At 35.9% G+C, this 72,089-nt stretch overlaps 1 pseudogene; it reads left to right on the forward strand.

Moving 5' to 3' along the window:
- The first annotated feature begins 20,330 nt into the window (after nt 1-20,330).
- LOC103006586 (lupus La protein homolog) lies at nt 20,331-21,567 on the forward strand (annotated as a pseudogene).
- Nucleotides 21,568-72,089: the final 50,522 nt, after the last annotated feature.

Genomic DNA, 72,089 nt, shown 5'->3' on the forward strand with positions numbered 1-72,089 from the left:
TTTGTCCCTGCAGAGATTTGCCAGACAAAGACAGTTGTTCCCACCTCCCCAATTTTGGGTTGTAGTTTTTGTCTTAGGTACCTTTTCTCTCTTTAATTTTTTACTAGCCTTTAGCAACAGATCTTTCAATGATACTATTTTGGAGTTTCAAAAACTTATGAAGCCTTTTGCATTCTAATTAAAATAGGTATTCCATTCTTTTTGTTTGATTTGGGATCCCTTGCTTTTAAGTGCACTTTTTAAATGATCTTATCTGTTTGGAAAGTTCCTCATAATGGCCATTGTAATTCTAGACTGTTTTTAGTAAAATTGTCCTCTCCTGTTAGCTGTCTGCAGCTTTTGGGATTTTAGTTGTTGAATATAAAATAAGCAGGTGTGCTGGAAGATGGCATGCTGAACTCTTGGGATATAAAGGATCCCATTTCTTGAATCAAGGCTTTTGATTCTCTCAGAGCCAAACTGTTAGGGAACTATTGACCAAAACCACCTGCCTTGGCCAGGCCCACTTGTCTGAGTTGTCTCACAACAGGAGGTCCCAATAAGGAACATGGTTGATGCTGCTACTAACCAGGAGAAATAGGGAGGGGCCAAAAGTGGGAGGAGATGACCAACCTCCCAGAGTCCTTCTCACTGGAATCCATCTTTACTGAGATGCGTGTGCCAGCAGGAAGAACCCTGAGTCAGACCATGGGCCAAGCAAGATGATTGGCCAGAGACAACCTGGAAACTAACCCCATTACCATAAAACCTGATACTGTGAGCCACGTGGCAGAGCAGTCCTCCTGGGTTCCCTTACCCTCCTGCTCTCCGCCTGGGCGCCCCTTCCCAATAAAGTCTCTTACTTTATCAGCGTGTGTGTCTCCTCAGGCAATTCATTTTTGAGCGTTAGACAAGAGCTCACTCTCTGGCCCCAGAAGAGGTCCCCCTTCCTGCAACAACTGGTGACTCTGGTGGGACCCCTTTTTCACTATAACTGACATTCTGACCACTTGGGGTACTCAGGGACTAGCTTACCACTGACAGACCAGACCTAGCAGCTCCTACCAGGACGATTTTGTCCCTGTTCTCCCCCCTGATGTGGATGACTGACCAGAATGACCCAACCGGGTAAGGAACAAGCGACTTTGTTGACCTCTTTTCACTTCCCTCTTTTCAACCCTTTCTATCCTACCTTCCTTTCTTCTATACTGGTCCTGGATGCAAGAGTCTGGATGAAGGGCCTTGGTTATCTGAGGGCTGGAGCCTGATCAGCTCCAGTGGGTGGAGAACTCAAATTACCTGGTATCTGGTTTCTGGTTTCTGATAGGGCACGTTCCCCTCCTACATTCCTGGAAGCACAGGGAAAAGTCTCATAATGCCTAGGCATCTGGTCTGCAGGTGGCAGGAGATATCTGTAAGGCCACCACTTTTGTCCCTCCTCCTTCTCTTCTTTCAACCTGACCTCCTTTCCTCCCTTTGAAATCTTTGAATACCTGAAATATTTCTGTTTACTCTGTCAGTACTCAGATCTGAAGTTCTGTGTCTCTGAAGGAAGTTTTCTGAGACTGCAATCTTGTATTTAAAGGAGTGTCTGATTAGGACAGCCTTGCCTGTGTGTGTTTTATACTTTGTGTTCTGTGTTGTGATTTGTGATGACCATTCTGCCTTATGAAGTGGAAATTCTGGTTCTGTTCCACTGTGGAGCCCTCTTGGGAGAATTTTGTCTAACTGGAAAGATTTTAGCTATGAGCCTATGACTTAAAAAAAGATGATATTTTATCATAACACTGTGTGGCCACAATATTCTTTATACTCCAGAGAAAATTGGTTTAGGTGAAACTCTTGAAAATTCCACAACTGGCTCTTTTTTGCATATACAGTTAGAAAAGGCAAGCTTGATGAAACGTCTTTTCAGAATTCTGACGCTGAGGGACAAGTCTTTCTAGAAGAACTTGCTTTTCTCTCCCTGTGCCTTGAGACCAGGGCTCTCAGGAGCACTTATTTTATCTAGACCATCTCTAATTCCTGAGACTGAGGAGGAAAAAAATAAAGAAACAAAACAAACAAACAAGCAAAACTGGGTAAGAAGTCTTTTTAAATTTTACTTATTCCAACTGTAATTTATAAGCTAGTCAGTTTTATATTGTAATACCTGATTCATGACTAAGTTTAGAAAATGAAGCTATGAGATCTCTGGTCGTGTTTGTCTATATATCTGTGTGCATTATAGATATGTCCTTACCTTTGGATGGTATTATCAAAATTTATTTGTCAATGAGCTCTAATTAATTGCTTAAAGGAAGTTAAGTGCTTATATAAATTCTCAAAAATACAGAAGGTAACTGGTCAGAATTAATTTCAGGTCACATGAACTGGGAAATATTCAGTATTAAATTAATATCTGGTATTAAAATTTGTTTGTTAATTTAATTAATATAGAAATGTCTTTAGAGTCATCAACATTAAGTATAATACCTTTATTGTACCTAGGTTTAACAGAAGTCAAATAAAGCCTTATTATATCTGCTATAAGTCTGTCAACAAGGAAAGTAACTCAAAATTTTAAAAAAAAACTTTTAAGAAAAGTAAATATAAATGAGATAAGGGCTTTTAGGTAAACTCTATAGGAATAGTTATGTTTTAGAAATGTCTACTTGAGGATCATCTCTCTAGATATTTGGTAACATGAAATTTTAGAGTTATGCTAAGTTAAATGATGGAAGTTTGTTGAATAGCTGGGTCATTCCCAAATAAAATAAGATGCTGAGACATCAGTTACTAAACAGGAAAAGAAGGTATTTAGGACTGTTAATGAATATATTTGGTGCCACCCTGAAATGTTCTCTATAAGAAAGCAAATGTTTTTAGAAATTATCACTGGTATTTATGTTCACCAATCTACAGAATGCTAATGTAAAAGATGGTTCATAATTGCTTACTTCTTAGTTTTCACTAGAAATCAAGGTTTTTAAGAGTTGAGGACTCTAATTTAAACAGGTAATTAAAGCTAATAAAAATAATAAAGGAAACATTTCAGTATACAGTAGGAAAGTAGGATGTGTGCTTTCAGTAAAGAAGGTATGAGGAATGGAATTACTTTTTATTAAGGGAAAAGAAAGTAAGTCTGTCTTAGAGCTGGTTGTCTCTGGATGGGAGAAAATAAGGAATGAACTAATATCGACACAGAAAGTGATGTAGCATTTGTGGATGGTCAAGATTGGCTGGTTTAGATTGAAATTAATTAAATCAGTGGATTTTGTTAAAAGCAAGCTGGTGCAAGACTAGATTTGGTTTTCTCTCTCTATTAAGAGGACAAAGTGTCCTGAGAATGCTGCTTTTAATAACAGATTATGTGAATTTCTGTGCCTTTAAGTGATCTGTATTTGCTTTTGAGTTCTCTTGTAACTTTGGTTAGGTTATTATATAGTGGGGAAGACACAAAAGGAAGGATGTCCAATCAAAAGTCTACCACAATCTTCAAAGGAAGGAAAAATTTTTTAAATCTAAATAAACTAGGTTCAATGAGGATTGAGAGGTGAGTGTGGACTTGAATAATATTTATATGAGTGAATCCACCGGTCTAGATGACTGGTTTGGATGTGAGAGAAAGAAAGAGTAAAAGATGTCCTTGAGGAGTCTATCTTGGGTGATTTGGGACTGAAGGTATTGTGGCAGTGATCACATGGAGAAAGAGAAAGACAACCTGCTCATGAAATCCCTTCCTGATCAGAGAAATGTTTGGTGTTCAGATATTTTCTTGTTGATATGAATATTGATCACTGTTATTCAGATAGGAAATTCAGATGGAATTGGAAAAAATATTAAACATCTGGTGTATCTCTGTACCAGTATCATATTTTTAAAAGACAGTATGGCTTTGAAATCTTGATGCTGAGATCACAAGGCAGGCTCTTAAAATAACAACTGTCTTTGGCTGAGCCTTTTTAAAGAAATGACTCCCAGCTTTCCATGTTTATGAACTCCTTCATGAACCGTCACGGCAACTTATTCTTCTGGCTTCAGCCCGTCTCTACGAGTTCTCCACTTTTATGTGTGTCTTACTCAAGCTAAATTACATGTGTGACTTGGCAAGTCTTAGGTATGTGCCTGTTAGTGAGGTAACACTGCCACCTAGCATTTGAAGGGGATCTTTGTTGTCTTCTAACAATAGAATCCCAGTGTCTCCTACACCAGGAATCATTGCCAGAACTCCTACCTTGAAAAGAGCTGTTTATGAATAATTAACATTGCAACTGAAGAGCTTCTCATTTTTACTTCAATATTTTGGCGTGCTGTGCTAAATGTTTGGAGTGTCTGTCACTGGAAAGTGCCAGAGAGAAGTCAGGACAGTTGTGTATTTGTGTGTATGCTGTGCATGCACAGATATTCTACTTCAGGATGTAGAGAAGGAAAGGGAGGGTGGGAGGGAGCCTGCAGAGCATGGGAAAAATAAAAAAACAAAATGCAGGTGAACTTGTGCAGGATCTAGCAATAAATCACCAAAGAATCAAATAGTTTGTGAGGAGTGGGTGGTGGTGGGGGCAGAGAGGATGTAGGGAAATGAATGAAAAGGGCAGGAGAGGAAATGGCATAGGCGGGAACAAGGAAGGAAAATGTAAATATTTGAGACATCAAGAAGGAAGAACATTTCAAGATCTTTCTCTCCTCCTCTTCCCCTCTTCCTCCTCTTCCTCTCTCCCTCCCCCTCCTCCTCATCCTCTTCCTCCTTCTCTCCTCTCCCCCTCCTCCTCCTTCTCACTCTCACTCTTTCTTCCTCCCTCCCTCTCTTTCTTATCACTCTCTCTCATCTCTCACCTCTCATCACTCTTTTGGCTGAATGCAGAAGACTCTTGCAACTTCCTAGGCATACTGCCTAGAACCAGCATTTCTTGGTCAAGACCTGATTTTTTTTTTTTTTCTGATGTGTATTTCTTGGGTTTAAAATGTCTTTTGTGTGCTTCGTTAGTTTTTATGTGTGTGATGCATGAATGGAAGATAGACAGGTGTTCAGGTTCAGTTATTATTGATCTTGTCTAAAGGGACCTAGAGGTTCTGAACTCCTGGAAAATACCTGTTCTCAAGATTTTGCAGAGATCACAGAAATACGCCCTTTGTGCATCTAGGTTTCTGGCAAAGGCTTTTCAAAAAGCTGATCTTACATGGTGCTTTGAGCTGTGTTTGAGAACACTGTTTCTCCCTGCTGCCCTCTGCTGTGACAGTTTGATGTTTCAAGTCTTTAAAGGTTTGCTTTAGGGAAATGTTTATGCATCTGAAAGAAATTGTTCAGGCCCTGATTCCTATGGTGTTTTCTTACCAGTAACAACCCCACACCAAACCGCCAATTTGTCACTGTCTGACTTCCTTCCTGGGTGGCTGCCTTTTTTCTTTTCTTGCTTTTCTCCTTTCTACACTTTCTTCAGGATGAACATCCTCTTACTTTAATTACTAACATTCATATCTCCTGCTTCTCATAATATGTGTTTGCGAGTATGTCTGTGTCGTGGGCAGCCATGAAGGAAGAACTGCCTCTACTCCCAAGACCTGGCAAATTCCCATAGTAAGAGTCCAGTCAGGGACAGAATTCAGGTAAATAGAGTCACCGGGTTGTTGCTGTTCCCTACACTGACTTTTTCTTCTCCTTCTTCTCCTATAGCTGTCCTTGGATTCTGTATTTGCAGTTTCCTACCAAAATAGCTCAGCATTTGACTCTCCTAATGTTTGAGAAAGCCATTAACAAGATCAAGTCCAGAACAATCCTTTTCATCAAGCCACGCCACATTATTCTACATACTGTTTCATTTTCAAATAGGCTAATGTATGTATGTTACCTTTTATATGTTGCATTTCATTAGACCTTTTACTTGGGCTAGCATCACCCCCTCATCACCTTGTGGCTATGGAACGCTCAGAAGTAGAACCGTATGTGCCATGCTTGTTGCCCTATTGTGCTACCTTCATCTTATTCCATGAGCAGCAAGACTTTCTCCATGCTGGGCTTCCCTCCTTCACCCCTGTAATCTCTGTGTAAAAATTTCACATGAACCCAAGCTCCTATAGGCAGGGCTGCAGCAGGACCAGCTGGCAGCAGAGTTGCATCAGACAGCACAGTAGTAAGAATTAAAATCATTCGTCTTCTTTCTTTCCATTAGCAGCCAGGGGAGAGCTGGGGGTGGGGAAAGGTTATGAATCACAGCATTTCCAAGGCGACCACAGAGAAAAGGAAGAAGGTTGGGGATTTGGGAAGATAGTGATACAGGTTAAGATATAGGTCAGGGGTCTCTACCCTTTTTGCATGGTAGTTCTGCACTTGTATAATTTATACTCCTTTCAGATAAATGTATTCCATGCTTTCAGTCTGGTAATGCAGCAACATAGTTTGCTTTCTGAACAGTGCTGCATAGATTTAACCCTTTGCAAAACCACTTGGACTCCTCTTTGTGTTGACTGAATCTGGTGATATATTGATTAATTTAAGAAGCAGATTTTTTTTATGATTTTGGGGAAAATCCATTGATTTAAATTACGGTTTCAGATTTTCAAATACTTTTTTAGCATTGTGCTAAATTGGGGGGGACACATGACAATAACTAGTCCTCTGTTTCTTTCCTTTCCCTCATCCCCAATACTCAGGATTCTAAACACTGTATGTCTCGGTGCCTATGAATCGCTCAGACAATAAAATGTTTATAGCTGAGCTCCACTCAGTGAAGTATGTATCTGTTATGAAAAAAGATTGCTAGTTGGAGCTGGAAATTTACAATAGACACCCACAGGAAGGCATCCTGGTGCAAATCACACTAGGACATAGAGCTCTTCATATTGAATTACTCCAGGGAGCCATTTAGAATGATCAGGTCTTAAAGACAACACAGAATTCACAGAGAAATCCTGCGAAGATTATTTTGTACATGATATTAAAACCAAGTGTTAATTTTTCTCTTCAATCTCACGCAGATGTCAGGGTCTATCCTGAAATACAAAAATGGAGAGGCCTTATAGTTTTTATTTTATAATGTCTTTTTTTTCTTACTTATTTGTTAGACACCCTTAAAAAGGAGAGCTGTAAGCACAGAACATAAAATTGGGTGTAATTTAAACCTCAGGGGTTAATAGTGGGTTCCTTCTTTATTTAAGCTTCTTAATGTTCCTCAGCTTCCTTTTCATAATCTATGAAATGGAATGAGGGTGCTTTCAGATCCTTAGTTACAAATGAAATTATAGATATTTATGCTCTTTTCTGCAGTTTAGTTATGTTTCTCACATCACCCTTCTCCTCCATTACATATGCATATATAGCACTTTTTAAACGCAGATGGCACAGTTTTTAGAGCTATAGAATGAAGGTAATATTTATCTCAGAATTTCTATAGCTCTGATTACCTAAATATGCTAATAGAAAAATTAGGCTAAGAAAAAGACTGTAACTAAGCAAGATATTCTCATAGTCACATGGGGTATCGAAACTTCAGAAAATGTATTAACCAACCTACAATTACTTGGGAGAAAGGCAAAAGGAAACAGAGTGTAAAAGATTATTTTTACATGTTTTAGTCATTTGCCATAATATTTGCAAAAGGTAAATATCTGAAAATAGGAAGATGTACTAGACTTAGTTTATAAGCTACCCCAGATACACATTTCCCTTGTTTTCTGGTTGAACAGTATTAGAAGACTATCATCTGTGGGTCTCTCACAATTCATCAAGTCTTGTGAGCAGAGACACTGACTGCCTTTGTTCCAGAGATGGAGACAGTGTCTCCCTGCAGAGCAAAAGGCCAGTTTGCTTAGTGTCCATTATAAGTAAGGATATGTCTCTCTCCAGGGCAAAGGTCAGGCAAGCTTATTGCCCATTATAAAAGATTTGAGTTCCCTAAGCTTTGAGTTATTCTCCTAAAGTGCAACCTACCGTGTATCAAGTGTAACCTGACCCTGTTCAAGTCACCCTGTGGGAATTGGGGCTCAGGGAAATGCACAAATGCTGGCATTCTGGTTAATGATATCACTGCCAGTAATAAAGTCCCAGCAGTCTCATGTTTTCTGCCAACATCCATGAGGCAACTAAATGGTTAACTGAGTAAAATCTCAGACCCTTCACTGTTCTTAATAAGCAGCAACTTGTCCTTTTTCCTTGGTTCTAAGTCCAGCTAACCTCACCATTATAGTCTATTGAGCTCTAGGTGGTACTGGCTAAGAGCTCAAACTTTGTCAACTCAAACTTTGTCAGCTCCAACTGGACTGGGGCTCTAGAGGCAGCTACTTGGAGAGACCAGGTGACTCAATGCAGACGTTCAGGAAAGTTAATGATCCATGGGATGAACTTTGCTGGAAGGGAGAACAGGGTCAGGGAGGGAGCCTACAAAAAAATGCATCTCACACTCTCCTCTTGGAAAGCCTTCTCTGCGATGAAGTCTTCTCTTATCCCCTCTCTAAAGATAGTTTGGATGGCAAGCCCACCAGTGTCCCTCTTCTTATTTGTTTCTCCTCCTTCCTTCCCTTGCTCCTTTTCCCCTCATTTCTGCTTCTCTGAGATTTGATTCTTCAACAACTAGTAGCATACAAGCTACAGGATTTGTTTTCTAGAAAACCTGGGTTAAGAGAGAAGTTTAGAATACTTGCACCTCAACCCTGAATTTTTGCAATTAAAGAAACTGTGAAACAAAATTGTATTAACAGAAGGCAAATATATTTGAAAATTGGTTAGCTGTCCATGTGAGCTCTTTAAGCGTGAGAAATCTGGCAGAGGTCAGTCTACACAGTAGCCTCCTCTCAGGCACAGCAGCAGGGCCAGCCATCTTAAAGCTGTTATGTTCATCTTCCTATAATTGAAAACACTGTCAAATAATATTCATAATCGTTAACTCTTTGCAGCTTTAGAAATCAAGACTTGACGTAATACATTACTATTAGTATCATTTTCATTGTTTCTTACAATGACTGTGACCAATACAATACATAAAGAGGATGAGCTACTGACTTATTTAGAGGAAATCTTTGATTCTGGATTCCAGGCAGATCTAGATATCATGGTTTTAGTACTGTGTTCAGATTCTGTTTGACATGGATGAGATTTGAGAATTAATGCCCAAGATGCAGATCATCAGAGGAGGGAAAAGAGGACCTGTAGAGATCAGGGGTTAGAAGATGGACTTAATGTTCGATAGATAGACATGGGTTCAAATGTTACTTTTATCACTTCCTAACTTTCAGTATTTATCAAACACCTTCATGTGCTGTTATGTGTTGAACTGTATCCCCCCTCCCCCCTCACAAAAATTTATATGTTGATATTCTAACTCCTAGTACCTCAGAATGTGACCTCATTTGGAAATAGGGTCATTGCACATGTAATTAGTTAAATTAAGATGAGGTCATTAGGATAGACCCTAATCAATTTTGACTGGTGTATTTCTAAAAAGAGGACATTGGAAACACAGATATATACATAGGGAGAAGGCCATGTGAAGATGAAGGCAGGGATCAGGGTGATTCTTCTACAAGCCAAAGAATGCCAAATTACTAGAAAACCTCTTAGGGGAGAGGCATAGAATAGATTGTTCCTCACAGCCCTCAGAAGAAACCAACCCTTCCAAGACCTTGATCTCAGACTTTCAGCCTCCAGAAATGTAAGACAATACATTTCTGGTGTTTAAGCCACCCAGTTTTTGGTACTTTGTTACTGCATCCCTAAACAACTCATACATGTGCTCTGCGTCATGCTAAAAGCTATACATAGAGAAGTGAACAAAATACAGACATAGTACCTGCTCTCATAGTACTTACAATCTAGTATGAAATAATAAATAAAATATAACTATAAACTTTCTTGAGAAAGAAACAAAGAGGATGCTATGAGAGAAAATTGGTGATGGGGACCAGTGGTTACCTTAGAGAGTAACATTAGGAAAGTTTTCTCAATCAGGATGTAACATCTAAACTGAGACCTTCCATTCAAAGAGTTTTGAGGTTGGGAGACTGAAGTGGGAGAGATAGCACCTGTGTACACCCAGAGACCAGGGAGAATTTAGAATACATCAAGAACTAAAAAAAGGAAACATCTCTATCCTGGTGAGTCAGGGACGAAGGGTAAAAGATAAATTAGAAGTATATCGAGGCCACATCATGCAGTTATCCAGATGGAAACCATTTAGGGACTTGAAACAAAGAAGTTATAGGATCCATTGTACTTGTAAAAGCCTCATTCTGGCTTTTGTGTAGAGAACAGATGGGGAAATACAAGAAAGAAAGTGGGTAGATCAGTTGCAGATCTATCCTAGCTAAGGTGAAAACATTAGAGATGGAGCAAAATGGACAGTTGACAGATTTCATTTGAAGAAAGAATTAATAAAACTTGATAACTATTGGGGATAGAGGAGGGAAGGAAAAGAAAAAATCAAGATGACTTCTAGGTTGTTGGCTTGAGCAGACAAATGGGCAAATAGTGGTGCCATTTGCTGAGAGAGAAAATGGAGGAAGAAACAAGTTTGCATTCTTGTGTGTGAAAAAAGTTAAGATGAGACAAAGGAGAAGAATCAAGAATTTAGTATTATAAAGTTGAGATCCCTTGAGGCATTAAGCAGAAATGTCAACTGAGCAAATTGTATATAAGCTTTGTCTTTAACACAGAGATCTGGGCTAGAGTTAATAACTTTTTTTTTCATCAGCATATAAATGGTACTTAATACTATATGGGAATGACTAGGAAGAAAGTGTAGAGGTAGAAGAGAAAATATACACTCAAGCCTTGGCGTAGGTGTTAAGAAAATTACTTAACCCCCTTGAAACTTAATTCTGTCATCTGTAAGTGGAAATATTACACACTCTTAAAGTTGTGTGTGGATCAAATGAAATCATGTTTATTTTTAAAATGCAATGCAAATCATAAAAGCTGAATACATGGTGGTTATTGTAAATATATGAGTATTTCTGTTTTGTACTGAAGAGACAGAAAAAATGGAAGTGGGAGACTGAAAAACAGAGGAAGAAATGTTGTTTGGGAAATTCAATGGAAACGTTCAATAAGTACGGGTAATTAGCTCTTTAAAATGCATATCAGAAGCAAATAAGAATGGGCACTGAGAGTGGCCACTGTGTTTGTGAGGCAATTCCAGAGAACTTCCTTGCTATGATGGCAGAAAACAAACATGTAAAAAGGAGAGAATTTGAGTAGTTTTAAAGGGCAGGGGGCAGTTCAAGTGAAGACTTTCCAGCGAAAGGATTATGTGTATGTGTGTTATCAAAGGTAAAAAGATAATTTAAAGGGGAGATCAAAGGTGTTAAATGATGCACCTGAAGTCTGATTTAATTGCTGGGCAATATATCCCTGACAACAGAGCCAGAGGCCCTCCCCCTGGGGCTAAACTTCGACTCAGTTCCTGAGAGGCAAGTGGTCTTCAGCTTTGATAGTGAAAGTGGTCACAGTGAGGAGAGGGCTAGTTTGAGAAGGGTAGCTGTGTTCTTTGTAAGTGTGGGAAGGCAATAACTTCCAGGATGGTGGGAAGAAGAGAATACGTGTCACTAACCATGAAGGAGATGGTCAGAAGAGAACACTTGGTGACTAGAGAGGACTTGAAGGCTTGAGTACAATGGATGAGACTGACCATTGAGAAAGGGTTAAACTGTAGTGAGAGATGTGGCAGGTAAGGAAGGGAACAGATATAGGGCCCCCAAATCTTATGTTGAGGATGTGTAAACCCCTTGGTGAGTGAGGAGCACAGATATCAGTGAAAGCAGGAGAAACCATGAGACAATATTGCTATATTGCTCAGCCACAATGGTGTTGACAATTTCTGGGAGTATAGTAGAAGTAGGGACAGAATAATTTGTAGTTATTCAGATAAAATTAGTATGTCTGATGAAAGGTATACTTAAGAAAATGCATGCGAGAGCTTAAAGCATGGTTGTAGGCAGGTAGAAGGCAATTGTTAAGTGTAAGTCTAAGTGTGTGCTGAATTAGAAGGAAATAATAGGATCACTCCTATTATTTGAATTATATTCATGTGAATTTCAAATCACATGAAATTGAAGGAAGTCTTTGAATTGTTTTTAATTGTTTATATGAAACTAGAAGCCAACTGACCCTAATTCAAAGAACATATCCTCTCCTTATTTTGTATTCCCTATAGTCTCCCATTAATGTTAGGTATGTGGCAAAGGGTGCATCTAGTATGAATGAATGGATATATGTACGGACCAGTGTCCTATCTCTGGGTGAGTCTGAGCATAAATTGGCCAGTCACTGGTCAGATACTGTAGAGGGAGTTTAAATTTCAGATGAAAGAAAGAATAATGTGGCCTCTAAATCCGCTGAGCAGTAGATTCTAAAGTTCTGAGATACTCTGAATCTAAGAATTAGTAGATCGAGGCCAGCCCAAGAGTACATTCTATCTGAGACAAAGCCCCCATATATATAAAAAACACGTCCGTGTTCCAAATGAATGTGTGCTTTAGCTCTCTCTAAAACTTACCTAGGAAAGCAACAGTTTCCTGTCTTAAATTAAAGCTTTTACTAGAGAAAGCTTTGCTTTGTCAGGGAATATCTTTTTTCAACTTAAAAGGATTATCTTTTAGAGCTTTCCATCAGAGAACACTAGAAAAGGGTACTGAAAAGAAACAAGCCTAAAATTCTATTTACATTGGAAGTATTTTCTAGAAACATGCTTTAAAGAATATGTATTTCTTTTGAAAGGAGCAGGAAACCCAGATATAAAAATGCTAATGATATTTTTCTCTGCTTAAAGAGCATTTCATAAATAATATACTTTTTTCAAGAGACCATAGCAATGCTGAACATTCATGGCACTGTTTCAGACCCAGGAATTTAGTGATATTTTCCTGGTGAAATGTGATATTTGCCACATCAATCTGGTTTATGGAAAAACAAATTAATTATATTATTTAAGTTGTTAATGAGATGAGTTTGAATTTTATATTCTCCTACAGCAATGTTTTCTTCATCAACTCTGCTCTCTTTGGTCTCCTTGACACTTTCATACCTAGCCATAAGACAAATGTTATATTAATACAATAAAATGGTATCTAACTTAAAATAGCAGTAACTATCATTTGTATTACACTTTATTGTTATCAAATTATACTATCACATCTCACTTATTAACCATCTTGTGAGCCAATATTATTATTTTCATTTTCATTGTACAATACGAAATATAGATGCTCAGAAAGTTTCCAGAGGTATATAGTATGTAAAGAAACTGACACTAGGAACATTTCTTGCTACCATTCCATGTTTTTGTTTTGTTTTGTTTTGTTTTTCTATTTTCTCTATAGCTGCTCAAATTATACCTCTAAATTGGATACCTTTGGTCCTTTCTTTAGACTTCCCTGGGCAGAAAACAATTTCTCCTTATCTGAGCTGTAAACTATCTCCAGAAGAAAAAGTTAAAAGATAAGTCCTTGACTCTGGTAATTCAGTAACCTTTTGCTTTTAGGATATTTGGGGTATATAGAGGACTAGACAGATTTTTTTATCCCTTCAAAACTTTTAAGCATTGGGAAAAGATCACCATGAGGCATCAAACATATTCATTTGTCAATCCTACAATGTCTTCTGTTTCCAGGAAACAGAGCTTGACAGTTTCTTCCTTTCTGGAATACTGTGAATAGTGAAATGAGTACAAGCTTAGGAAATGAATAGAATCGAGTTCATATCCCATTTCCTCCATTTATTAGCTGTGTGGTCTCAGAAGAATCATTCAGTCATTGAATCTCAACTACACATTTGTATAATAGGTGATAGAATTTCCTTGAATTAGAGATTCTCTTCTTCTTAGATTGTAGGAAATATATGTAAAGAGACTATCATAGGGACTTTCTAGAATGCTCAGCAGAACATAGTCACTACTGCTATTGCTGCACTAGGTCTTGTAAATCATCTTGTTGCTGCCACCAGCCTTTGAAGAGCTTGCCCTAAAGGTAGGTGGGAATTAGCATTAGAGACTGTATTACATAGTCTCCAAGAAGGTTGTGTGCATTCCCCCAGGTGTCTACCCAATGCCTCCCACCAGAATAACAGCGGCAGACTAAGGGCCACATAAAGAAACTATCCTATTGTATAAGCCTTTCATGCATTGGTATAAATGCTTTTATGTGATCTGGTAATTCCTTATTACTGTAAGAGCATCCCCCAGAAATTTCAGGACCATCAGCTGGCTCACGTGGTACCGTAAATGCCTTTTTCCATGTCTGATGAGTCCAGTGATCAGAAGATTTTTCTGATGTGCTGAAATCAAATGAATATACCTGAACCAAAAAGTAAATAATTTTTCGCATGCTTTGTTTGCAGCACCACGGTGTCATAAAGCAGAAAGAAAAGAAATGAGGCTTGTGATCGTTTGTATTGTTGCTTGGTCTTTTCCATTCATGAGGTACCTGTGATCATCAGCTATGTCTGAGAGACACTGGCGGTCCCCAGATCACAGGGCATAGGCGCTGCGCTGCATAATAAAAAAAAGGGGGATCCTAGCAACGGCATCAAAGTGGATGTTTTCGATTTCCTTTTAAATATTTTTTTTACTATAGTATTTTTTATAAAGATGAAAGCTAATAGATTGCCTGTTTTCAATATATATATATATATATATATATATATATATATATATATATGACTAATCAGGCACCCTGAACTTTAAAATATATTGTACACTGATTTTGTTAAAATAATAGCTTTCAGATATCACAGAAACAGCAAGTCTAAGGTGGGCCCAGAGCTGCAGCTTTATTCATTGTAGTGAGGAGAGGTTGAGTAGATCAGAGTCTGGGCTTGGGAGTCAGATTGTCTGCACTCAAATCCCATATCATCACTTTCCTGGCTGTATAACCATGGGCAAGTCACATCCTCCCTGGGTCTCAGTTTCTACATGTGCAAAATGGGGATAATTATGGAGCTGTTGTCTGAATTCCGTGAGATAATGTATGTAAATAGCTTAACATAGAGATAGGCACATCACAGGGGCTCAATTAACAAATGTCAGCTACTGTTGTTTTAGTAATTTATTTCCTCAAAAGATATCTATTGGATTCTGAACATGAACAAAATTCCAAACAAAAATAAATGCAACAGTAAGACAGCCCTGGACCTCTAGGAGCTCACCCTCTTGTGTGAGACACAGAGATGGATATGTTTATATCCGAAATGCTCAAGTAGAGGCAGGCATGCCCAGAGTACTGAGGCAAAATGAATAAGGGAAAGCTAGCAGCCCAGGGTGGCAGGAGAAGCTTCCAATCACGCAATGTTTTCTTAGTAGGAAGAGAGATAGGGCATCAGCTGGAGCAAAGGTTGGCAAACTTTTTCTGTAAAGGGCCAGATAGTAAATATTTTCAGCTTTGTGGGTCATTCAGTGTCTCTGTTGCAGTTACTCAACCCTGTAGCTATATAGACCATACATGGACGAATGGATGTGGCTGTCTTCCAATAACATTCTATTTACAAAAACGGGTCTTTATTATCCAGGGTTCTCCAGAGAAACAGAATCACTAGAATGTGTCCATATACAGAAAGAGATGTTAAGGAATTGACTCATACAATTATGGAGGCTGGCAAGTCCAAAATCTGCAGGGTAGACCAGCAGGCCGGAGCCCCAGGGAGGAGTTGAAGCTGCAGTTCAAGTCCTCGAGCTGTCAGGTTGGAGACCGTGAGAAAAGAGCCAATGTGCAGCTCAAGCCTGAAGGCCATATGCTGCAGAACTTCCCTCCTGCTTTTTGTTCTATCCGGAACAATATATGAGACCCACCCACATTGTGGAGGGTGATCTGCTTTACTCAGCGTCCACTGATTTTAATATAAATCTAACCCCAAAACATCCTTCAAGTGGACACATAAGTCAACCATCACAAGGCCTCAGCCAGATTTGGCCCACTATAGTTTGCCTACCCCTAGAAATAGAGAGAGAACTAGAGAGAGAACTAGAGAGAGAATTCTTTCTGCTCAGACTAAAGTGGTGGAATTTTTTTTTCCAAAAGCAATGGTACTCTGATTCCAAGGTATTATGAATTAGTCATTGTGTACTCTGCCAAATCCCAAGGCTTAAGGACCAGAGCAGGGTGGCTAGAAGGATCTGAGATTGGGTTTGGTTATCCCCAGACCTCTTTCTCCCATCGCTGAGAATAGGAAGGCCACTCGGCTTGAGCTTCATATCCAAATAGGACACAGTGGGGAGAAAGGAGAAGCCAGAACTCATAGTGGGATACTGCTTTCTCCCCTAACAAATGGGATTGTGGGCAGGAGAGGGAGCTTAGCAGAAGGAAAGGATTATGTAGCCACCTTCCCAAATGGATTAAACAAAGTCAAGTGGAAAGGGAGCCCCTCTCCTAATTCCAACCCCACATTGATTCAGTGATTTGTTCGGATTCATACAGAAAGACCCCCATCACGTTTGGGTGGAGATCTGAGAATATGAGACTGTTGGTAAGATAGGAAAAGAAAAAGAGTATGGAGGAAGCAGAGGAAGGAGGAGCAAGGGAAAAGAGAAGAGGGGTATAGAGAGCAAGGTGGGACATAACACAATAAATGAGAGAAAAGGGAAGAAAGGTGATTTTTTTTTAAACGTTTCAAGTTCAATAGTCACACTCTCTGCAAATAAAAAAAAGCAGGTACAATTCAACTCAACACAGAAGTTTGTGTGCAAAGTTACGGGAAACTGAGACATTGTATAAAAAGTTAGGTTAAAGGTGATTCTGTGGTTTTGTTTTGTGTGTTTTGTTTTGAGGGTGTGTCTCTCCCTCAGTCACCTGAACTCAGCCAAGAAATGGTTATCCTGATGAAATATCAGCAGCCGACTCACAGTAAAAACTGACAAATACTAAAAATTTTTTTTAAAAAAAGCATAATTACCAAAAAAAATAATTGTCACTGCTTCCTCCCTCTGCATTTTGCTTTTTGCAACTTGTGTGTGTGTTTTCTTTTTAAGTTTTTGATCTTCTTTTTTTTTAATCCCGAAAGGTAGACAGTAAAAGAGCTCCTGGAAAAATTTACAACCAACTGCATGAGGGTCTGGGAAGCTGAGGGGCTGGAGGAGGGCTGGGACAAGAAGACAGGGAGGGGCCCTCCCCTCAGCTCTGTAGCCTCACTATACGACCACGGACTGTGCGGGGTGGTGGTCTAGGAAAGGTGATTTTTCATTTCACTTTTTAAATGTAAAACTAACTCTATATCTCTCTTCCTTAGATCTTCTACTTCAAAAACATGTCTTCTGTAGCTCGAAGGGTCTTATTGGTCTTAATTCATTTAAATCGCAAAGTATTGATAGTTCAGGACTCTTAGATGAAAAGTATTACTGAAGTACAGAGCTTAGGTTCATTATTAATAAAATCGGTCCTTAACAGCAGTCTTTTTCAAACTTACTGGCTCCTTGAGAATGCCTAAGTTTAGTAGTAGATGGCCCTCATCTAATAAAAGCATCAGACAAACGGAGGTATGTATGTATCATAACCCCTTCATGAGAGCTTTGTAAGAACTATGATGTCCAACACTAACCTGAAGGAAACATCTTGGTCCAGGGGTAGCTTGCTGTATGTCCCAGCTGACCTGAAAAGCTGCATGAGAATGGAATCAGTGTAAAGTAAAGCAGATTTTAACTACCCCAGACAAGTTTTTATTATTCAGCCCTATGCCAATCAAAAAGCTATGGTAACTGGGATTTCTGATATTTTTCTAAGGAAATATAATAAGAAAAAATAGAAGAGAAACTCCCTGTCACTGTGTTTTCACAAACAAGGGTGATTTATATCACTACCCTTTCATTCATTTTTTAACAAATTTGCTGAGTAAGTTTGAAGTTAAACTATAACCTCTCTGTTGATTTATGGTCAAAGTATTTTTATTTTCCTTTGAACTGATTTTCTTTCTGTTTATTTGCTGCCCATCTACATTTGATTAGTATTATTTATACAGAGTATTTGTATGAATTATTTGTGTGACATACTTTGTGGAATAACGTGAGATGTAAATAAACATAATATCAATCATATTTATGCAGAAAGTAAGGCAAAACCAGCAGCTGCCAATTCACAAGAGCAAGCCCTGGTGAATGTTTGTGGTAGTATCAAAAACCTCAATGTCTTTAATCTTCCTAGGAAATTTCCTTCATATTATCTATGAATGTTTAGAGTTCCTTTTCTTGGTTCTCTTAATATGCCTTTCTTATAGCATCTTTTTCCTATTTCATAGCCTCACTTACATCTGTGATGATATTAAGCATTTTTTTTCCTTTTACTTCCTGCCTATCTCTGTTTCCTTCAAGTTTCTTTTTTTTCTTTCTTTTCTTTTTCTTGTTTTGGTTCCTTCCTTTCTTTCTTCCTTCCTTCCTTTCTTTCTCTTTCTTTCTTTCTTTCTTTCTTTCTTCCTTCCTTCCTTCCTTCCTTCCTTCCTTCCTTTCTTTCTTCCTTCCTTCCTTCCTTCCTTCCTTCCTTCCTTCCTTCCTTCCTTCCTCTGTTTTGGTCTATATCATTCAGGTCATAACTCTTCTCAATGTCTGCTGATCCTTTCCTGTCCATTTATATTTAAGCACAAGGTGTCACAACTCTGATTGAAGATGGCAGGCTTTACTTTAGAGTGGTCAGCTGGAGGGAGGCTCCTGCTATTGGAATCCACAGGTCTTTTCTCCTAGACAGTGTTTTCCCAAGAAAGGAAGCCTCTGATCTCCTGCCTGGAGGTTATAAAGCAAATTGTCAGGTTTTGTAGAACTGAGCTAGGTAAGTAAAGAGGATAAAGCAGACTCATAATTCAAGACATAGCTCTCACCATTTAGTGTGTAGATACACATTTAATTCTTCTGGTTTTAATATTTCATCCCACCCTCAACTTTTTCTGATATTCTAGAGCAGGATTTCTGAACCTCTGCATTATTGATGCTTAGGATTGAATAATTCTTTGTTGTTTGGACCATCCTGTAATTGTAGGATGTTAGCAGCATCTCTGACATCTACTCACTAGATGCCAATAACACCCCCACCCCCCAACTGGGGACAAAAAACATCTTCCCTTGGAGGCAAACTGAACCTGGTTGAGAATCACTGTTCTTAGGGAAGCCCTCTTATTCAAACACTCCAGAGAATAAGTGACTTGTCTTTTTCTGCTATGTGTCTGTGTATGCATATGAAAGACGAGGGAGTGTTATTTGTCATGCTATACAGATCTAAGGATCTAACTAGATGCAAGCATTCAACCAATCTTTACATCTTTATCCCCACTGAATCTTGAGATATCTGCTACCTATAATTCCAGGAATTTTACTGGGTTCTGTGACCAGAAACCACTTGTTTCTTGGCTTCCATCATAAAGATTCTTACTCTTCTTTCATCTGCAAAGTCATAAAAAATTGTCCATCTGCTTTCAGCTTCAAAAATTTTCTTGATGTGTCTTAACTATAGTTATTTCCACTTCCATCCTCTTTGCATTTGAGAGTTGAGAGGAATTTTTTTTACCCCTTTACTCTAATTCTTGTAAATTTGAAGAAAGACAATTTATACATGTGTTCTCTGTCATGTTTTTGCATGATTTTTCAATATTAAATGCAAACCTTAAAATAATGTCTGTGTTTATGGTTATGTACACAGAACTTGGAAGGTACATTTTATTTTTTCTAGAGTATTATTATTAATCCAGGAACAGGAATCCCTTGTATGTGCATGAAAAGGGGAGCTTATGTCTTTCCAAAACTCATATGTTGAAACCTAAATCGCCCATGTGGTGATATTTGGAGGGGGTGCCTTTCAGAGGTGATTAGGTCATGAGGACTGAGCCTTTCATAAATGGGATTAGTAACTTTATAAGAGAGATTCCTCACCCCTTCTGCCATGTGAGGACACAGTAAAAATAAGGGTCTCTAAACCAGGAAGTGAGCCCACACCAGACACTGGATCTGCCAGCACTTTGATCTTGGACTTCACAGCCTCCAGAACTGTAAGAAATAAATTGTTGTTGTTTATAAACCACCCAGTCTATGGTATTCTGTTAGAGCAGCTCTAGTGGACTAAGACAAAGGGTACAGCTTATAAAGCTGGGTCTGGCAATAACTTAGTTCTAAGTTTTCAGGATAGCTAGCACATTGCCAAGGCCATCATTAGTGCTCAGTTCATCTGATTGATTAATTGGTTCAGCTGATACTTACAATTGCTCCCTGAAGCTGACTAAATAAATATTAGAACCCAGGGAAAGTGAGGCACAGAGAGGTTAAGTGACTAGTTTAAAATGACACAGTTAGACCCGAAGCCCCGCCCACCCTGGCCGCAAGGGTTGCCGGGACAACCCGCCTCCCCGCCGGCGCTGGGGAGAGGAGACCGTTGCTGTCGCTGTTAGTGACCTGTGGCATGTCTCTGTTGGGACCGGGAACTTAAAGATAGCCAGAATGGCAGAAAATGGTGATAACGAAAAAATGGCTGCTCTGGAGGCCAAAATCTGTCATCAAATCAAGTATTATTTTGGTGACTTAAATTTGCCACGTGACAAATTTTTAAAGGAACAGATCAAACTGGATGAAGGCTGGGTACCTTTGGAGATAATGATAAAATTTAACAAGTTAAACCATCTAACAACAGACTTTAATGTAATAGTAGAAGCATTGATCAAATCAAAGGTGGAACTCATGGAAATAAGTGAAGATAAAACTAAAATTAGAAGATCTCCAAGCAAACCCCTCCCTGAAGTGACTGATGAGTATAAAAATGATGTAAAAAACAGATCTGTTTATATTAAAGGCTTCCCAATTGATGCGGCCCTTGATGACATAAAAGAATGGTTGGAAGATAAAGATCAGGTACTAAATATTCAGATGAGAATAACATTGCACAAAGCATTTAAGGTATCAATATTTGCTGTATTTGATACCGTTGAATCTGCTAAGAAGTTTGTCGAGGCCCCTGGCAAGAAGTACAAAGACACAGACCTGCTAATACTTTTCAAGGAAGATTACTTTGCAAAAAAAAAAAAAAAAAAAAGAAGAAGAAAGAAAGCAAAATAAAATAGAAACTAAATTACGAGCTAAACAAGAGCAAGAAGAAAACCAAAAGTTAGCAGAAAATGCTGAAATGAAATCTCTAGAAGAAAAGATTGGCTGCTTGCTGAAATTCTCGGGGGACTTAACATGATCAGACGTGTAGAGAAGATTTGCATATACTTTTCTCAAATCATGGTGAAATAAAATGGATAGACTTTGTCAGAGGAGCCAAAGAGGGAATAATTCTGTTTAAAGAAAAAGCTAAGGAAGCACTGGATAAAGCAAAAGACGCAAATAATGGTAACCTACAATTAAGGAACAAAGAGGTCACCTGGGAAGTACTAGAAGGAGATGTGGAAAAAGAAGCATTGAAAAAAATAATAGAAGATCAACAAGAATCCCTAAACAAATGGAAGTCAAAAGGTCACAGATTTAAAGGAAAAGGAAAGGGAAATAAAGCTGCCCAGACTGGGTCTGCTAAAGGAAAAGTACAGTTTCAGGGCAAGAAAACTAAATTTGATAATGATGATGAACATGATGAAAATGGTGCATCTAGACCAGTAAAAAGAGCAAGAGAAGAAACAGACAAAGAAGAACCTGCATCAAAACAACAGAAAATGGTGCCAGAGACCAGTAATTTAGTAAACATTTTTTATTCATTTTAATTAGATTTTAAGCTACTTTTGTCTTTGGAGGCTTTTAAAAAGAAAACCGAATTAGGTCCACTTCAATGTCCACCTGTAAGAAAGGAAAATTTTTTTGTTGTTTAACTTGTCTTTTTTTGTTGTTGTTATTGTTATCCAAATGAGTATTTTTTTATGTATAATTCTGTTTGTGTTCTTTCAGATTATTCAAATATCAAAAGAAAAATTCTTCCACTAAATTGCCTTTGTAATATGAGGATGTATTAGTACAAAGTAATAAAATGTATACTGCATAAAAATAAAATTAGTTTATTTAAAAAAAAAAATTAAAAAAATTAAAAAAAAATAAAATGATGCAGTTTGCAGCAGATCTAAGACTAGAAACCTAGTTCATTTCTTTTTCAACTATTCTAGTCTTTGTAGAATTAGCATTTCACAAAGAAAGGTCTCACAGCAAAGATGAAATAAGAAGACTGCCTGTTGGTTTTAGAAAGTCAAGGCACTCCTAAGGCTTACTCGGTAGAAGTAACCCATGGTGTCCTGGGTGATGATGAGCCTTTAACTGTGTGCAGGCCCTGTGAAGAGATGATAATAATAATAGATAACATTCACTGGGCATTTTACTGAGTGTCTGGCTCTATTGTAGGTTTTTGTATACTTTACCTCACTGTGTCCTCACAGCAACTTCCCAAGGCAGGACTCTGAGTTGGAAGACAAAAGCTGAAACTAGAATCCTACTGAGAAATGTATTCTTCTAAAAGTATTAGACTTACCCTTTCAAAAAAGAGAAATTATAATTAAGTGTTTAGGAATAGGAGAATCTCAAAGTCCTATGCTCTCCCCATTGGATGGTAAGCATGGTGCTACCAATATGAACTCATAGTATAGGAATCAAGTCTGTGCATTTTGCTTGGTTTAAAATTCAGTTAGGTGACCCTAAATTTCTAGCTTAAGTCAAAATCCATAATTTTACTTGCCAATTTGGCCACCTGGATGAACCCATAGTTTCCTCATACAGAAATTTTGCAAATTGATTTTTTTTTACCTGTTGAACATAGCAAACCTCTTCAAAACATAGTAGCTTAAAACAACATATTTTTTTAGCTCAGTATCCTGCTGGTGGGTAATTTAGCTTGGGCTAAACTGGGCAGTTCTGATCTTGCTGGGCTCAGCTGATTTCACTCATGTGGCTGAAGTTTTCTGGCAGTTGTCTGGGGGCTGACTGGTCTAGAAGTGACTTTGCTGGTGTGGTAGACTGAATAATGCCCCCCACTACCAAGATGCTCACTTCCTGGTCCCTGGAACCTGTGAATATATTATTTTATATAGCAAAAGGGATTTTGCAGGTGTGATTAAGTTAAAGATCTAGAGGTGGGGGAGTATAGTGGATTATACAGGTGGGTCCAGTGATATCATCACAAATGTTCTTATAAGAGGGAGGTAGAGGGAGATGCTTCTACAGAAGAGAAGAAGGTGATGTGATGACAGAAGCATAGATTGCAATAATGAACTTTGGAGACAGAGGAAGAGCCCATAAGACAGGGGATATAGTCAGACACTAGAAGCTGAAAAAGCCTCTCCTCAGAGCCTCAAGAAGGAACCAGAACTCCTGACACCTTGATTTTAACTTAGCAAATCTGATTTTGGACTTCTAACCTTCAGAATTATAAGAGAATATTTTTTTGTTGTTTTAAGCCACTAAATTTGTGGTAAATTTGTTATAGCAACAAAAGGAAACTAATACAGCTGAGATAGCTGGAATGACTGGGGCCCCTCTCCAAATACATGTTCTTCCTTCCTGCCTTCCCTCCTCAATGTACATCCTACCCTCTAGCCATACTGAACTGCCAGCAGATCCTATAGCATTGCCATAAAATCTAGAAACATAGATAAGTTTATTTTTTTATTATTTGTATTTACTTCTGAACACCCAGGCTTACTTTTTTTATGGGATGCTTTAAATGTGAAGATTTATTCAGTGAATATCAGAGGTGTAATTCATCTAAAGCAATGAATCATAGATGCATATGCAAAGATTGATGGAAATACTTCATTAATGCACTGTATTCATTGTAATCTTGTGCAGCCCATTTAACTGCACCATTAGTAAGGAGTACCACATAGAACGTACCCTGTGATGTTTTTGAATATGCCATGTATTTTAATGTAATATCAATAATTCATTTGTAAACATTTATATGTATATTTGTTAATGTTTACAGACATTATGGACACCATGTATAATGCCCGTGATGTTCCATGCTTCCCTGTGTGAGATGCCCTATCCCCCCTTGATGGCTTTACTATATCCTAATCTTCCTTCAGTACTTGGATCAATTAATTTCTTTATGAAACACTTCCCTATCACTCACTCCTAGTGGCTACATTGCCATCCAACCTCCTCCTTATTCCCTTGATCTTTTGAATTTCATAAAGTGTAAAATGAAATGTATTCTATAAAGGATTAATACAGGATACATACCTTAAGCAAAAGTTGACTTCAACTTCAGGGAAGGTAGAAACAAGTCTAATTGGGGATAAATAAACAGAAAAGCTAGTCCTCTGAGAATTAAACTGTCCACAAAAGGCATATAAGCTCCTCTCAGATAATAGAGAATTACAGAAGTTAAATTACGTGCTTGAGAGAAGCAGTCAATCAAGTCTGTCAGCTGGTTAAAAATAAACCTAGAGATGTCATCACTATAAATTTATTTTTTATCTAGGATCTTTCCCTTCCCATTTAAAATCATTCTCAAATCTTACATTTTCTATGAAGTCTTCATCTACTAATACGCATCTCTGTTCAGTGTTCACAATTATCTGTACTTTACCCATTTTTTTCTTTTTTCATAAGCATTGGGGGCAGAGTCCTACTTTATGATATATTCATAAAGTGCAGGGTGCATTCACAAAGCTTCATATATAATCATAATAACAATAATCTGTATTACAAATGACAGATATAGAATTGCTATTCCATACCTCAAAATCTCAAATCAGAATAAATAAATCTGTATGCATTTCATTAAAACATTTCTCTCAAGTCTCGTTTGTGGAACATAGATAACAATCTGCCTATTCCTGCAATGATTTTTTTCATTGAAAATGTGTCTAGCAATTTCTAATACATGCTCACACAAACTTAGTTTACATTTAGTAAATAAAGTCAGATGTTTTATAAAAACAGTGAATTGGTTTTATGGTTCATCTGCTTGATGGAATATTACATAGCCATTAAAATGATGAACGTGCAGACTATCCAGGTACATGAAAAACAATATATTGTGAGAAAAGTAACACACAGTGTGATGATATGATTATATCCATTGTGTGCATTGTTTGTTATATGTAAAGCTTGGAAGAGGCCACAGAGCAATATAAATAGCTGTTTTCCTAGGAAGCTACTGTATTTTTTTTCATATTTGAATTTTTTTAAAGCAAGAGTATTTAGGTTGGGATTAACGTATACACACTACTATATATAAAATAGATAACCAAAAAGGACCTACTGTATAGCACAGGGAATTATACTCAATATTTTGTAATACCCTATATGGGACAAGAATCTGAAAGAGAATATGTATAACTGAATCACTGTGCTGTACACCTGAAACTAATACATTGTAAATCAACTATACTTCATTAAAAATACAGTATTTATTGAAATAAACTTTTACCTTACCAGACATATAGATTCTTATAATTTATGTTATGTCCATACAAATAAAAAGGGAAGTTTAAAGGCAATTTCTCATCTGTAAAATGAGGACATTGTTTAAAATCATCTCTGGGCTTCCTTTGATCATTCAAAATCAGTCATTCATGACACTATTACTAGGAAGGAGAAGGTTTTCCTCTTTATTTTCATGACTGCAAGAGGAAATTACAAACACTGTCTTTTAGAGTCAGATGGCTTGTTTTAAATCATCCCTCCACCTCCAAATAGCCATTGAATATTTGACCTGGGACAAGATGCTTACCCTTCCTAAATCTTGATTTCTTCGCCCATAAAGTGGAGGTAAGAAAACTTTCCCCTGTAATATTCTAGAGAGGACTAAATGAGAAAAAGCATATAAAGCAAGTGCTTTGCTCAGAACCTGGTACGTATTAAGCTTTCAATAAAAGTAGTTATCCACACATACCTTGTGGCCATACCTGATTTACCGATAATTTCTTTTTTCAAAGAAAAGCCCAATGAAAGAATATGCCTAAGAATAGTACTCTGCAACATTTAGGCCATTCTAGATGAAATCTCAATCAACAGGGAGTTTCTTTTCTTTTCTTTAAAAGAAATGATTTCATATATTCAAACTTAATTCATAATGAAAGCAGGTTTTTGCATGATGCCTGTAGTAGGTGACCTTTCTGCCGATGGGGCTTTGTGATAGAGTTGCAGGTATCCTGAGAACACTTTGAACATTTTGTGAATTGATTCCTTTTGGTGAAAGGCAGTGGAATTTGGGACTAAAGTCTTTAGACTAGATGAAATGTCAATCACGGTGCATTCAACATTTAAATATTTGAATAGATCACTTGTGAGCTTTGTCATTCTCTTCTCCATCCTTCTTCTATAAAGCACATCTAAAATGCTGGGTCTGTATTTTGAGTGTGTCTTGTGTTCCCATCCTGACTGTAAGGTTTAGTATAAAGGTGCAGTGAAGAAAAACAAACAGGTAATCAAAAGAATGATTAAAATATGGTCAGATTTCTACATAATTTATATGTCTTACACATCTGTCTTAGCCTCATTGTCAATAGGTTTAGAAAAACCCTCCAACTTACTGAAAGGGTGCAATTAAAGGCTTTTTGAAACCATGTAAGGGAAAGACTTTTTCTCATCTTTATTATAAAGGTATGCAGCGCTCTCTCTTATAGGGAAATAGTTAACCTATCCTTACCTCTGTGAGGCCCACTCAGAGAACAGGCAAGAATTTTGAAACGAACCTCTGGCTCTCAAGAATTGGCAATCTCTGATATGTGAGGATCGATTTTAAAGACTATGACACTTGCATGGGGTTAAATAATCTGGGCTTGTTAAATAATGAGGACTTTACTTAGGGAGAACATAGATGGGTTCAAACTAGCCAGTGTTAGAACTAGCTTCCTGAAGCTTCTAACAGGTGAATTTAAGACAAAGGAAAAGGTATTGTGTAGCTTTTGTAATCTGCCCCCTCTCTTCAGACTAGGTTACTGCTCTCTTTTCAACTCCCATAATTCACTGTATTGTAACAATCTGTCTTCAGATCATAGCATGGATTCTTTGAGATTAAGGACCAAGGATTGATTATTCATCTTTGTTCAACTAGCATCTGGTTCCCAGGACAATAAACATAACCATTTGACTACTTCAAAAGGTAGAGAAGTCAAAATTTTAATTAGTTTCAGGATATGATTTATCTGTAGTGACTTAAGGAGAGAATATAGGCTTCAGTGGTTGATAGTTATTAGGACTACCACCGTGATTTGCAAGAAACCATCTTTTGTGCTTCTGTCAGGAGCAGAACTGCACTGAATGGAGTACTTTTGTAACCCTGGACCCTTTTCTGAGCTATGGCTTTAAATAATTCTTTAGGTTGATGTCCAGCAGCCTGGAATATCTGTGTAATGCACAGCATTTATCTGGCTTGCACAATAATTAGAAATCATTTAATTTTTTTGGACCTCAATTCCATCACTTAGAAAGTGAGGCCCTGGGATTAGATTGACTTCAAGATAGGACTCCACTCTCTGTATGTTTTTACCTGGTGATCAATGGTTAGATTTTTAGGGCCACATGCTGTTTTTTACAACAATAGGTTCTCCTCTCCTCCACATCATAACACCTTGATTTTAGTATCCCACTCAAAACAAAAGTAGAGAGTAAAGAAAAAAGCTGTTTTCTAACTCAGTACTAAAATAACAGGGGCAAGACTGAAAATAAGTAGCTAAGAAAATTGCTTTTTGTGTCGTATAATTTTTTTTTCAAGTTTGCCTATTATAACTCTTTTTTATTTTCAAGAAAATGCCATCAAATTGGAAGGCTTTCTATTTCCTGCTGGCTGCCTTTTTCTTTTTCCTTCCATCTCCTGCCAGAGACTGTGTACTGAAAGCAATTTTAACAGATGTAACTAATGAAGGGTTGCGTGCATGCACCATTATTTTACGACCAGGAACTCTTCTAGATCTCTTCTAGACTTTTCTCCTGATTGCTGCAGAGTTTAATCACTCTGTATTGTACTAGTTTTCCCATGTGTGAAATGGACAGGGATCTAGCATACATGTCTCTGGATGCTGCTGTGATGTATACCATAAGTGATCGATACTTGTCTATCACATTAGTATCCCTTGGCAAAAGCACAGCAAGGCACAGTAATCGTTGCATTGCCTACATGTGTCCCTGTGGCTGGTTTGCCTTTTACAGCTGGGGAAGTAGACTTAATTCTGCGCTGCTTTGCTGTGGACAGAGGGACTTCATCTTTCTTACTTTACTTGAACTTGACTGCCCTCTTGGGAACTGTTTCTTTCTCTGTGAAAATTCCCAAACCTCATAACTCATCACTGGTAACAAAATAAGCAAGCAAACAACAACAACAAAATGTTTAATTACAAAAACGAAACCAATATCTTACCAAAGTGAGCAGATTATATTACTTGCCATTGTTACATATCAAAACAAAATGTATAGACTGTACACATTTACTACTGTGACATTAACACTGTCTACTAACCTTATTTGAGATGTGGGGAACAACTCACTGAATATTAGCAACACAACTTTCCAACAGGGTTGACCTTAGGAGAAATTTAGTTTTCCCAGTCATCTAATCCAGTCCGATTTTGTGACCACTTATTGTGCATGGTGTTCCATAGGTATCTTGAAGCATATAAAAATGAATGACATGGATTTCCCATTTTAAACTTTTATTAAATACAACGTGATGTATGATATACCAAAAAACAGTCTCATTTAGAATATTGGGATCTTTAAGGAACATTGGAGAAAAGGAAGCCATAACTCTTCCTATCTTTATACAAATGGAAAATCTTGGTAGAAAAGTTTGTTAAACATGAGAACTTAAGGTACAGAGAATAATGTAAGGGCATGGATTTTTTTTTTTTTTTAAAGACACCAATTGTACTTGAACATTTGTTACTTTTTTTTAAATTAATTAATTAATTTATTTATTTTTGGCTGTGTTGGGTCTTCGTTTCTGTGCGAGGACTTTCTCTAGTTGTGGCAAGCGGAGGCCACTCTTCATCGCGGTGCGCAGGCCTCTCACTATCGCTGCCTTTCTTGTTGCGGAGCACAGGCTCCAGACGCGCAGGCTCAGTAGTTGTGGCTCACGGGCCTAGTTGCTCCGCGGCATGTGGGATCTTCCCAGACCAGGGCTCGAACCCGTGTCCCCTGCATTAGCAGGCAGATTCTCAACCACTGCACCACCAGGGAAGCCCCCCAGCATGGATTTTTGAATCAGATATACCAAGGTCTGAATTCTGCCAGTTATTTCCCCAGATATTTAGATAAGTTATTTAATTTAATAACTTATCTTCAGATAAGTTATTTAATTTCTTGAAACTTCACTTTCTCTTCTGTGTATAAAATTCCATTTAGTGGTTCAAAATTTGTTGAATATTAACAAGTTAATGTATGACTCAACTTAATAAAAAGGATGTTTATAGGATGGTGGGAAAGACATGATCGAATGCCCAGTATTGAGTACTTGCTACTGCTGGGACTGCTGTTGCTTCTGTCACCACCACTACCATTAGTACTACTACCACCACCACCACCACCACTACTACTACCACCACCACCACTACTACTACTAGTAGTAGTACTACTATTGCTACTACTACTACTAGTACTACTGTTACTACTACTACCACCACCACTAACACTACTACTACTACCACCATCACCACTAGTAGTAGTACTACTACTATTACTACTACCACCACTAACACTACTACTACTACTGCCACCACTACTACTACAATACTGCAATAGTAGTAATACTACTACCACCACTACTATCACAGCAGTTTCTACTTGTTGTTATCTTCATGATTATCACATTACCAATCACTCTTCTTGTCATTATCATCATCATCATCATTTTCATTAAGAAAGATGAAGTAATGAGCTCCCCAGATATGAGAAAAAATATTCCTCTGAACACTTTGCAAGTTCTCATTCCTATTCTTGGCAGCCTCTACTTTATAGAGCAATATCAGTGTAGGTCACGAAAGAAGTTCAGGGCAGAAACTACCTATGTTAGACTTCTAGTGATCCAAAACTAATTTTGTTTTAAAATTAGTACCAACAATGAAAATCAAATACAAACAAGGGATGGAAACTGAAAGATAATTAAAGGTAATTCAAGGAATATAGCAATATAGGTCAAGTGGAAATAAAGGGAAGAGAGATCCACCCAAGAAATAGAATGTAAGTGCTTGGGAAGAAAAAAAAATGGTGAATCAAGGTAAACCTTCCCTTAAAAAGACAGAAAAAAATGAAAGAGAATTTTTTTTATGAAACAGGCTGAAATGATGGATGACAAAGATTCTATCTACAGTTCTCCTTGGAACATATTACCTGTGTTGAATTCATGCTAAAAATTCTCTCCTGAGAGGCAGCCAATATAGTGACAATAATCCCAACCTAGGTCCCATGCCTGAATTTATTACTAAATATCTGAGTGACCATGACCAAGTCCTGAGATCCTGCCATGGGTAGGTCCTATGATGATATTCAAAATGCAACATTCCTCAGCTACTTTCCAACTTAAACATGTAAATATTTTTATTAATCAGAAAATAGAAAGGAGTGCCTTGGATGCTGCTTAATTTAAATTTAGAAACAGTCTCTTTCAAGTGAATGTTCAAGATTCCAAGGCAATAATTTAGGAAAGGATATGCCCATTGGAAGAAGAGATGAGAACACATTTTAAAGGTCAAGAATGTAGAACATTGTTGTATTGATTCTAGCTGCCCTCTGAGGCCCCATATGGGCCATAGTTGACTATATTAAATACAAACAGTTTCTCAAGCACTGGAAAATTTTGATTTCAAAACGATGACCTGGTATTGTTCTGGGCTGTAAAGTAGTTTCAGATCAATTGGAGGTCCCAGTGTTTAATCGTTGGGGGTGGAGGGTGGAGTGCGGAGGTGATGTGTGATGTGTGAGAGTGTATCTGTATCTGTGTGATAGAGTGAAGTATAAGGACTATTATTTTTTAGACTTAATGCCTGGTCTTTTCACTGTTTTCCTTCCCTACTCTTCTTCTAAGATATCTGGGAAAATATGCTAGTGAATCATTTTTATGTTGGGGGTGGGGATGGGTAGAGAAGTATCCTGGAAGCCAATTGGTTAAAAAAAAATTTAACATCTCTAAAAGCACAATCAAGGAACTAATCATTGTTACCTTAAATCTTAGTTAAATGTTAAACAGTGTGTACTACCAAATTCCTGTACAAAAGACTAGTTGTACCTCTAAAGAAGTAACTTGCCCAGCACACAGCTCTTTCTAAACTTACTTAAAGAAAAGGTGCATCATTCTCTCTCTACATTTAGCTTAACAGCCTTCATTTTTTTCCTCTTTATTTCAATTTATTTTTGTCTTCAGAAATGACTCATACATATAGTTTAAAAATTCAAATAATACATTAAGCTTAATGATAAAAATAGCACCCTATCTTTCCCCCCAAATCCTTCCACTTACATTCCCCAGAGGCAACGACTCTCAACACTTTAGCTGTGTGATTGTCTCTGTATCTCTAAATGACATGCTTACACTACTATTTATTTTTTCAATTTATTATATAATTTATTGACCCCCCCCCTACTATTGACAGTGATTCAAGTTACACACAGTTCCCTTCTTTTTATATAGGTATAATATAATATGGGATTAGATCAGTAGTCAGTGCATTCATGCACTGTGTTTGTGTAATGTGGACTGTGTAGCCAATCACTATCAAGCCATATAGTCTACTTGAATTTCATTTCCTATCTTGGCCTAATAGAAAGGTCCTTTCTAGGGTTCTGTGGTGCAAATAACCTTGCTGCTTCTCTTTTTCCATTAATATCATCAGTTTCAACTTTCTCCCACCTGGTGAGTAACTTGCCACACTTTTCTCTGCTTTCTAACTTAAAAATAGCATTACTCTCACTAATAGTAAATATAATTGTTTATATTTATTTTTATTATGTTCAAATTTGTTCATGTATTAATATTATTAATATGACATATTTGTTAATAATATTCATTCACTTATATAACTGATAATTATTAGATATTATATTACATATTAATATTAAGTTATTAATATCATTAATGATTAATAACAATAGCTATTATTTGCTGTGGTTTCCTATACCATACTCTTTGTCCTTTTGTCTTTTGTTAAAAATTATTTTTTTGTCCCTTTACTCTTGTTGTCATGTGGTTTTAGAGAGAACAGAGATAGCTGCATGGATTTCATATTCTGTGTTTAAACGGAAATGCCAAGTCTTTCTGTGTCAGTTTCTCAAGCCTACATTTGTTATTCTCTTATTCATGTGCTGTGCTTCAGTTTCTGTTTACTCCATAAAGGAAGGCAGTGAGTGAGTGCTTGGTGCACATTTGCATCAGTAGGTTAACTATATACTATTAGTTGGTAAGCTAATATAATAATTATTATAGCTAATGAAAATGAAATCATGCAAAAAGTAGTTTTTTTAAAAATTAAGATAAGTATAATAAACATCATGATTTGAAAATTAGGGAAAAAGCAATTGTTTCCATTTATTTGGTATTAACTCCATGGTAGGTAACTACACTCAACGCTTTATATAATAATCTTATTTAATTCTCATAATAACTTTGCAATATAGTTTTTTTTTAATAGATGAGAAAACTGAGAGTTAAAGAGGTAACTTGCCCAACCAGCAAAATTAGTAAAAATCCAAACGTAGTACTCTTTCTACTATACTATGTTATAATAGGATGGTAGTGGTCAAGCAAAGGCAAGGTTTTATTATATGTTGCTGAAGAAAGTGTGCATTGATAGAAACTGTATGGAAGAAATTTGGCATTATTTATTAATATTAAAAATTTGTATAATTGTTGACAGAAATTAAATTTTTGAAAATTTATCCTACAAATCAGGTGCACACATATGAAATGATATAATATCATTTATATTGACAACCATATAATGGCATATTATGCAGCTGAAAAAAGAAGAGATGCTCTTTATGTACTAATATGACAAGATCTCCTGTTAACCAAATAAATAAATAAATAAATAAATAAATAAATAAAGGCAGGATGCATAGAACAATGGGAGCAGTTGAGAACAGAATGCTATTTTTACATTTAACAGGGGGATATGAACATACTGAAATGCAGTTGTATTTCTCTAGGTGAACTCTGGTGGGATACTTAAGAAACTAGCAAGAGTGGATACCCGTAGGCAGTGGGGACTGAGAAGAGGTTGGATGGGTGATAGGCATAGAAAAGTTACTTTACAGAATACAGCTTTTTATACGTAAAAAAAATTAACCACATGAATGTTTCATGTTCAGAATATATTAAAGATACTTCCAGTTCTTGATAATTTATATTAATGTATTCACATGTAAACAATAATGTATGGTACCATACAAAGAAATACCAAGAGTATATGTACATGCCTGAAGATGTAGGGGTCATGTATTTTATAAAATTATTTCTGAATATCATTGATATTGAAGTATTTTAGGAAGACTTGGGGAAATCCCCATAAGAGAAGGAAGCAGGAGAATAACCTGAATTGGGAAATGGGTGATAGGAATAGTACTTCTACAGTAAGTCTACCTAAATCAGTGTTGCTCTCATGGCATGTGTAGATACACCTTGGTGAGCTTCAGTACTCTAGCAGAGAAAGGAGTTCTCTAAACCAGCCCCTACATAGCTAACATGGGGTTGGTTTAAAGTGTTCTGTGTCCCATCAGCTAAGATTTAAAGCCACCAGGATTGAATATCTGACCATGTGTGTGTCCAAAGTTTGGGGCTTCTTAGACAGATGAGGTACAACAGCAGACACATCAAACTGGGAAGCAGTTTGTCCACCATCCTGACATTTCTTATCTGTGCTTTGATCAGCTGTACATTGGCATCTGTTGCCTTCACTCTGATGAATTTTTTCTGGAGTATCAGACCTACTTTCTCACAATCCACAAATGGGGTTTCTTATAAAATCCAAAACTCAAGATTGCAGAAAATCTATAAACATTCAAATAGGTTTTTCACATACTTACCATCCTACAATGGGACATATAACACCAGAGGTAGTGTGCTATTATTCTATGACTTTTGATAAATGTAATATTGATCCTAGGCTGTGCTTCATAGTAAGCTTTTGAAATCTTTTGATTCTACATTAGAGTCTTGACTCTATAAAAAAATGTCCTGCCTATGAGACATTCATTTTTAGGTCATCCTGCTCAAGACTGTTTATGACTGAAAATGCAATGATATAAATCCTTTGGTGTTCTTATTCTTACACAAGCTACTTTCCCTTCCATGTAATTAAAGAGAAATATAGTAGAGCAGAACCATGTGTACAATTTTTCTTAAGTTGTCTAGACTTTAGCGTCTAGCTTCTTATAAAGTGGAATTTCATGTTTCATTTATTCCTCATAGCAACAAATATATCTATTAAAATGTATTACAGTTAGGGAGGCATAATATTTAAAGAATATGCAGTAAACCCTTCAGAAATCTATCTACTACTTCCATCCTAGGGATGTGATGGTATCTTACTGGCACAAATAGTTTAAGTGCCTAGATATCTGTCCAGACCTCCATTCTTTCCTCTCATCAGAATGACCATAACGGATTGAATTCCCTCAACCATGAATGTACTTTATGGATGAGTTGATTTCAACTTTACAAGAATTCAGCTGCTTACTTTAGAACACAGCTACTACCAAACAAGTGATCCTATTATGTACAAAGAATGTGGCATCTTGGGAATTCCCTGGTGGTCCAGTGGTTAGGACGCCATGCTTCCACTACGGGGGGCTCAGGTTTGATCCCTGGTCGGGAAACTAAGATCCCACATGCTGTGTGGCACAGCCAAAAAATTAAAAATAAAAAACAAACAAACAAAAAAACAAGAATGTGGCATCTTGACAGATTCAGGCATATTTATCAGAGACCATAAGACAGGATGACCTACCCATCATTAAAGGGCATCTATGTCCCATCATGGCCATTTGTTGCTAGCACCATAATTCAACAATTTTGTGTCATCTGGTGTTTTAAAGCTTGTATAAGCAATTAAAAGAAACACAGAAATTCTATTCAGTATTTTGTAGACATATGTGCTCTTATAGTCTTGTTGAAAATATTACACAAAAGCATTGACTCAGAAAGTAAACTATATATTAAAATAATCAAACTTTCTATCAGAAGTGTTATACGGCATCTTTCTTATGACTGAGAGATGAAACTGCTTAATGTACAAACTTTGATACAACTGCAGTTAACATCACAGTCTGTGCCTATGGGATTCCACACTAAAGATCAAAGAAAGGGAAGCTAAATAGTACACACACATATTTTTATACTTAATTTTAAAACATACAAATCATTAGATAGTTCAGTTGTTTTATTTTATTGTACCTAGATTTTTGCCAAGTCATCTATAATTATGAGTCCTAGTTGACTGATTTTCACAAAAATTTTCTTGTTCAAGGGCAGATGCTGCCCTTGAACCTACTTATTTGAAAGTGCAGCTTGCAATACAATCTGATCTTCCCCTGGAAAAAAATGTCCACTGTTAAAGGATGATTATTGCTTAGTCAGCTTTTCAGACTCTCCTGGAAACAGTTGTTATGGGAAGAGGAGTGGGTGGAAGATGAATAGACTCAAAGGAACACTTTAAAGAAAAGGTTGAAGCAATTTTTCGTTGTAAAGTGGGCTAATAATTACAAAGAATTCGTTCTGGAAAAGATCAATAACTAGAAAATTACCCTTTGAACTCATTGCCATAGGAAATCTATTTAATAATAGTTTCTCTCCAAAAGACTAATTTTTAAATTGATTCATATTGATATTGGCTAGGGCAACTTTTTAACACAAGTAAAAGAAGGCCACAAACATCACTCCAAAAAGCAAGGGAAAACAATGATCTTCTTGCTTTTAGAAAAAAATAATATATATATATATATACCTTATAGGAAAAATTTAAATAACTTCCATTTACCACATTCAGAAATGGTTAAGGTTTAATCTTATGCTGTATACTTATATTTATAAAAATGAAAGATGAATTAAGGAGATCTGAAGTAGAGGAAATATAAAGTGTAGTACTATAGTTACCAGGGAATATATTTTGGACCATTTCATGCATTGAAAAAGATCTATAAAAAAGTTTTTTTCTTAGTTTTTGTATAACTCAACTTTATTGAGGTACACATGGCTTACCTAAGTAAGGTAAGCCTTACTTAGGTAATGAGTAAAATTTACTAATTTTAACTGTACATTTTGATGAGTATTAAGAAAGGTATACAGTTGTGTATTCTCAATCACAATCATGATATACAACATTTCCATTAAACTGAAAGTAGCCTTATGCCCTTTTGTAGACAGAAACCCTCTCTCACCCCCAGTTCCTGACAACCACTGATGTTTCTGTCGCTATGTTGTTTGCCTTTTCTAGAATTTCATATAAGTGAAGTAATACAACATACTGTGGGTGTTGGCTGTCTTTTTTCACGTAGCATGATGCTTTAAGGATTCAACTATTTTGTTGCATTTATCCGTAGTTAGAAAGCTAATTGCCAAAAGGTATTCCACTGTATGGATCTACTACAAATTGTTTATCAGTTCATCAGTCAATGGACATTTGGGTCATTTCCAGTGCTTTGGCTGTTATGAACAAAACACCTATGAACATTCAAGTACAAATCTTTTTGCCATCATATGGTTTCATTTTTCTTGTGTAAATACTTAGAAGTGGAATTACTAGGTCATATGGCAAGTCTATGTTTAACTTTAAAGGAAACTATAGTTTCCTTGCCTCCAAAGAGGCAAAACTGTTTTACATTTCCACCAGCAGTGAATGAGCATTTCATTTACTTCACATTCTCACCAATATCCTGGGTAGTTCTAGATCAGTGAACTATTTTGATTATGAACCACAGTAAGAATTTCATTTTACAGTACAGCTCATGATGCACACACATAACTGAAACATGTTTTAGGAAATAATACTTTGGTTTACTACAAATAAGACAGTATGATTTCTCCTTTCTGTTCTCATATATTTTGCTAAAAATAAAAATGCATGTCTTAACTACTAAACTAATTGCATAACATACTAATAGTTTGACCTATAACTTTAAAAACATAGCTTTGATAACATATATACATACCCATACAAGTATCTAATTTTAGGTTTTTGGTTTATTTTTATAATGGGACTATAGGTCTATGGTATAGTATATAATTTTCTCTACCAGGGATCAGTTGCTTGAGATTAGAAGGGAAAGCTGGCTGAACGATTAATCTGGTTTTGGGGTATTGCCGAATAGATAAGAATGACATAAAACAAGGCAAGGGATTGACAGAAGGTGGTTGAACTTTGAATTGAATCAGGGCTGGATGTGGTAGAAAGTATTAGTGGCAAAAACATGTAGCATAAGATGGACACAGTTTGGAGTCATTACAACCATCACCCTCAGCCACCAAAGTGGCTACCATTTCTCTTCATCCATTCAAACTATTTTCTATCAGAACCTATGTTAAAAGGATGGGTTTAGGAAAAAAAAAAATATTGGTAATGGTTAAATGTTTAGAAAGAAGACTGAAATTATTACCTAAAACTATTAGGTTTAACCATTTTACTTATTTATACATTGGCCTGAATCTGTTTTTCATGTTTGTTCAGGAATTAGTTACAGTAAAATGATTGATGATTAAATGTGAGAGGCTTAAGATATTAAATGAGGTTGTACTAGAATGATAATTCAGTTGGAAGACAGTGGAGTCATAAAAGGTAAAACATAAACATTTATTTTTCTGGGTAACTCATGGATTTTGTTTCATTTTTAAAAATTTTGCACTGGCCTCTGCTTTTCCTCTTAAAAGTCACCAACATTGATCTTTTCATCAGTGAGTGTTCAGCTAAAAACTAAGCTTTTTAAAGTCTTATATTAGAGGAAACTGTGTGAAGTTGCAGAAATCGTTAGTACACTAATTCAGCATTTTAGATTAGCAAGGGAACATAGTCCAAGGTCACTGAATAAATTACACTGTATCAAAAAATGAAAATTACACCCTGACATTGTATGATTTTAATAAAAAATGAAAATGGGATTTATGACCCCCTTTCTTCAGGCTACTAATGCTCATTGCCAAAAGACGAATCCCTTCTGTGACATTAAATGTGAGATAGGCTACAGAAAATGTTGTGGACTAATTCACTTGCCAGGAAGAGAGCCAAAGTGTATACATGCATGTATTTTTATACCCATCTGCTAGCATGGTGAAGTCAAATATGTTTGAGGCAAATAAATTAGGCCAAATAAGGTGATAGTTTTCCCAGTGCAAAAAATGGAAATCTAATGAATAAATGAGATGCAGGTCTAACAGAATTAACAGAAGGAAAGTAACAATGCTGATTGGAAAGAAGTGACAACCATTTGAATTGTACCACTGAAAAATAATTTAACATACCCCTTCTAGGAACCGTTGATAGGCCACTGTCAATCTGGAGGGACATGTTTTATTGTCTCTAATCAGATACCTCTAAATATAATATTAATGAATACTTCATTAACAACTCATAGAATCAAGTAAAGGAATATGAAAAGCATAATTTACAGATGGAACAAGTATAAGGGCCTTGTAACATGACGTGAGTTTGAATCAACATACATTATACCCTGATTAAATTTGAGCAATTGGTTAAAACCAAGAAGATAAAATCCATATAGTACCAATATAAAATGTCTCGGTGATGGCAGAAATTAACAGATGCCTTCATTTAGAATGACAAAAACTGAGACAGATTCTGCAGGATGGTTGGATGCATAGATTAATGAAGCTGTTAATAAGATAACATTTTACTAAGTATGTCATGAAGCAATATCTTTTCCAGCAGATAATATTTTTATTTTGTCTAAAGAGAAAGCATTAGTTTCTGAACTCTAAAATGTCAAGAAGTTATTCATCAATTGTTTCATGAAAACTCTTATTGACAAAAATAGGACACTGCATAGTATAATTAATAAAGAACTTCTTTCTACTGAAGCACTCTTTGTGTTTAGAGGATAACCTTTCTTAATACAGTATTTGTTTGGTACTGCACCATCTTTATCACTCCTGTTTAGACTGCCTCTTTTTATTGCCAACCCCTTGAACTTTCCAGCTATACCTCTGCCTCCATCTCCTACCTACTTATTTCCTGAAGACCCTATATTCAATCTCCTGTTTCCACACTTTGCTCAAATATTTCACTTGCAAGATATTAAAAATGTCCTTTCTATCTATGCAGTGTCTTTTCCTCAGACTTTATTTTCCTTGAACTCTAACATTTGGCATCAGTGACCATCCACCTCTCTTCTGAAATGCTTTTCTCTTTAGGCTTCTACACGTTCATCCTTTCTCCTTTCTCTTTGCAACCCTGGCCCTTCTTTCTTAGTCTCTTTTTCAAGAAACCCTGCTTTTCTCCTATCTACTAAGAATAAAGGTCCCCAAATGTATGTGCTCCAATCTCTTCTTTCCTGTCTACATTCAATCTATTAATATATTTACTCTTCAGGTATTCAATTAACATCTCTATCATTATCTAATTCTCCAATCTATATCTCCAGCCTTGACCCCTTACCTAGTCCTCATTCAGTTACTTATCTTACTAGCTTAAAGTATATATTTATTTGGTTTTCCATAGTTGCCTCAAAAGTAACACTTTGCCTGAAAGCACGATTCCATTTGTAATCATTTTCTTACTTCGTTTACATGAATAGATGAATAGAACCACTGTTCTCTCCCTCTGCTAGATCTTGACCCTTTCACTTTTCTTTTCCCTCATTTATTTCTGTCAAGCCCTCAGATTAGACTACATCTCCCCAGGCCCTGTGTGATCATGTGCTCCAGACACTTCTCACACTGTGGCCATTCCATTGGAAGGCTTTCTACATGGTCTCAGTGCCTTAACTCTGTCCTGTTCCCACTCAGCCTGCACTCTGCTGCCCCTACATGTCTCCTTAACATACAACTTCCAACCCATTACTTTTCTGTTTAAGAACCCTCCATGGTTGCCAAAGCCCAATGCATCAAATCAAAGCTCGTCCAACTATAGTTTGCCCTTTCGTGATCTGTTCCCTTTTTACCAAAACGATTTAGTTCCCCACTCATTTCCAATATACAGTGTCTACTTTAGTTACACCTTCATGTTTATTTCTACCTTGTGCCTTAGTCATGACAGTATTTACATCTGACATAGCAATACTTGAGTTTCAAACCAAGGTTTACTCATAATCATCTGATAGCCTATGATTTGCCCCAAAATGTAAGTCCTTTCTTTGTTTCTTTTGGATAAATCGTGCCCATTTCCATAGATATTTTTTTCTTTAATTTTCATCTTACTTAGAGTCACTACAAAATAGTTGAGCTATCCAGAATTACTATAATTTGAATTCCTAAACAAAAATGAGAAACTTACTGTAGTTTGCTAGGAATAATTGTACTTTATTTTATTATTGTTTACTATTTTATTAAGAATGCTACATATGTCAATATTGTAAAGCTTCTGCTTCATATGAAACAGAGTGTGGTAATGCTCAGAATATTACAGAAGAATTTGGTCGTTGTTGTTTTATGTATAACATCAATGTTATTTTCTCATGGTTTTCATTTTCAATTGCAGGAATGTTTGCTTTTACCTCTAAATCAGCGTTAATTTAGCTCCATCATACTTAATTTAGCTTGTTGTTAGTGGATTCATTAACCCTACAGTATGTAATGATGCATTTTGATATCACCAAAAATGTTGGCTTATAGTTATTAAATTACTAAATTTTAAGACGTTATATGAGTTGCAGTTAAAATATGAATCCACGTACCCCTATTTCCAAGTCAAGTGCATACAAAATTTAAAATTGTACATTGGTACATAATTATTTTTTCCCACAAAAGTGGTAACAGGCTGAGTAAGTCTTTTGCCCTGCCTAAAAATACTTTTAGAGTTATTGATTTGAAAAATCTAATCAGGACTGGCATGTTTAATAGCTTCTTCTGCCCCAAGTCTTGTTCACAGCTCTCTTATAAAGTGTATGTTTGGATCCAAGAATCTCTCCAGGCTACAACTTGTTCTATCTTTCATTTCAAATCTAGTTCTTGCTTATTATTTATTCTTTTGGCTTTGATGAAGGCAGTAGAGCATACTAGTGAAAGCAGTGGCTTTGGAGCCTAACCTATTACCTAAGTTCCCTAAACTTCAGTTTTCTCATCTCTAATATGGGATATTGCTTACATGGATGATCATTTTGGAGGACCAAATGAAGTAACATCTGACAAGGTAAATCCTCAATAAATGTTGTCACCAATATGCTTTCCTACGGAGCCTACCATTGCCTGGGACTGAGTATTCAGTTCCCCTTTGTTCTTGCATTAGTCAAACTGATTTGGATTGTAGTTTCAGAAACCCAGTTAAACAAGAAGGACAATGTATTATAAGTATACAATAATCTTTCACTCAGTAGGAAAATATTCTGTGATGAAGCAAAAGATGGACCCACAGATTTGATGGCTTTCAATTTTCTTTCCATGTCTTTCATTTTTTGCTCCATTATTTACATCTGCTTCACTATTCTTCATATTTTCAGGCTGACTTTCTCTGCTTCTGAATCTATAGAGTGGGAAATATATGGCTGATAGTAGCCTGTGAGTTTCATGGCTCCCAGTCTGCTCAACCAGACAAAGAAAGATGACATACAAGCCCAATTCAGAATAGCCATCTGGTCCAGCTAGAGGAAGAGATGATTGTCCTAGCTTAAATATTGGGCCCACTTTAAATCTAGCATTTTTAGTAGGGGACAGTAGTGTTATATGGACATGACTGCTTCTGCTATAACTGTATATATGGGGTATTTCCCCCCCAAAATGGAGCCTATTCCAGAAAGGGGAAATCATGAAGTCTAGTTGCATGGCTTAATAGATGTCCTTCATTGTTATCAGTACTCACTCAACCTTAATTCCCAAGCACCAGTCATAGCTGCAAAGACCCATCTTTACTGGGAGGAGATGTTAGACATTAAATTATTTCCCTTTTCCTACCTCTCCAAATTCTATTCATTCTTAAGGTCCAGCTCACTTAACAATCTCCTCCATTAACACTTTAAAATTATTAATTGTCTAATATCTTTTCAAAAATCTCTGAATATAGAAGTAGGTTAATAGGGTTCAGACAAAGTATAACACTAATTTTCCCTCTTATAATTTCAAGTCTTTGGGCTATTTTCTTTCTATTGGATTGTCTGTCTTTGTCATAATGATATACAAGAAGCATTTTATACATTCTCTATATGAGTCTGGGATGATTTAAATGAATGACCACAAAATTCATCAACATTTCTCCTCTCTTGAGGTGAGATCTTTGTTTTCTACCCTTGATTCTGGGTGAGCTTATACTTGTTTCAACCAATATAATATGCTAAGCAATGATACCATTTGACTTCCAAGGCTAGGTTATAATAATGATAAAGCGTCCACTTTGTTTGCTGGAACATTGGTGCTGAAGCCCTGAGCCACCGTGTAAGAAGTTCTGCTGTCTTGATCAGATGCTGTAGAAGACATCTATAAGCATGGAGAGGTCACAAGTCACTTTCTGCCTTTGAGTCTTCCCAGACATGGTCCCAGACTCTGAGGATCAGGCACAAGCCATTCCCACTGTGTTACTCCTAAATTTGTAACAGCCAAATACATTAGTATATTAAAATGGTTATTTTATACCATTTAAATAATTATGGGGTAATTTGTTACACAGCAATAGCAACTGCAATAATGTCCCTTGTCAGTTACATGAACTTTCCCACTTTGCAGCTTGCCTTTTCTTTGTTTTCTTTCTTTTTTTTCCTTTTTGTATATTGAGTTATATTTGACATACAACATTGTATAAGTTTAAGGTGTACAACATATAAATTTGATACATTTATATTGCAATTTGATTGCCATAGTAGCATTAACCAACCTCTAACACCGTTTTATTCTCTTAATGGTGGCTGTTGATGAAGAGAAATCCAATTTTCAATCTTATTTTTCATGATTGGTGCTTAGAGTGGTTCTGTTTGATAAATGCTTTCCTGCCCAAGGGTTAGAAAGATATTTTCTTATGTTAACATTTGGAAGCTTTACTATTTTACTTTTATTTATTATCTGCAATCCAAATGAAATTAATTTTATATGACATAATAGTCAAGATTCATTTCTTTTTCCTTATGGCTATCCAGTGGACCCAATACCATTTACTGAAAACCTGATCTTTTCTCCATTTGTGTTTGGATCTATTTTTGGATAATCTATTTTTTTTCATTGGTCTTCTTATCTTTCCTTCCACACTACCATGTCTTAATTACTGTATCTTTATAAGTTTTTATATATGATTGCATAGGTTCTTTGACTTCTTTTGAGAAATTATAGTTCTTGAATATTTAGAGGCCTTTGCATTTCACATGAAATTTTAAATCAGCTTGTCAATTTACACGCACGTGCATGCACACACACAGACAGTTGTGTGTATTGCAGTTGTTTTTAACCTATGGATCAATTTGGGGAGAATTTACAGTATTGGATTTTCCAATTAATAAACAAGATTTATTTCTCTATTGGAGTATCTTTTAGTTTCTCTCAATAATGATATGGGGTTTTCTGTGTAGAAGTATTATGTTAACTTTTGTAGGGTTATGCCTAGATATTTGACTTTTATTTTGCATTTTAAAAGATATTTCATTTTCTATTTTAATTTGATGTATCTTTGTTTCATATACGTGGGTGTGCATGTATTGATCTTGTACACAGTGGCCTTGCTAAATTTGTATATTTAAAGTAGTGTTTATCTCAAGATATCTTTGGATTTTCTTCACACACAATTACATTGTCTAAAAATCATGATACTTTTATTGCTTCCTTTCTAATCTTTTTTTATAGTTTATTATTTTTCATCCCTGAGTAGAGCCTTTATTCCTATATATAACAGAAATAGTGATAGCTAGTATCCTTTCTTGATCCCAAACTTGGGATAAAGGGCTTAACAATTCAGCATAAAATACGATAATTATCTTATTTTTTTTAGATGTACTTTATCATATTAAGTAACTTTATTTCCTAGTTTGTGAAGTGTCATTTGTTTTTTTAAAAATAATGAATAAAACAGAATTTTATTACATGCTTTTGTCTTCCCTTATTGACAATTATGTGCTCTTCCTCCTTGGTTTGTTAATATGGTCAATTATAATAATCGGTTCTCAAATGTTAAACCAACTTCACATTCCCATAATAAATGAGATTTGATTGTGATGTACTATTCTTTTAAAATATTGCTGAATTCTTTTTGCTTTCTTTTTATTTGCATCTATGTGTATGGGTGAAATTGACTTATAATTTCCTTTTCTTGAAATAACCTTGTCAGATATCACCTCTGCTACTTATATATTATTTACACAAAAATATACATATATACAAATATATATAATATACATATTTCTATAAATAAACCATATCTAAACTTTAATGTATATAAAACATTTATATATAAAAACTATATATACTTTAAATAAAATATACTTTATTATAGACATATGTAGTATATTCAGGGAATATGATGTCAGAGTTATGCCAGCTTTACAAAACAAGTTAGACAATTTCTTTATTTTTTATGATGAAGACATTGGGGCCTAGAGCTTATTTGCAGGAAACTGTTTGTTTCTGTATAGAATAAAATATAATTGTGTGGAGTATATAAAGTTTTTAGTATCAAAACATAAATTGTATATGACTATTCAGATTTTCTAATTAAAAAAAAAATTTTTGAGGTATAGTTGATTTACAATATTGTGTTAGTTTTAGGTGTACAGCAAAGTTATTCAAGTATTTTTCTCAGATTATATTCTATTTTAGGTTATTACAAGTTATTGAATATAATTCCCTGTGCTATACAGTAAATCTTTTTATCTGTTTTATGTGTAGTAGTTTGCATCTGCAAATCCCATACTCTTAATTTGTCTCTCCCTCCCTCTTCCCTTTCATAACCATAAGTTTGTTTTCTATGTCTATGAGTCTGTTTCTGTTTTGTATACAGATTCATTTGTGTTATTTTTAGATTCCACATATAAGTGATGTCATATATTATTTGTCTTTCTCTGTTTGACATAGTTCACTAAGTATAATATTCTCTAGGTCCATCTATGTTGCTGCAAGTGGCAACATTTCATTTTTTAATGGCTGAGTAATATTCCATTGTGTGTATATAACACATCTTCTCAAGCCAATCCTCTGTTGATAGGTACCTGAGTTGCCTCCATGTCTTGGCTATTGTAAATAGTGCTGCTATGAACACTGGGACGCATGTATCTTTTCAAATTAGAATTTTTTTTTTCCAGATATATACTGAGGAATGGGAATCCTGGATCATATTGTAGCTCTTTTTATTTTAAGGCACCTCCATACTGTTCTCCATAGTGGCTGTACCAAGTCACATTCCCACCAACAGTGCATGAGGGTTCCCTTTTCTCCACACCCTCTCCAGCATTTATTATTTGTAGACTTTTTGATGATAGCCATTCTGACCAGTGTGAGGTGGTACCTCATTGTGGTTTTGATTTGCACTTCTCTAATAGTTAGTAATGTTGAGTATCTTTTCATGTGCCTGTTGGCCATCTGTTTATCTTCTTTGGAAAAAAACTCTGTTTAGGTCTTCTGCCCATTGTTTGATTTTTTTTCTAATATTGAGTTGTATAAGTTGTTTGTATATTTTTTAATATTAACCCCTTGTTGGTTACATTATTTGCAAATATTTTGTCCCATTCCGGAGGTTGTCTTTTCATTTTGTTGATGGTTTCCTTTGCTGTGCCAAAGCTTCTGAGTTTGACTATGTTCTGTTTGTTTGTTTTTGCTTTTAGTTCTTTTGCCTTGGGAGACTGATCTAAGAAAATATTGCTATGATTTATGTCTGAGAATGTTTTGCCTATGTTCTCTTCTAGGAATTTTATGGTGTCATGACTTATATTTAAGTGTTTAAATCATTTTGAGTTTATTTTTGTATATGATGTGAGGGAGTGTTCTAATTTTATTGATTTACATATAGGTGCCCAGTTTTCCCAACACCACTTGTTGAAGAGACTGTCTTTTCTCCATGGTATATTCTTGCCTCCTTTGTTGTAGATTAATTGACCATAGGTGTATGGTTTATTTCTGGGCTTTCTACTCTGTTCCCTTGATCTGTATGCCTGTTTCTGTGCCAATATCATGCTGTTTTGACTACTGTAGCTTTGTAGTATAGTCTAAGGTCTGGGAGTTGTTTTGCCTCTGGCTTTGTTCTTTTTCCTCAGGATTGCTTTGGCATTTGGGGGCCATATAAATTTTAGGATTATTTTTACTAGTTTTGTGGAAAATGTCATGTGTATTCTGATAGGGATCACACCAAATCTGTAGCTTGCTTTTGGTAGTAGAGCCATTTTAACAATATTAATTCTTCTAATTCAAGAGCATGAGATATCTTTCCATTTCTTTCATCATCTTCAATTCCCTTTATCAATGTTTTATAGTTCTCAGCATGTAAACCTCACCTCCTTAGTCAGATTTATTCCTAGGGTTTTTTCCAACACAATTTTAAACAGGATTTTTTTTTTTTTTACTTTCTCTTTCTGATATTTTATTGTTAGTGTAAAGAAATGCAACAGATTTCTGTATATTAATCTTGTATCCTGCTACCTTGCTGAATTTGTTTATCAGCCCTAGTAGGTTTTGTGTGTAGTCTTTAGGGTTTCCTATATAGAGTATCATGTCATCTGCATATTATGACAATTTTACCTCTTCCCTTCCAATTTGGATACCTTTTATTTCTTTTTCTTGTCTGATTGCTGTGGCTAGGACTTCCAATACTATGTTGAATAGAAGTGGTGAGAGTGAGCAGCCTTGTCTTTTCCCTGAATTTAGCATGAAGCATTTCAGCTTTTCACCATTGAGTATTATACTGGCCGTGGGTTTGTCATAAATGGCTTTTTTATATTGAAATATGTTTTCTCTATGACCACTTTGCTGAGAGTTTTTATCATAGATGGATGTTGAATTTTGTCTAATTCTTTTGCTGTGTCTATTGAAATGATCATATGGTTTTTGTCTTTCCTTTTGTTAATGTGGTATGTCACATTGATTGATTTTTGTATGTTGAACCATCCTCGTGACCCTGGAATGAATCCAACTTGGTCATGGTGTATGATGCTTTTTATGTATTGTTGGATTCAATTTGCTAATATTTTGTTGAGGATTTTTGCATCTATATTCATCAAAGATATTAGCCTGTAATTTTATTTAGTGTCTTCATCAGATTTTGGTATCAGAATGATGTTGGCTTCATAGAATGAATGTGGTAGTGTTCCTGCCTCTTCAATTTTTTTGGAATAGTTTGAGAAGGATAAGCATAAGTTGTTCTTTGTATATTTGGTAGAATTCTTCAGTGAAGTCAGCTGATCTTGGACTTTTGTTTGCAGGGAGTTTTTTAATTGCAGATTCTATTTCACTTCTAGTAATCAGTCTGTTCAGATTATTTGTTTCTTCTTGACTCAGTTTTGGAAGGCTGTATGTTTCTAGAAGTTTGTCCATTTCTTCTAGGTTGTCCAATTTGTTGGCATATAACTGTTCATAGTATTCTCTTGTGACTTTTTGTATTTCTGTGGTGTCAGTTGTTATTTTGCCTCTTATACTTCTTATTGTGTTGATTTGGGTCTTCTCTCTTTCCTTCTTGGTGAGCCTGGCTAGAGGTTTGTCAATTTTGTTTATCTTTTCAAAAAACCAGTTCTTGGTTTTATTGACCTTTTTCTATTGTTTTTTAATCTCTAGCTTATTTATTCCCTCTCTGATATTTATTATTTCCTTCTTTCTGCTGACTTTGGGTTCTGTTTGTTCTTCTTTTTTCTAATTCTTTTAGGTAGTAGGTTAGGATGTTTATTTGAGATTTTTCTCAAGGTCTGTATCACTCTGAACTTTCCTCTTAGAACTGCTTTGCTGAATCCCATAGATTTTGTAAGGTTGTGTTTTCATTTTTGTTTATCTCAAGGTATTTTCTGATTTCTTTGATTTCATCATTGACCCATTGGTCTTTTATTAGCATGTTGTTCTTTTCCCATTTTTCTTTCTGTGGTTGGTTTCTAGTTTCATACCATTGTGGTCAGAAAAGATGCTTGAAATAATTTCTATCCTCTAAAATTTGTTGAAGCTTGTTTTATGACATAGTATATGGTCTGTCCTAATTTTTAAAATTTTTTGTGTATGGTTTTTTTTTTAGAAATTTTACTTAATCTTTACAACAGTCCTAAAATGAAAGGTAGGAATGCCCATAAAACATATAGATAAAAGACAAAAGTCTATTTTCTGTATTATAAAGCAGTTCTTTTCCCCTTCAGATGATATTTACTATTTATTGAAAGCAACAAAATATGTTTAACTTTTCTAAGATTTTCAATCATGCATTTACCTTGCAAGGCGATTCACATCTATTTTCTCCCTATTCTAAGTGAGATATGTGGATAGTAGATACATTATATTCTTCCACAAAACAAGCATATTTGATTTCTTTTTCAACAATCTAATCTATCATTCTATAAAATTGTTTTCTATGGTTGGTTTTTACCTTTTCATTTTCTCTATGATTTTTTTTTAATTTAACCAAAGCCTCATACTTCATCAGGTTTCCTCAGTTTTTTCCTAATGTTCTTTATTCTGTTTCAGGATTTTATCCAGGATATCACATGACATTTAGTGATCAGGGCTCCTTAGGCTCTTCTTTGTTGTGACTGTTTTCTTGGATTTTCCTTGTTTCTGATGACTTTGATAGTTTTGAGCATTATAGGTTAGGTATTTTGGAGAATATCTCTCATGTGGGAATTTTTTGTTTTTCCCATGATTACACTGAGATGATGTGTTTGGGGGAGAAGACCACAGAAGTAAAGTGCCATTCTTATTACATTAAATGAAAGGGACACTCTAGCAATATGACTTATCACTGTTGTTGTTAACCTTGACCACCTGGATTGAGGCAATGTTTGTCAGGTCTCTCCTTGGTAAAGTTACCCTTTTTCTCTTGCTTTATGTACTGTATTTTTTGAAGAAAGCCATTACATGCAGCCCATACTGAAGTGTGAATTTATACTCCTTAAAGGTGAGGTATCTACATAAGTCAGAATTGTTCTGCACAGGAGGTTTGTCTATTCTCCCATTTATTTATTTATTCAGTCATTTATTTATATCAGCATGATCTCATGCATATTCCCTTTTTACTTTGGGTTATAATATAGTAATACTTTATTTGTTGCTCAAATTTTTCCAGCTTTGATAACTGGGAACTTTTTAGTTGGATCCTATATTCCTTTGACATACTAACAAACATGGTGAGGTTTTTGGGTTTTGTTTGTTTGTTTATTTGTGTTCTGAATATTTTCTTATTTTCTTGTAGCACAACATGGTCCAGGTTCATCTTGTACATTTCCAACCCTTTCATAAAATCAGCTCTTTTTCCAAGGAATCTTGATATTGGTTTTTTTTGTTTTTTTTTTTTTTTTTCAGTAGGAGAATGGCATTAGAAACCAAGATCTGGGTACTAGGTGTGCTTTCTTGCAAATTCTTGATGGGTTATGTTTTCCTAGGTAATTTACATTTTTCCCTTTATCAAATTATTGGAATAAACTTGTTTGTAATATGTTCATATAATGTCTGTGTGATCTATAGTGATGTCACTGTTATCATTTGATATTGGTTATTTGTGCTTTCTTTCTTTTTCCTTGAATAGCTTTGATAAGGGTATATAAATAATATAATATTCTTTTCAAAGAAACAACTATTGGCTCTGTTGAACCCCTTTATTGCATGACTCTTTTCTATTTTTTTCTTAAACTTTGGTTCTTTATTATTATCTTCTCCCTATTTATTTGAGTTTAATTTGTCATTCTTTTTAAATAACCTTTTGAGTTAAATGGGTAGAAAATTTGTATTTAGTTTTTCTATATTTCTAATTATTGGACTTAAGTTTATACACTTCTCTCTGAGCAGAACTTTAGCTGTATTTCACAAGTTTTGATATGTTATACTTTCATTATTTTTTAGTTACAAATGTTCTCTAAATCCCACTATAATTTTTTTGATCAATGAGTTATTTAGAAATTCAGTGATAAACATCCAAACATTTGAGGGTTATCCAGTCATCTTCTTGTTGATTTGTAGTTTAAGTTCACTGTAATCAGAGACAACAGTCTATGATTTCAATAATTTGATACTTGGTGCTTTTTAGACTATTTCCTTTATAGCCCAGGGTATGGCCAATTGTGGTTAATATGCCATATACACATGAAAAGAATATGCATTCTACAGTTGTTTTATACAGTAGTCTGTATATGTCAATTAGATCAAGTTTGTTAAATGAGGTAACAGATAAAATAGTTTTAGAAAAATAGTAGGTATATCACCTCAGATATATAGCAGCAGCACTTGTTTTTCTACATTTTTGTAACATATAACTTTAACTTTTGTAGGAAACTGTTTAAAAAAATTAATTTCTAGGCATGCTATGAGAATTTGGCAAAGTGGCATTAAGGCAGTAACTTTAGTCATTGTATGCAAATTACTTAGCTCTAAGAGGCCCAAGCAAAGTGAACCAACATCTTTTTTTAAGTGTCCACACCCTTTTTCTTTCTTTTTTTACCCCCTACTTTCATGGCTGCCAAGAGCTATTTTTTTTAAGTATAGATATTGGGCTGACTATTATATGAACCAATTATACTGGTTTCACCCCTTGCCTTCTTGGGGTTTATAAGCCAAAGAGTACCTTTTAAGTATCCTTATATTTTATGTAAGTGAGGGTTTAAATGCAATTCAGATATAAATCCAAAGTATATTATTACCTAGTGGAATATGAAGTGCTATTAGTGCCATAAAAAAAAAAAAAAAAGAATGGAAGGAAGGATGAACATGAAGTAACATATTCATACCATGAGATAAAATTTGCAGGTAAGAAAAGGAGGGGGCTGAATACATTTGCAGAAAAATAAATGAAATACGTTAGCTTAAAATTGAGTTAGAAGTATAGAGAGTCCGGGGCAACCTCAGTCATTGCCCACCTGTGGGAGGAAGAGAATGGGGATGGAACAGTGTAAATAAAGACAAAGTAAGTGAGTGATGTATAAGGGCCGTAGGAGGGAGTCAGAGTCATGAGTTGGGAAAAGAAGGAAAAAAGGTGAGAAAGATTGCTAAAATTTGTATGATCAGTAAAGAGTACTTAAGCCTGTGACTTTCTGAATAATGGCTAAATTCAAGGAAAATTGTACAGGAAGGAACAGAAGAATTTGCCTTTCTCCTCAGGTTATTTCCTGTTTTGTTTTCAATCTATTGATCTTTCACTTGAAGAACTTGTAGCAAAAGGTTCCTTTTAAAAACACGCACAGTGTGCGAAAGTGTGCTACAGTCAGAAAGGAGGGAAGAGAATATTCATGCTTTATATGTGCCCTAACAGTGTTCAAAAGCAATTTATTCAATTACAAGACCAGAAGAATAATTTATGACTTTAAAAACTCAAACAGCTGGAAGAAACAGCATGAATGTGCTGACACATCCTGAGCTTCTGATTAATGAGTGATTCAGGTATTTCAGGAATAAAAGATGGTGTTTTCAATGGTTGTTCTAAGAGAAATTCTTTTTTAACAGAAACATGAAATCTCAGCACCGTAATATTTAAATAATCTCTTGACTTTCCATTTCTATGTACTTATGATTCCAACCTCTATATCCATGTACTATAATCAATAATTTGGCAGATGTGATTTTTGATCTTTAAGATAAGTTTCTGTGTTAAAATTTTGAGGTATGTGTTGTGGGGTGGCTGTTGTGGTGTATATGTGCACATTTTTGAGCTATATCTGTGGCATTCTTATTTTCTTGTTTTGCAAAGCTGTCCGTATGCAGGCAAAAAGGCTGATGACTTTTATGTTATTATTTCTTTCTATTAATTAGAAAAATCCATCCCCCCTTTGTCTGTTGCAATGTTTCTCTCTTATTCCCTGGAGATTAATGGGGGCAGATCAGCAAACACAGACGATTCTGCAGCAGGGATGCCAGATTCATTTTCAGGATTCAGTTTCAAGCCAGCATATTGGTTCTACCTGCTGCTTAGTGTTACAGTTATTATTGAATTTAGCAGATGGAAGGGGAGAGTTTTAAACTTGGGAACACAGATGGAGAGCAGACTTCAGAGGATTATTCTAGAGTTTAGAGAAAAGTTGTTTCACTCCGAAACAAATCCTTAGAACTAAAGTGATTAAGTCTCTATGCCTAGACATAGAGAAAATGCACACAATTAAAACCACTCAGCCATCCAAGAAATGTGTTCTGACCAATGGTTTCAGGTTATCCAACGAGAATCAAAACTAACAAACTGAAGGCTAGCTTTTTTTTTCTAGCTTAAAAAAAAAGTTTTAAAATCTTGTTTTAGCAGTAACAGCAAAAATAAGAAAAGAGATTTTCACTGATATAGCTTATGGAGATTTGGAGGAGCAATGTAACATGGGAAAAGGTATTAGATGCTTCTTAAAGGTTTCGTAGGTTAGTATTTAGGGAATTTACAACTATTTATAATATGGCCAAAAGTTCAGCAGATTCAGAAAACTTATCTCCTAGGAAATGACTCACATTAATCAGACTCATAAGAGAATGAGCTATAAAGACAGAATACCAGTTTACTAATTTTCTTTGAGAAATGTAGGTGTATCATAAGAATTGAAATATTCAAGTAATCTCTATGTATGGAGAGCAATTTAGAAAAACAAGTCATAACCAGATCATAACAATTACAGAATTTTTTCCACACAGAGAATTTTTGTCCCTGAGAAGAATATCTTGGAAATTTGTGGAATAAACCCCATAGTTATTTCCACAATGGAGATGACCTTGCTGATGCAACTAGACTGTTAAAATCCCTTTTAACTGAGGAGTAGAGCAGCCATGTACATAGCTGATTCTGGAGCCAGACTGCCTAGATATGAGTCCCACTGTGCTATTTACTAGCTGTGTGACCCTGGGCAAGTTTCTTAACCTAGCTGAGCCTCAGTTATAGTTATTTCAGTTAGAGATTAATAATACTACCTGTATCATAGGTTTATTATAAATATTAAATGAGTTAATATTTTTCTGAAAAAAGACTAGAACAGATCCTGTAAGTAAACACTATGTGTTTGTTAAATATATATTATATATATGTTATTATATATGTGTATATATATATGATACATATGTATGATATGCTCTAAGTAGTAATCTTCTAAAGTTATTTCCTGAATTCAAGATTTAAAGCTTTGCTTCAGGGACTTCCCTGGTAGTGCAGTGGTTAAGAATCCGCCTGCCAATGCAGGAGACATGGGTTCGATCCCTGGCCCGGGAAGATCCCACATGCCGTGGAGCAACTAAGCCTGTGTGCCACAACTACTGAGCCTGCGTTCTAGAGCCCGTGAGCCACAACTACTGAGCCTGCGTGCCACAACTACTGAAGCCCATGTGCCTAGAGCCCGTGCTCTGCAACAAGAGAAGCCACCACAATGAGAAGCCCATGCACAGCAACGAAGAGTCACCCCCGCTTGCCGCAACTAGAGAAAGCCTGTGCGCAGCAACGAAGACCCAATGCAGCCAAAAATAAATAAATAAATGGATAAACCTTTGCTTCATTATTTCATTGGATAAGACCTTGGAGAAGACCTCTCTAGCCCACTTATCACATCGCTAAATGAGAATATGAGCAAGAGTACCTTAGAGGGCTGTTTTGAAGATTAAATGACTTACGCATGTGAAACACTAGGAAAGTGCCTGACACATAGCAGATGTCCAATAAATATAAGTAATTATTATTGTGCTCCTCCTGGACTATACTTAGAAATACTATATCAATTTATTTTCCTTTCCTAGTTCTAAATTTTTACAGTGTACCCACCAATCTCATTTAATTCTTTTGCTCTTTCAGTAGATATCTTGTAGACCTTGAAGACACTTGGACTTCAAATGTTTCCTCTTTTATTGCTTGTTCACGTGTTTTAGTTGCTAACATTTATAGAGCTTTATCTGCATGTGTGTGTGCCCCTGAAATAAAGTTTCTACAGCCATCATTTCCACATATCTCTGTGATATAGGTACTTCCTCATACTTAACTGGTAAAAATTTTAAGGATTAGAGGAGGTAAGAAATTTGTTCAAACTCTAGAAGCTAGAATTCAAGCCCGAGACTTTTAGACCCAGTGTATTTGTTCTTGCCTACCACTCTATGGCAGGAAGCCTCACAGAATCTCCCATTTACTGATGATACTGACATGCAGTAAAAATTACTGTGTAATTAATGTGGAAGTATTAGAGACCACAGTAATGCATATGAATCAAAAATTGCAGATAAAATAAACTTCATCAAAAAAGCAAGGCGAGGTTCAAGTAAGTACAAAGTCCAGATTGAAAAATAATTTAAAATTCCAGTATTGCTTTCTAGCATTATAAATGTTTTAATCAAAGATATAAACTGGCACAGATTGTCAATATATGGCCAGTTCATGAAAGTATACCACAAAAGTATAACATTCACAGCAAACTTACATAGTTTTATAAACAATAAACTTAAATGATTTTTTTCAAGCAAGAAGTAATTATATTTTAGTACTAAAGATAGTTTTAATTTAATACAAAAAGTAAAAGCATCTTACATTATTGCAGACTTTAAATTAGTCTGTTCATTTTAGTTCAGTTCAATTCGATTTGATTCGGTTTGATACAATTCAAGTCAATATATATTTATGGAATATTATTATGTATGAGGCATTATGCATGGGCTAAACATAATTAGTTTTTATCTTATATGTGTTTGGATAAGGCACACATAAAAGGAAAGAATGAAGCATTTTATTTTGTTGGCTTTATCTTGTAAAAAATGTTAAAAGTTATTAACAGGCCCTTTTTTCAAATTTAAAATATAAAACTTTTAAAGGAAAGTATCTTATAAACATGCTTCTGTTTTATATCATCATCTCTTAAAGGATAAAGCAGACAAGGATGAGGAAAGGAGGCAAGGAAACTCAGAGTTAGGCACACATTACGATCAATATAACCAGTGGCGAGCTAATGACATACTTTCTTTGGTGAAAAAAATGTCCCAGATTTGTAAGGTTTGCTGATTTCCCTCCTATCCTGGTCAAATTCAGTCCACTAATGATTGAACAACCAGCTTGCGAAGTACCTAAATATTTAACAAATGACTTTTAGGAGCCATTTCAAGTAAGGCAGACTCCAGTGCACCATTACTGCAACCCTGTGTGTTTCCTTGGTGGAGGCAGATTTGGCCATTATTGTGTGTTTTCTCTATTAGACTGTAAAATCCCAAAAACAGTATTTGTATCTACCATGCATAGCTTTGCGTCTTCCAACACCTGGCCCAGTGCCTAGGGTAGATTAGACTCAGGAAATACTTTTGAATGAATTTTGTTTACTCTGTGTCCCTCCCCACCCCATACCAGAGGATTCTCCTCACAATCCTCTTCAGGAAAAAGACCTAACTACATAATCCTTCATTCTTTGGATGTCTGTATTATAAAAAGAGAATCCTGACAATCATTGGTAATAATGTCTACCCACATTTATTCGATTCAAGTATTTTAATTTAGGTACTTCCCCAATGTGGCAAGAATAATGGTAAATTCTACATATACAAAGATGAAAGCTATCAAGAACTCGTGAAGGAGCAAAGTCCAGCCAGAAAGAAAGACAAACACGGACATTGGAGTGTGATAGGGCTATGCCTATAAGAGAAGCATGCACACAGGGCTATGGAAACGGATGGCTCTAGCTCGATCAATGCAGGATGATACCAGATTGTTTCTTTTAGTTCTTCCATGCCGAGTGCTGTGCTTTCCAATGATAACGCTGTGCTTGGTTAATATTCACAGATTAAGTGACTGACTTTTCACCCGCTTTATCTCAGTGAAGTTCTGTCTCTTTAAAATAACAAGAGATAAAACTTCACTGAGATAAAGTGTTGTAGAGAAAAGAATATATTTTCTTATATCTATGAGCTCAGATCTTGTTGGAAAATGACTTAAAACCCAGAAGAAAAAAAACAAACCGGTGAGTTTAGGGTAGAACCTGATCAGGCCATCCAGCTTTACCAAGTACTTCTGTGGTTGATCCCCAAATGAAATGATTGCCATTCTTGAAAGAACGAGGCTTATCGAATAAAAAGGACTTTATTAGTATTCAAATATGTGGCCATTTGCTGCAGAACTAGAAGAAAGACTTGGCAGTTTTTCTCCTATTTTATTGAGCAAGTTTAGGGAAATGTTCGGCCCGTCCTAGAATAAAATTTTATAAGCAGAAAAGTTATAATGTTCCCTGTATTTGCAACTGTATGGTCAGTCCACTCAAGGTGGCCGTTCTCTTGCCCTCTGTACTTCCCCTGCCCGAACAGCACCTGCTTCACCTGCAGCCCTTACTCACTGAAATTCCTAGGCACTGGCTCCAGGCCCCAGCTGGTGATTGTTCTTAGCAAAGGGGCTGTGAGGGGCGTGCCCCTCTGCTGGTTTCCCTGGTAACCAATGAACCAACCAGAGGTCAATTTCCCCATAATTGGCAATCTCCCCTTCCCTCGGAGGAAAGCCGGCCACCATGTCCAGCCCACCATCTCCTGCACACGGTGGGGTGTTGCTCCAGAACCTTGCTTCAGACAGGTAAGCTCCGCCATCCATTAAACCACTGATGTCTCTGTCGCTGACTCTTTCCTGGGTCTTAAAGCTGGGCAAGTGCAGGTCAATAGCAACCATATTAGTAGTCTTGTCCACATCTCTTCCCACAGTGAACACCTGTAAGACAGGTCTTAAATTTTACTTAATTAATGGCTTTTTTTGTCTAGCTGGGGGCTAAATGATTTTTAACTTTCAACCAGAGATATATTAATTATGCTCTCAGCTCCTGGTGGAGCCATGCTACCTGAAGGACCCACTAGGCTGAGGGGGCTCTCATTCTTAGACAAAAGAGAGCCTCCTCCCTATTCAGACCCTGGCTTCCCCCCTGTTTAGATCAGCGTCCGCTGAGGCACCTCAGTGCCCACGTGCATGTCGTATTCCAACCTAATCTCATTGACCCTCCCATTGGCCGCACTTGGCCAAATGCAAGAACAATTTCATACCCACTTGCTTAAAAACAGCGTTTTGAAAATTGCTCCTAGCTATTACGATCAGATATAATGTGGTCCTTTATCCCCATTCAGCTTTAAAATGCCACTCAACCATCACAGAATCTACAGAAGATGGGCAGAGGGAAAGGGGAACTTGACAGAAATTAAATCGAAGAAACAAAAAGGCCTGAATCCTGCAGCTACCTCTGTCAGGGGGAAAACCAAAGAGAGGAAGTTCCTTTTAAAAACCAGGCAACGGGGCTAATGGCTTAACGCTACGAACGCTCAGCCCATGGATGAGGATCCAGCTGACTTATAAAATGCATTCTGTTCAGCTTGCAGTCCTGTTGTTTCTCAAATGGGCTTCCCTGGCATGAACTGAGGCTGGTTAGGGAAGCCACATGTAAACACCGGGCGGGGCCAACAGAATAAGCCTGCATGTGAGCAGCTGCAAACAATCCATTTTAATTCCAAGTCTGTTTAAGGACCGTGGGTGTTATCGTTAGGGAGGTGGAAGTGAAAGTGGAACTGGATTTGGCAGGCATGTATTTTCCTATGGACTGTGCCCAGTTCTTCTAATCATAGTTATTATGAATGTTCCTTTCCAATTTATTCCTCTTGTCACTTTGTGCTTTCATGTTCTCCCCACCATCTGCTAGTCGAGGGTATGGAGAGTAGTTTTTGATCCTACAAATAATAAGGTGGAAAGGTGATTACTATTAAGCTGTATAAACACACGCACACAAGTCTGCCTGGCTTCTGCCCTGCAGGGCTAAACAATTGCGGACATTTGACAAAGGTTAGAATTATCTGAAGTGTGCGAGGACCTTGGTCGTAATCATGTAATTTTCCAAATACAAATGTCTGAGTGTATCATGGAATTATCTTCAGCTATGTGACCTTGGGCACTTGCCTCCATTCTCTGGGCCTCAGTCTTTCCTTCAGCAAACCAGAAATAATTCCTAAGGTCCTTTCAGGTATGCCGTTATTACTTTTATAGTTCATTTGTTAGCAGGTTGTCTTTATAATAATGCTTGAAGTGGGAATGAAGTACAGGACTAGAAAACAAAAGGATATTTGATTACTTAAATTCAATTTCAACCTTTTTCCTGCAGCCTCTATCCTATGTGTCAACCCACTAATTCTGGGCACCTTTTCTTATTCCATCCTTTAATTCACTGCCCATAGTCTAGTCTTTCTGACCCCTCCTGTTCTTAACCTCGGAAACACGTGTGTGTGTTAGACTGGGGTATGGATTACACCATAATGAAAGTCATGTGGTGCTGGGGACCATTTCTTTATCTTTTGTTCTCTGAAAACTCTGTTTTAGCTGAGATATTAAAGTGCAATTGTTATATGGATGAGTTTTTAAGGCTTTGGAAAAAGTTTCCCCAGTGTGAAGGGTATTAGCTCTGTTATGCTGGCCAAAGTCCGAATGAGTAATTACATTCTTCCCTGCTAAATCTTTCCTGTAGTTTTAATTGGAGATGGCATTCTTTATTTCTTTACCTCTACTGGTATCTATTATTCCTGAGCATCTGTTAAAACTTTGCTGCATTTCACTCCAGTGGCGAATTCTTTGCAGTAGTTATCCTAGTATGAAATGGCCTCTTTAAATACACCCCATTTGCAGTTTATGTGTGGGCGTGAGCAGGTGTGAGTAGAGACTTAAATACAATGATTTATAAAGTGCCTTTGGATCCTGGATGGAAAGGGCAATTTAGACCTGGGTTTATCAGCAGTATGTGAAAAACGTGCTTCTGTAAACCGGTTACTAATTACACAATTACCTTTAGTGGCACAAGTAAAAAATGTGATGCTTTTCAGCAAATTCTAGTTTTTAAGTAAATAATTCTTGGCGACAAATGATTAATTGTATTAAGTAGTCTTCACTAGATGCAATTTAGAGTAAATCATTTTCTAGAACAACAACAAAAAAAAACCCAAACCTAAAAGAGCATGATAAAATAATTGTAGTCGGTAATAAATTTGTCTCCCTAGAAGGAATTTTATATAAAGAAAAATATTTGCTTATTATTTTTCTTTCTAGAAGAGCATTTGTGTACTTTAACTATACACGGAAAGTGTATAAGGAAAGCTGTTACATACTAGTAGGGTCAGGTGACATTTTTTCACAGTGAGATGATATTCTCCTGGATCTTATAAACAAAGCTGCTCCTAAGAGGGGTAATTTGGGGACTGATATTAGCTCTGATTTAAGGACAGTTGCACCAAAGGGACAAATAAAGGCATATGCCACTACTATCGTAAAACAGTTCTTCCTGGCATGATAAAAACTAATCTATAACTCTTCAGTTTGGGGTTCCAGATTTTTTACAGTGATGCCCCAGTTCATAAATCTACTAATTCGTTCTTATAAATGTCCAAAATGTCCAGCAGAAGTGGGGACACAGTAGACACCATGGAGGGTGCATTAGACTCTCTGCTAAGTTTGGGGGACTCAGGGTTGTGATTTTTCCCCCTAGCTCTTGAGTAATAAGAAATATAGGAAACCCAAATCACTAGTTCCTTCTCGCCAATGGAGACAGAAATATTGGTGCTATTTTCCTGTACCATAAAGGCTGCAGTATATTAAGATGGGAAACATTTTACTCCAGCTTTATAAGAGATTTAAATATGCCCTGCAAGATCATGGTTCTCTGGCAAAATGAAGTATCTATTCACCTTAGTGAGCCCAAATGACAGACAATCTGGTGAAATAAATCCAAAAATCATCTCCTCTGAGGAGACTGTCATATTCATCATTTGCCTAGACCAAAAGGAAGCCTGTGGCCCTGCCTACTTTTAAAAAATAAATGATGTCTATCTAATCTTACCAATCAATACATATCATAAAATGATTAATTGGGCTGTAGTGACCAGGAGTGATTGTGGAAACAACTGAGATTGATGACTTGGCTATATCCCAGCCCACTGTGCTCTTCAGTGGAGGGCCTAATGTAATATCCAGAATGACGTGAACATTCCTAGTAATATTATTGTGTTACTAAAATTGAAAATATGAGCAGCCAGTGGGGAGGGACAGGAGAGAGTATCTTTGGTAGAATTAGCTGAACCCTTACTTGGCACCTAGTGAAAATAAATCTGATTCCATTATTTATCCTTTTGACTTTCTCCAAGATCTGAAGGTGTTGAAAGCCCCAGCTAAGTGTCCTGTTCCACAGAAATCATTTTTGTATTTGCATAATATTTTCAGAGATGCTCAGCTCATCCTGAGCCTGAAGGGATACGGATGTTCTCTGCATATTTTATGTTGCTTTCATTTTCTACAAAGACTTGGTCTAAATTGCAAGATGGAAATGGATATACAGTGATGTTTGTCATGGGCAGTTAGCAGGTCTTTCTGTGATGTATAAAGTAGGAAAATCCCAAATGTAACTTGTCTTATTTGAGTTATAGTGGTCTTGAAAATTATCAGTGTTTGAACTGAAGAAGGAATTTTCTTTTCCTTATACGTGTTCCTTCTGGACTCTTTAACTTATTCTTTGTAAGTATAGATAATTGCATATAAAGAGACTCTTCACATTTCATAGATAGGTTTATTCCAGATTTTTTTATACTGAATTTATGGTTAATAGGTCAGTCAATATTAAGCTTTAAGTTTCCCTTGCAGTCTGTTCAAATCCCAGTTGTCCTCTTACTACTGGTTTATTCATTTATTCATTCAGCAAACATTCATTCTATGCTGGGTAAGTGCCAGGAACTAATGATACCAAGAAAAATAAAGATAATCCCTATTCTCAATTGTGTTTCTGTCCACATTCTGCCTGATATTGGTATTTTAGTAGACCATCACTTTAAAAAACCAAACTTTTCCTATGAGATATAAATGTAATGAAATTAACAATGAATTTTTCATGAATTAATTCTGAACTAGGTCTAAGATACAGGATTAGGAGGTAATTCAAGTTATTTTTCTTTCAAATAAAATGTAAAATCAAGATAATCATTTATAGCCATTTAAGATTCCATGATATTTGGCTTTGAACTGTTTGTTTCCTACCACTTCCCTTTGAGAAATTATATTTCACTTTTCTATATTTTCTTACAGATTCAACTTATTAGAAAACCTTCAACTTCTACTCTTCCCTGTTGTACAGTTGCTCTTGTTGTCTGTTAAACAATAATCATATTGTACTCAAAATGTCCCCATTTCAGTTACTAGTAAAGGGATCCTAGTATACAGAACTCAAAAAGTGCTTCTCAGAACCTTTGAGATATCTGGTGATATATTAATTATGATGAACTGAGGGTATAACTCTCTGCTTATATAAGGGACTTAATGTAGTTCTTTCTCCCTTGATTTCAGAAATGAAATATGAAATTTATATATCAATTCTTCAAACACTGACATCATTACACCAGTTTCCTACATGGGTTACCTATTCCAGATTAATGTAAATTCCTCAACCCAGCAGTGAAGATACTCGTTCATAGTTTCTTTTGATCCTGTACAGTCTCTGTGACAGTCAATATGGCCTTTGCCTTTCACAACACCATATCCGTCTATATATTTAGCTGGAAGTGCTTTTTAAAGTTTTCTCTGCCTACTTAATTTCTTTTTTTCTTTTCTTTTTTTTGGGGGGGGTGGGGAGTAAGATCCAGCTCAAATCTCATCTAAGTCTTTCCTTAATTTTCTTATGCCACAGTGATCCTTCCCTCGTAATCAATTGTTTCAGCAGTCTGACCCCATCAACCTAGGAAAAAACTCCCTTATACCTGGAACTTTGGGACTATTCTCTAGTTTCTTTATACCTTATTCACTCTTATTTATTTGTTTATTCATTCTTTTATTTGTTCATCCATCCATCTATCAATTATTCACTGAATGCCTAGCATGTACCAGACTTTCAGCTAGATTCTGGGAAAACAGAAAGAAAGAAAAACAAAAGAAAAAGGAGAAACAGAGCTTAGCTTATGCTCTGAAGAACTATATAGTCTAATGGGGGGCACAGGAAGTAAATATTCCCACCATGCCCTACCTCAGCCCCAATTCACCCAAAGGATAGAAAACAATTCCATTGGTAACACTGGGTCTCTGTGGTAAAGTTCCCCAGGGATGATGTCAGTGGTCATAGTGGCAGCAATGGTGATATGGTGGTGATGGTGGTGATAGCATAAGTTGTGCTCCATCAACTGGGGCTTCGAAATGAACTGCAAACTATGTTCTCTCTTGCCCTATAGTCCTAAGCAACTGAAATTACAAAATAGTGGGGGCATTACCTTGTTACTCTGAGGTATTTGTGTACATGTGTGGCTTAAAGTAGTTCCCCATATTATTCTGGGTGGTGTGGAAGTTGGATGGGGCTTGTTACTAAGGGAAGGGACATACATAAAGGAAGGTACACATTATTAGAGTTACATATGATTTCCTTTTTATCTCTACTGGAACAAAAGAAAAATGATACAAGATATTCATAGAATTCTTTGGAAATGTATAGAAGCAGCACCTATTTCAAAGTGCAGGAGTGATACGACTCAGTATCGGGGGAAGAGTGATCATTTGAGCTTACTCCAGGTGAATGAATAGGAGTTTGCCAAGCACATAAAAGAAAGAGGATTAAAGGGGAAGTCGTTACAAGTGGAAGTTTTGTCATTAGTAGAAGCTTGATTGTTGGTGTAAATCAACAAATTGTGGGATTGCAGGTCTTTGCTTATGACTTGACAATAGGATGCAAGTGAAAAAGTGAAGAGTCAATTAGGGGAAAATTATGAAAGGTTTAAATGTTATATAAAGGATTTAGGATATTATTTAGAAAGTCACTGAAGAATTTTAAGCATGGGTTGGTCAGCCATGAGTTTTGGAAAAATCATTGTGAGAGCAGAATAGAGCATGGATTAAGGGTGAGGGCAGAGAAACCAGTGAGATGCTCTATAAGTTATCCCATTATTTCCTACTGAGCTGAACTAAGAAAGAAGTCTTGGGATAGGGAGAAGGAAATGGATTTGGAAGATAACTGGTGTTTGGTGACTTACTGAACACGAGCATGAGGTGATAAAGGAGTCTGGGATAATTCCCAGGGTTTCCTCTTGGTCCTCAGAGGTCTGTGAGTGGTGCCAATAAGCAAGCTAGGTAATTCACAAACGTGAGTCTGTTTGGGTGATTTGGGGGCATCTATTCTCTCCCCAACCAGAATGTAATATTCTCAAGGTCAGGGACCTTTTCTTTCATTTCTTTTATTCTAGCCATTGTGTGGTACCTACACAAGTTGCATTAACAATTAATTGCTGAATAGAATAAAGAAGCACAGATGAGCCATTAGCATTTTACTGAGAGGTACAGTGAAGCATAGGAAATAGTTAAGAGAACCACATATATATTTGCATTAAACATGCATTACATTTGCATGCAATTTGAGTAAATCTGTCAAAATAGTTTCATTTTTCATGTCCATTTTAAATATTCAAAGTCTATTATTGATGTCTTTTAAAGGAGCCAATATCCATAATAGACAAAATGTCAGTAGCATGCTAAGGACAAGAAGGGGCAAACCTACTAGCATTTATTCATATTCAGATACTCCCAAAGGGCTATTTACTCCTCTTCCTAAAGGTTATTTGTTATACTTGTAATTAACACAACATTAGTTGGAGTTTAACAATGATCTGGTGAAATTCTCTCTCTCCTGCCTCAGAAAACCTTGGCAGTAGTTAGTAAAGTTCAGTTACTGGCAACCTAATCATGGAAGGGCTTAGAGAAAGCATATTTAGCAAGGAGAATATAAGATTGTACCCTCCTGTCAAACTATGGGCATCTTATTCTTCCATTTTGTTTTAATATATCTAGAAGGAGCTGGACACCTTTTGGGAGGATTCTTTGCAGTGAATGCAAGTTAAAAGGGAAGAGTGGTTCCCAATGGCCCCTCCTACTTGTGCCAGTCTGGCAACATTACAATCACCCATAGAGCTCACCAAAAGACAGATTCATAGTCTGCATCACTGGAGATTCTCTCAATACCGCTGAGGGAGGGTTTTGACATGTGCAGTTTAAACACTGAGGCGGAGCCAGGATTGAGAATCATTGAAATAAATGACCTTATAGGGCTCTTTATATCTAGTATTTTCAGGATTTTTCTCAACACCTGCTTGCCGTGGAGCAGTGAAGAGACCTGGCTGTGATTCTGACTCCTCACCAAACCTGAGAAGGACTCTGGGGCCTAAACACATGGAAGTATTGAGTATCATCTAGATCACGCCCTGAGCCTCTGGGACTCAGAGATGGGTCATCTGGATTCCAAAAACTCAAGGACCCTCTCATCTGACCATAGTAACGCTAAGTAGAAATCTTGAGCTTCTTGAGCCAAGCTTGGGCCTTATTTTTAACCAGCACGTTACATATAAAATACTTACACTTGTCTAATCATATTTGAGCTCTTTTTATATAAGTGTCAAATATTTCTTCAGTTTCTTTCCTTCTTCCACCCTCCTTTCCTCCTCTTCTCTCTTCCTCCTATCATTTCCTTTCTTCTGTCAAAATTTAGAGAGCTTTACTTGATATGAGGTGTTTATTGAGCAAGAAGGAAACTATTCAAAAACAGGGAGACTTCCGACCAAAAGTGGTTAAGAAGCTTGGCTCTCAGTAGCTATCACTCAGTTCATAAAGCATGAATGAGAAAGTACATTTGTTGTTGTTGTGTGTGTGTGTTTTAATGGTTGGTTACTAGAAATTTACATTCCTTTTCTCTGAGTAAGCTTACTTGTTTGTAGCTGATTATCTAAGAACTGTAAGGTCATGTTGACATGCAGAAAACATTTCAGGGAAATCAGGGCAGTTTTACGTTTTGGTTACTTGAGTGTTTGATCCAGGGGTATATTCAAACTGTGGCTTCCACTTTGGTTTTTCTTAACACTTCCTTAACAACGGGAGCCGAATATTGAGTTAGTCACATATCTCATGTTGTGGTCCACTTTCAACCTTGATCTGTGCATGGCCACTCTCTGATTTATTTTTTTCCCATTACTCATTTCCCTTATTCCTACCAAGACATAATCAGCTGTGCTAATATGTATTCTTAAATATGTGTCTGTCTTTGTTCAATAAATAATGCTGGTTTTGTGGGTCATTTTACATAAATGATGTGCTAAAAAGTCTGTTTCTTATTTTCCCCTGAGTATAATTTTTAGGATCTACTCATTCCATTGTATTTACATTTAATTTGTTTCTTCTCATAACTGCATTGTATTCTGTTGGAGGACTCCAATGCATTTTTCTTATCTGTTCTCGCTTTTATGAACGTATGGATTGGCTTCAGTTTTTGCACTGACATAAACAATAATGATATAAACATTCTTGTTCAGATCTCTTCCTAGATCTGTGAAAAACTTTCTCCAGATATATGTCCAGGAGTTGCTGTGTCAGAGGCTATATGTTTAATTAATTGCTCTAAGTACTGCCAAGTTGCTCTCCATTACATTATACTAGTTTACACTCCCACCAGCAATGCTTGGGATTCCCTATTTCCCACTTCCTGCTCACTCCACACTTGGAATCATTCAGATTTAAATTTTGCAAATTTCCGTTTTCCTCATTTTTCTCATTTTGAAAGAGTTTGCATGTGTCTTCATACTGTTTTTAACCATTTAGGGTTCATCCCTCATCCACTTTTCTTATGGGCTCCTTGTCTTTCTTCTCGTTGATTTTGAAGAGTTCCTTGCTTAAGCAGAATATTAATCATGTGCCATTTTATATAGAACAATGATCTCCCAATCTTTCAGTTGTTAACTATACCAATGGCACTCTTCATTAAATGAAAGTTTCAAAAATTTTTTTGTTGTACTCAAAACCATTCTTTTTTTATCTACTTGTTCTTTGGTGATCTTATTTAGAAAGCCTTTTTCCATCCTTAAGACATAGTCCCCTCCATTTTCTTCATTTAGCTTTATATGTTTACCTCTTATCTTTAAGATTTTAACACATTTTGAGTCAATTTTTCAACATGATATGGGAAAGAAATCCAGGTTTATTTTTCTCCATATTTGTGGGCTAGTTTTCTTAACACTCATCTACTAAAAATTAGTCCTTTTCTCATTCTCATTGATATGTAGAACCACCTTTATAATACTTCAAAATTCACATACTTAAGAACTTTCTTTTCTGTTGCAGAGGTGTATCTCTTTCTTCATCAGTACAATACTGTCTTTTTGGTGCTTTTCATTATATGATAGGAGAATGTTCCTCTTTGCTCTTCATTATCAAAAACTGGCCTTATTTATTTACATTATTTTTTACCCTTTGCGTGTGTGTGTGTGTGTGTGTGTGTGTATGTTTGCTAGGTTCTGCAAAATATCATTAGAATTTTTTTGTTGGGATTTTATTTAATTTATGTACCAAATTTAGGAAAAAAATAATATCTTTATAATAGAAATGCATGATATCTTGAGCTTAATGTATCTCTTCATTTATTCAGTTACTATGTTAAGAGAGTTTTACAATTAGCTCTGTAAAGATCTGAGGATCTTACTATGTTTCTAAGTTTTCTGTATTCAGCAAAAAGTTTCTGTAAGTTTTTAGAATACACTATACTTCATACTAAGGATGTTCTCTACTCCCAATTTTCTAAGTTTTAATTGATAGATTATATTTGCAAACAAGTTTTCATCATTTATTAAGATACGTATGTGGTTATTTTCCTTTGCCCATTAGTGTATCGAATTACACTGCTACCTTGCTGATGTTAAATCATCTCTAATTTGGGGGATAAATACTTTCTAATCAGAATAAATATTTTTAATATACTCATGGATTTGATTAGCTAAGTATTTAGAATTTTCTTATGTATGTTCAAAATTTTAATGGGCCTATAATTTACATTTGTTGTACTGTTCTTATTTAATTCTTTGAATTTGAATAAACCAAGTTACCATTTTTCTATTTTGTAAAATAATTTTTTAAATTTAAGAATTATCTATTCCTTGAAATTTTAGGAAGATTTATCTATAAAATCACCTGGGCCTAGGTATTTTTTGTTTTGTTTTGTTTTTGTTTTTTGGGGTTTTTTTGGAAGAAAATCTTTGATTACCATGTTATGTAATTATTTATCTATTAAATTTTCTTTTCTTGTCTTGATTTATAAATTTCTTACTTTTCTGATATACTTTTTGTTTAGATTTGGAAATTTCTTATATAGTAGTCCTTTATAAACATTTTATTATTTTTCTCATTCTCTGTCGTGTCTTTTTCTCACTTTCCATCAGTGGCATATTCTCTCTGTCTCTCTCACCTATTGTGAAAAGTTTTTGTATTTTATTATTTTTCTCAGAAAACCAGGTTTTTGGTTTTATTAATTACCTCTTTTCACTTCAATAATTTCTGTTCTAATATTTTCTTTGTTTGTATTTACTAAATTCTTGACTTTAAATGTTTAGCTCATTTGTTTTTCAATATTTTTTGTTTTCAGATAAAACACTTAAAGCTACAAATTTCTCTCTGTTACAACTTATCTGTGCCCAATGATTTTGAATGTACTATTTTTAAAGCCACTTAAGTATTTTTAAATTTGTCTTAAGATTTTATTTTTCTTCTTTCTATCTTTAATTTATTTTTTATACAATTTTAAAGGTTACTTTCCATTTACAGTTATTACAAATTATTGGCTCTATTCCCTGTGTTGTACAGTATGTCTTATATCCAGGAGTTTGTACCTCCCACTCCCCCAGTCCTTTGTTGCCCCCCTCCCCCCCCACTGGTAACCACTAGTTTGTTCTCTATAAGTCTGTGAGTCATCTTCTTTTTTGTTATATTCACTAGTTGGTTGTATTTTTTAGATTCCACATATAATTGATATCAGACAGTATTTGTATTTCTCTGTCTGAGTTATTTCACTTAGCATAATGCCCTCCAAGTCCATCTATGTTGCTGCAAATGACAAAATTTCATTCTTCTTTATGGCTGAGTAGTTTAAAAAAAAAATCTGTAATTGGTGAAAACTCAAAATCTTTTCCTTTTCCTTTTTTTTTTTAATCTTTAGCCAAAGACTTGCTTAGAAATATCAATGACTTTTATGTCATTACCAAACTGTGGCATCTTAGCTCTAACTTTTATGAATAATTTCTGATTTTATTGTATTTTTGTCAGAGAATATTGACTTAATGATAAATCTTTGGAATTCATTTATGCTTTCTTTCATTAGTATATAGTCAGTTTTTATGAATGTTCTATATGTACTTGAAGAGAATATGTATCTATCGGTTATAGGAGGTGAAGTTCTATATTTGTCTATTTAAATCAAACTATTCAAATCATGTTCTTAATATATTCCATATCTTTCCTCATTTTTTCCTTTTGTCTGCTTATTCTGTTGGTTCTGGGAAGTGTAGTTTAAATCTAAATAAATATTTGATTTATATAATTCTCTTCAGTCAGTTGTTGGTTTATATATTTTAGGACTGTATGGTTAGGTGTATATATATTCATTCTTGTTTTATCTTTCTGATATATTTTATATAATTTCTTTTTCATTGGCTCATATATTTATTTGCATAAAATACCTGTATCTCCAAAGTCAAAAGCCTTTATTATCCTTTTCCCCTCCTTAGCACTATTGCTATAACAGTTTCATAGCTAAGTATTAACAAGGCCAACCAATATGAATAACTATCCCTAGCTTTCTCTCCCTACTTCCCAGTATTCCTGTGCTTCCTAAGTCAAGTAGTAGATTATGCGTGTGTATGAATCAATGAGTACTGAATTGTCCCTGCTAATGAGCACCTCACTCCCGCATTCTGAGTAGATTGGAAAAGAGAGGTTTTCCCCAAACTAAAAATGGAGAAAGATGCTAGCCTCTGGAAGGTCTTATTGTTTGAAGAGGGGTTGTAGGACATGGGCTAATAGATATCAAGTATAAGCGTAGGCATGTGGCACATGCATATTGCTTCATTTTTTCTACACCTTTTCCAAAATAGGGAAGGAATGGAGGTTCAGTGAAAAAACTGCATTTACCCAATCTCACAGAGCCAGTTAAGTGATGGCAGTGAAGTGGAAACATTGGTCATTCTGATTCTCAAGTTCACATTCTTTGAATCAAGCCAAACTGCCATTCTGTCATTCTGTATTAAGGAAATGTGAGGTAAGGGAGTACCTTTTATCTCAGGATTCTCTAGGAATTGAAAGTCAGGGTGAAAATATCCTGGTTTTATACTTTGGTCTGTAGATAGATAGGATGACTCTACAAAAAGAAACACGAGGGAGATGGGATTGCTTTTAAAGAAAGCCAGCACTGCTGACCAGCCTAGCACAGCGTTACTGAATGTCTTTCAAGGTTTTTCTTTAAAAACAAATGTAACAGAGAAATTCAAATTGTTAAAGTTAATTTGCAGGATTAAATTGCCATTTGTCAATAGCAATGTAATTTGTATTATAAATTACAGGACTGTAGCTTTCAGGCATATTTTATCAATATGTTTCCAATGATTTAATAACAATATTTCTCAAAAAGAAGCCAAGCCACTTTTTTCCTCTTTTTAAATGAACATGTTCAGAGGGTTTTCATCAGCGTGCTAGCCAACTCTGCAAAATTTCTAGTAAATAAATTATCACCAGGAGGCTCAAAATCCATTACCATAAAAAAAGCCATTTTTCCCTCCCTAATCGATTGCCCACTGTGCAACTGCTAATGGGACCATACACACATGTTGTGCAGAGGGAATCCATTTTCAGGTTCTCTTTCTTTTCTCGAATTTATTTTACAAAGAATTTCTCACTGAACTCATAAATTAGTCAATGCATAAAATGAACACTTCAGCTTCCATCAGGAGAAGCATTAAGGTTGTGCAACTAGAGAATTTTCCAAGCTGGTTCCCAAGGAAATGGAGGTTGCACTAGGTGCTTTGCAAACACTACGGCACCTTCCTTCCTAAGAGAGCCAGCCCTTTCCCGGCTCCCAACAATATTATAGTTTGTCTGCTTATGTATCCTTACGGACACACACATTTCCTATATGTGCTGATAGGTATTCAACCTGACAAGGGCACTGAGCAATATTGGCCTTTGAACTTAAAAGTTTGAAAGTCATCTTGGGGCAACTAGATCCATTTTACCAAGTCATCTCAGTTCATTCCCACAATCCCACATTTTACCTCCAGTTCCACTCTTCTTTCTTTCACAAATGATATTGCAGTTGTATAAATTCCAATTTATAGCCTTCTATAAGCCCAGAGCCTTGGCTGTCAAATCAGCCTTGCCTATGCACAGTATAGCTAATCTTAGTGACTAAAATAAAGCAATTGATATGGGAAGAACCTAGCCTGCCAAATTTTATCCCAACTGAGAGCTATTAAATCTGATATTTTATTTAGAAATTATTTATTTTGGCCACTCTGGTTGCCTTCCCTCAACGGCTTAGAATTCTGAAGCTAGAAGCTGACTTAAATTCAATTATTTAATCACCTTCAGTTCACAGATGGTTTGTCTTTATAAAGGTGGTACTCCAGTAAGAAGTAAAGTCTGGAATCTAGTCTAAATTTCCTGATTCTTTATTTTTGGATGAAATTACCCATTTTGAGGAACATTTCAGTGGTAGTGGAGCTCAACCAGCCTGAGAAGGAGATAACTGCAAATATTGGTGTGAAGTGAGGGTGGATAGGAGAAAGCAGGCCAGGAATGGGGAAACAAGGAACATTTAAAGGGGTTTGGAAAATAGAAAGTTATAGTGGGAATACATCGTGGTTTTAGTAATTTCTCTATGTGTTCTGACCCTGCTCTGCCTATCAACATATGCCATGCTTAAGATGTTTTTAAAGTTCTCTGATAGTAACCTTTTTTTTTTTTTTTCTCCTTCTCTCCTTAGGTAAGTTACCATTCCTGCTTTTAAAACTCTATTGTTCCAGAAAAAGTCATGTGTATGGGGCAGTAGTCATAACTACTATATCATGGCTTCTCGACTTTTCATCTTCAGGTAACAACTTCTCTTTGCGTATTTTTATTTGGCTAGAGACCTAATTGCACAGAGTTCAGAGTTTTCATTTATTTAAGAATCTGATGGTTTAACCCTTATGCAAGCCAAATGGTCATTTGGAGACTGTTATACAAGGACTACAATGTTGGTTTATATATTTCTGTTTACTACTCAGTTTCTTGTGAGTTTCTCACTGGGTGTTGTCTGACAGATCTTGATGAGTTCTCAAAAACCAAGTGCGACTCCTTCTCCTAACACTTGGTCATGCAAAATGGTGGTATTCAAATTTTGCAGAAGAGCAACACAGTTCATTTCTCTATACCAAAGTTATACAGCTATGGTATCATTGTGATTTTCTTTTATCAGTATACAGTCTTAGATGCATGCTGACTCATCAGAAATGCTTGTATGATTATGATCTGGCATAAATATAGGTAACACATTTTAGAAATCCTTTTGCCTTTTATTTGTAAATCTTAAGTTAAATTATCCTTTCTGAGGGTCTCCTGTTTATTATTTCACTATGCTTTCATAAATATAAGATTCAAGGATATATAGGTAGGTAGGTAGATAAAGAAAAAAAGAAGAAAAGGATGGAGAGGGGAGGAAAGAAGGAAGAGAGGGAAGAAAGGAAGAAAGAAAACATATTTACTTGAATAACTATCAAGGAATAAAACTGTGGCTATTATTAAAATATTATAAAAATCACAGAGTGAAGGATGGAGATTTATAATTTGTATGTTTTTTTTTAACCACTGGAGAGTGTTAATGCCCTGTTATTTGCTCTGATGTGTCATATCCTAAACAAACTAAAATATTCACAGCGGTTTTTCTAAATACAGAACCCCCAAACACATTTTGTTAGGAGTGTGTGTGTGTGTGTGTGTGTGTGTGTGTGTGTGTGTGTATTGAGACAGGATCCAATCAAATTGGAATCTTAAATGGAGTTAACTGTACAATTTCTATCCCGAAAATAGCCACAGATCCTTAACAGTTTGAAAATTAGTAGCTCTAGTGGGATTTATGGTATTAAAGCTTTGGTCTAATTACAAACATTAATTTTCTTTAGTAGCACTGCTATAGCAACTCTATAGCTAGAGGGTCTCAGGCAAGACCCAAATTATATATCTCAGAAATGCTTTCCTCAGTTATTAACACCTTGCATTATTGGAACTCTAAGATTATTTTATATTCAAA

The sequence above is a fragment of the Balaenoptera acutorostrata genome, chromosome 4 (assembly GCF_949987535.1).
Source record: "Balaenoptera acutorostrata chromosome 4, mBalAcu1.1, whole genome shotgun sequence".
Lineage (NCBI taxonomy): Eukaryota > Metazoa > Chordata > Mammalia > Artiodactyla > Balaenopteridae > Balaenoptera > Balaenoptera acutorostrata.